The sequence below is a fragment of the Leptonychotes weddellii genome, chromosome 2 (genome assembly GCF_054177405.1).
Source record: "Leptonychotes weddellii isolate Sample4059 chromosome 2, ASM5417740v2, whole genome shotgun sequence".
Taxonomy (NCBI): Eukaryota; Metazoa; Chordata; class Mammalia; order Carnivora; family Phocidae; genus Leptonychotes; species Leptonychotes weddellii.
This window is the reverse complement of record NC_138370.1, coordinates 107,180,991-107,253,079: the sequence shown is the minus strand read 5'-3', so window position 1 is coordinate 107,253,079 and position 72,089 is coordinate 107,180,991. Positions and strand designations below refer to the sequence as shown.

At 36.8% G+C, this 72,089-nt stretch overlaps 2 protein-coding genes across 2 annotated transcripts; one reads left to right on the top strand and one right to left on the bottom strand.

Moving 5' to 3' along the window:
- The first annotated feature begins 41,150 nt into the window (after positions 1-41,150).
- On the top strand, positions 41,151-42,414 carry PDHA2 (pyruvate dehydrogenase E1 subunit alpha 2). The gene has a single exon (XM_006740379.2). The coding sequence runs from the start codon at positions 41,239-41,241 to the stop codon at positions 42,412-42,414; it is 1,176 nt and encodes a 391-aa protein (XP_006740442.1). The 5' UTR covers positions 41,151-41,238.
- An 11,708-nt stretch (positions 42,415-54,122) lies between these two features.
- Positions 54,123-56,221, bottom strand: LOC102750173 (heterogeneous nuclear ribonucleoprotein H-like). Its single transcript, XM_031035671.2, is given in 2 exon segments — positions 54,123-55,242; positions 55,245-56,221. Coding segments are annotated over 2 exon segments (1,290 nt in total). The 5' UTR covers positions 56,161-56,221; the 3' UTR covers positions 54,123-54,868.
- Positions 56,222-72,089: the final 15,868 nt, after the last annotated feature.

Here is a 72,089-nt window from a genome sequence, read left to right as displayed (position 1 = left end):
GTTCTCCGTGTAAGTTTACTCTATTAAAGAAAGCAGAGAATTTATATGTCACTTTTTAAATCATGTGACTATAATTTATATAGTTCATACTCCATAAAGGCCACATCTAGCAGTTGAATAGATGAATAGATATTAACCATCTTAAGAGACCGTTGGTTAAGGCAAAACTGCAGTCACCAAGCCCAAAAGGAACTTCACCAATTTCTATCTTTCCCCTCACTTTCCTGTGTCAAGTCTGCAGGCTCTCCAGCAATCTCAAGAGAAACAGGACATTTCCAGTGACCTACAAAGCAGATTTCTGTCATTGAATTTCTAATAAAATTGGCCCAATTGTAAGTCTAGGCAATAACCTGGACTTGCGGAAGCCACTCTGGAGCCACTCTGGAGCAGAGGGTAGAAGAGAACAGGGAGAAACAGGGAAAGAGGCCTACTGCCTTGTGGTCACAGAGGAAGGAGAAAGGAAAAGACATTAGTTAGCCTCACTCTTCTCACTGGGTGAAGTGGTTTGTGCAATTTGGCTTTAGATATCTACTTAGCTAACAAAAATGTAGTATCTATTGTGCTCTATGACCACAAAGCACTCTTTGTGGAAAATATAGTAATAAGCTGTCCCATTGTGCTGGAAACAAAGTTCAGAACAATTGACAAGCATTTCTTTCTCTGTAGTCGAAACCACCCGGTAGGGGTTGAGGGTGTCGCTAAGGGAGAATTACTTAATGCCTCAAGAGCCATATTTCAAATCAAAAGAACGTATTTAGACTATGTCAATTTGTTTTACTTAAAAAAGAATTATTAGTGTAGCTACTATGTGCAAAACAAAGCTTTGGCAATGTTTCTTTGAAAACTGACCAGTCATAAAATGGATAAAAATACAAAGAATGAGCCGTTTTCCTCTGATCCGAATTGTTATATGGCTGTTCTCTTCTTTAGCTGAAAAATCAATGAACACATGGTGGTTGATGGCTATTGTGCAGCACGGCTCTGAGTGACTCCTGAGTGGAAACAAGCAGGTTTCAACATGCTCTGTTGTCCATTCTTACCTGAAAATCTCTACTTTCCTGCTCCTGCAAGCAATCTTTCAACTAACGCGTTTTATGAAGACCTGATGTTTGTTTGGCCTACACCGAGGAAGTAAATTTAACGTGATATAAACACAAAGGGATTCTAGCAGTTATTTTAAGCAAAGAAAATTCCTCCACCAACAAACTAAATCCTCTTTCTTTAATAAATGAAATCTTCAAACGATATAACTCCTTTCCCAACGTGGAGATTAGCATTTAGTTTTGCCTTTAAAAGTAGGGTATCTTCTGTTTATACGATTTTTGAACATTGATTTAATATTAAATATTTGAGGAGTTGCTACAAAACTTGCTGATGACAGTAAATACTTCAAAGAGAGTCTGTTTTCCTCTACATGAGAAAAGAAATCTTATTTCATGCATTTTATGCCTCCATTTTATTTCACCCCACCCACTCCTCAATGGAGAGGACCGGATACCAAGAAAAACATCTGGTATGTATATTTAGTGGAGATACACAGATCTTCACTTTGTATTTTGCATACAAAATTATTCTGTTCGTCCTTCCAAATCCACTCATATGTTTGTAATGGGGCACACTTAGTATATGTCAGCTAAATTCTGAGATTGAGGCGGAGAGTCTGCTATTATACATGACACATGCGGAAATGTGTCTAGCCCAAACTTGAGACTAGTAATCAGGAGTAAAATTTTCATCAGCACAGAATATCCTGCCTTCAAAGGTAACGTATATCTCCATGCTAGAAAGGAATTTTGACCTGAGCAGACTCAAAACAAGCAAAAGCAAAAGAGGACCCCAATGTGTTAAAACAGAGTTGTTCTGCTTAAAGGGGTGAGGAGAGTCATGACTACTTGGCTTTTCCCCTTTTACCTAGAATATATAAGGCTAAACCCTTTATAGTCATTCTGGATGCAGTCTTCTCAATACATCTTTGAAATAAATCAGATCAGACTAGGATACTTAAGCTTTTAGACTTCCATGACACCCAGTAGCTAATGAAGTACAGAGCTGGGATTAGGGCTCAAATCCAACTGATTGTAAATTGCTGGCAGAGAGTATTGATTGCTTCCCATTATCTAAACCTCCTATTCTGTTAATGAAAGCTTCATGTGAGTGGCTATATGACAGTTTTCTTTGCTGCAAGAGCAAGACATAGACTTGCTACCCCTTAGTGAATGTGGCAGCACAATGTCTGAGCCATAACTGTAAAGAGAAAGTGCTCTCCTCTGGTCTCTTCTTTCTCGCCACCGGCTGAATGTGGTTATGGAGGAGAGCGCCTTCGCAGCCCACTTGGCCTCAAGATCAAAGCTGGCAGGTTTAGGAGGGAGAGCACCAAGTTGGAAGATCACTGTATCTTCAGCACCATCAAATCGCCAGGGACATGTTAGACCACTCACCTAGACTTATGAACTCTGTATTTTGGGATCTCTTACTGCAACCCGACCTTCATCCAGCGTAACACAGAAGACCATGCTCTAAGACTCATTCACAAAGTAAGAAAAGCAGTATGAAACGGAAAGCATTTAGTAATCCCCTTTAGGGGATCACAGAATGGTTTCAGCATGTTTGGGTGATTTTATGCAATGAGAAAATGAAGAAAAGAAACCTGGGCTTGGGGACAGTCACGATTACCAAGAACAGTGGCTTTTGGGGTGGTACGAGCAGTTTTAATTTCAATGGGTGAGGAAAGGTTTAAGAAGTAATATGAAACATCCAAAGCAATTTTGATCCAAGGAATGAGGGTGAAGTATAGAGAATGAAAAGACTGGGGACAATCTGCCTAGAAAATCAGAAGCAATTGGGAATAGTCAGAATGTAGTTTCAGAAATGAGATTAAGTGTGAAATATCAGCAAATTTTCTATACAGCACATTTTCTCTGAGTCTTTACATTGCTTCTGGGTCTATTTCTTTTTAATATGAATATTAACAACTGCCTTGTTTTCAATAGCTTAAAACTATTATATTTTTAATGAAACTCACTCTTCAATATTGAGCATTTGATTGTCTTTAAAATGCAACTATCTTCCATTAAAATTGAATATATTTGAGGGAGATTTATTATTTTGAAATATCAAAAAGAAAATATTAAAACTAAAACAACCATATTTAGTATCATCTATAATCAATGAGAATCATAAACTAAATTTTAATTTTTGAGTTTTCTAGACCTATATCAAATACAACTCAACACCATTAAATTCACTCAAGAATCAAAAACATGACTGGAGTCTAACTGTAAAATACCTTAAAACTTGCTTTTGGAGGAAAGGGAATCATGCAAAGGGAAAAAAAAAAGATCAAATTGCTATAATGGGCCATAGATCATACTAGAAAGGTATAGGTAGACTGGCCACTCCCTTAGGAGAAAGAATTTACTCATTAATGTACCTCTGAGACAAATAATACATTATATGTTAAAAAAAAAAAAGATAGTAAGAAGGGAAAAATGAAGGGGGGGAAATCGGAGGGGGAGATGAATCATGAGAGACTACGGACTCTGAGAAACAAACTGAGGGTTCTAGAGGGGAAGGGGTGGGGGGATAGGCTAGCCTGGTGATGGGTATTGAAGAGGGCACATATTGAATGGAGCACTGGGTGTTATAAGCAAACAATGAATCATGGAACACTGCATCAAAAACTAATGATGTAGGGGTGGCTGGGTGGCTCAGTCATTAAGCGTCTGCCTTCGGCTCAGGTCATGATCCCAGGGTCCTGAGACTGAGCCATGCATTGGGATCTCTGCTCCACGGGAAGACTGCTTCTCCCTCTCCCACTCCCCCTGCTTGTGTTCCCTCTCCCGCTGTGTCTCTCTGTCAAATAAATAAATAAAAATCTTAAAAAAAAAACAAACTAATGATGTAATGTATGGTGATTAACATAACAATAAAATTAAATTAAAAAAAGAAATTCACAGAATAAAATTTTGCTTCTTAAAGATTTCTTTTTTTTTTTTTGGTAAAATAAATAAAGAAAGAAAGAAATATAGAAATATTGAATGCTTCTTAAAGATTTCTGCTGTGATTCTCTATGCTGTTTCCTTTATAGCTTAAATAAAACATATATGAAACACAGTAACTCATAGTTATTTGGATCCTGCAATAATTTTGAAGGGATGTTGAGATGTTATTGGAAACTATAATAATCTGGAGAGGTAAATATGGTAGAATACATAATTTAATTAAAATTACTACTTTCCACTTGCTTTGTTTCTTTGCTTTCTTTTGCCCTCAAATATAAGGAATGAATTCCAATGAAAATCCTTCAAACTCTTCCTAACTTATTCAATATAATCACTAGTCATTATAAAAGATAGATTCTAGGCACAGTCTAGCTATGGGGGGAAAGATCCTTCTGGTATAGATAGGATCAATGGACCATATGTTGTGGGGTGGCAAATTCCATTTTCCAAAAATGGCTACATCAATATATAGCCCATCCCACGTCCTATTTTTTTTCAATGTGGCCTAGATGCTCCTCTACTCAGAGGTAGTCTATGTTCTCTCTCTTGAAATGAGACAGGCCTGGGCACCTGGGTGGCTCAGATGGTTAAGCGTCTGCCTTCGGCTCAGGTCATGATCCCAGGGTCCTGGGATCGAGTCCCGCATCTGGTTCCCTGCTCAGTGCAGAGCCTGCTTCTCCCTCTCCCACTGCCATTCCTTCTGCTTGTGCTTTTCTGTCTATCTCTCTGTCAAATAAATAAATAAAAATCTTTAGAAATGAGGCAGGCCTTTCTAACTTCCTCAATGAATAGAATGAAACAGAAATGATGCTACCAACTTCTGAGGCTATATCTTAAAAGGCAACACAGCTCCCACTTGGCTTGGCCTCCTTGAGACACTTGCTACTGTTCAGTGAAACAGCCCAGGCCACGTGAACGGTCCACATGTGGGTGTTCTGGCTGATGGTACCAAATTGGCCTCCAGCTGAGAGCTAACAGCAACTCTCAGACGAGTGAATAAAATCACTTAGATGATTCCACTCCCCAGACTTTGAGGCTTTCAGCCCCAGGCATCCTGTTTTCCCTAACTTCCCATCTGATCTAAAGAAATCATGAGAGATAGTAGGATTACTATTGTAAACCATTGAAAGTTTAGAGTAATTTGGTAAGTGGCAGTAGGTAATAGGCAATACATGTGGTAACTGGGCAGCCATGACTCCCAGCCATAGCTACCAATAGATTTTTGAGGACACTTTGATTTTATCTGGCTTCAGAATGGCATTGATTACTGTGTTCTGATAGTGCCCAAACAATAGATTTTCTAAAAGATGTAGTTTCTTGAACAAACAGGCAAACAAAGAAACCAAGCAAAGTAATCCTTAGATTGCTTGAAATACATGCAAAAGTTACTACACCTAAAATTATTTTGAGGTTATTATTATTATGAAGTACAGTGAATGTTTTTGGCAAAATGTCAGATTCCATTGTATATTCTGCATAAGATTCTCCTTAAATTCAATAATTTCACTGAACACATCATCTGATCTTTCACTTTGATATGTTTGTATGTATTAGCCTCCAAAAATCTCTTTCAGAAATATGTAATCATATTGAACAAACTTGCTTTTCTCTAATTATTTTTCTAATTGTTTCCATAATGTGAGTCTGTGCATCTCATTTTGAAATGAATTAAATCCTGTTGCAGGTACCAGATGGACAGAAGTGGTAGGTACAGTTCTGTTTTTAGGTTGAGAACAGATGTCGCACTGGGGGTGTGAATCACTCTCCTCCACACTGTCCTGTCTCTGAACATCCTGTGCAACTGTTCTGCTCTTGGGGATCCCCCACTGTGGCTTTCCCTTGGGGCTTTCCAGGATAGACATTTATGTTAACATTTCAGGCCTTCTGATCCCCCAGGTATTAACATTAGGCCCCTGATTCATTTTTACATACATTTATCTGCTCAAGGGCTGAGGAATAAGGGGCTAGTTTCCCTATATGCATTTTCCTTCCCCAATTGCAATGGGGGAATTTGAGTTAAAGAGTCTCTTGTCTCAGCCTTTTGAAGTCCTCCTTTCCTTTACCATGGGGCATGAAACGTGTTATATGTTTTCCGATGAGGCATACATTTTATTCCACTGAATATTAAAGATACTCCATGAAACATATTTTAATATAATTATATTAAATTTTATTTTATTATTATATATTAAATTATATTTTAACATAATTATATTAAAAATAAAGAACGTGTTTTTTGGTGGCTTAGAGTAGTAACACCCCTGGTGGGGGTGTGCCTAATTAATCTTTCCATTTTATAGATTCAAATTCTGCATTTAACACATTTAATACATATGAATTCCAGCATTTAATACATTAATACTCTTCCGGCATTTCATAGACTTTTTTCGATGTGTTGATTAGGCCCCATCAGGCCTTTGTGGAAGATGCCTTTAGTGTCTCAGTATCCTGCACCCTTACCACTTGGTCAGGCAACATTGCTTTGCTGAGGGCTCTCTCCTGCATCTATAGCCAATGCTGTTTCTTGTTTGGCGTGCTGTGATTGCAGAGGAATGCATGGCCCCAGGAGTAGTGCTCCACTGAGGGCTAGATTCCGGTGACTGACTAGCATTGATACACAATTACCCTTCCTCCCCTGCTTCTTGGAGAGATGAGCTCTGAGCTTTTGTGTTTTACCTTCGCTCCCAAATGCCATTATGAGGCTTAAGCTTCAGTTCCTTGCAGTCCTGGCTGGCTGGATAATAGAGCCATTCAGCGGTTCTTTTCTCTTCCTTGTTTCACCTCCCCATTCTCCTGTGGGTGTTCCCGTTAGACCTCCAATGAACCGCTGGCCCTGAATCCTTGTCTCGGGGTCTGCTTTTGGAAAAAATCAAAGTAAAACATCAGTCATTCTACTGGTATGGAGTTAATTTCAATGTCCTTATTTAATTTCTCTACCTAATTTATATTTTAATATAGGTATTATTTTAATAACTTTCATTTTTCTAGACAACAAGATCAGTCACATTTATTCTTCCTCTTTTAACGTTACACATTATACCAATTATTTTTCTTTACTGACATTTTAAAATGCATGTTTCTTCAGTGCTCCTTTCTTTGTAGATTGTTTTTGTTGTTGTTTTGGTTTTTCCTTGGGCAATGTCTTCCTATCCATCTTCATGTATAATCTCCTTTTTAATAAGTATTCTTCTTCAAGTGTATTTTGCTTTGTTAGAATGTCTGAGTTGAATGTCCTTCTATTTTTATTTTTTTATCCAGGCTAAAACAGCTTTGAAAAATGCACCCACCCTACAGGTGACACAGAAGATCATGTTGATCACTGAATATCTCTCTTGGCCCACTACCTTCCCTGCTGCCTAGCCTGATGCTCTGTGGGAAGGAAATGCTTCTATCTTTTTCTTTCCCCACACATCTCAGTAGGCTCATGCTGCTCCTGAGTATTTTTCTTGAGGGGCATGGTGGCGTCCTCATATAAATTTAGCTCTGTGTCATCTCTTCTCACCTCAGGATCTGCTCCTTCTTGGAGACCTTTCTGGATACAACCCATAAGAATTATTAACAACTGTCTAAAGGTTGTTCAAGGCAAAAAAAAAAAAAAAATTAAAGTAATGGAGTACTAGACAGGACAAGGAAGTTTACCCATAACGTATATGTAAATGTTGGAGAACCTGGGTTAAGAATTCACTGAGGACTAAAGTCACTAGTAAAGATTTTGCCCAGCATTCCTTTTGAGGATCAGGGCTCTCTCTGTGGGTGGCCAGTCTTACAGTTCAGAACTCAGACCTGTATTAAAGAAGTTGGCATGGGCCAGTTGCCAGGGAGACAATCTAAATGATGCTTTTGTACTTGAGTACAAAAGTAAGGTTAACAATAATTCAACTTATGGTAAGTCAGATGAGTAGAATATATGTTTGTAAGGAATAAGGTGGTTGAGATTTGAGGGAAGTGAGATAACCAAAGAGGATTGTCAACAATAGATGGTGTGTTAGGAAAAAAAACCTTCAGTCTTCCCCTTGTGCCTCTCCTTTACCCTAACACAGCTGCCATACTTTAACACTTCTGATACTTCTCATCACCAAACATGTGTGTGGGTGGTGGGCAGGGTGGGGGAACATTACGCTACAAAGCAATTTTCTGCAACAGCCCTTGGGTGTCTTACAATTTAACTCAGTTCTGCCACTATCTACCTGGAGACAGCATCAAATCTCACAGATTAAGAACTCAGTCCCTCAAAACTGCCCTCCCAACTTCAGATGCTAATCAAAAGTCCAGGTTCTCACTTGGACATCTACCCCATTGCAAGGTTCCCATGACCCCTGAATTGGGTTTGATCAATTTGCTAGAGCTCCTCATAGGATTCAAGAAAACAGTTACTTATATTTACTAGGTTTTTAAGGAATATGATAAAGGGTACAGATGGAGAGCCAGGTGAAGAGATACACAGGGTGAGACCTGCAAGGGCCCTGAGTGCAGGAACTTCTGCCCCTGCACAGTTTGGGGTATATCACCCTCCCAGGGTGGAAGTGTTCAGCAACCTGGAAACACTCCAAACCCCATATTATTGAGATTATTAACTCCATGTCCAGCCCCTCTCCCTTCTCTGACTAAATGGGGGTTGGGGGAGGTAGAGCTGAAAATTTCAAGCTTCTAATGATGGCTTGGTCTTTCTGGTGACCTGCCCCCACCCAGGAGCGGTCCAGGAACCCAACCAAAGTCACCTCATTAAAACAAAAGATGATCTTAGTGCTCTTATCACTTCGACATTTACAAGGGTCTTAGGAGTTCTGTGGCAGGAACCTGGAACACACACACACACACATTTCTATTGTCTCACAGATGGTGAATTGCCTTCTAAGGTGTATGGGTCCAGTTAACTGCTGATCTTTGCTTGGCTTGGAGGGGACATGTAAATTTGCACCTGAATTGAATTTTTAAGGACAACAGTAGAGAGAGAGAGAACCGCTGCAACGAAAACCTTTTTTCTCACAAAGTACTCAGCCTTGCTTCTTAATAAATGTTTAATAAATATTTAAAGAAAACCACTTTCAAGGCATGTCAAATTATTAGCCTTTCTCAGGTATCCATATCCTTAGTCATCTTCTGTGGACTTCTGACAATATATTTTGCTCTTGTAGATACTGCCACTGACCCTACTTCTTTAAGTCACCTTAAATTATTAATAGAAGTAGGTGGGATAGGGTGCCTGGGTGGCTCAGTCAGTTAAGTGTCTGCTTTTGGCTCAGGTCATGATCCCAGGGTCCTGGGATCGAGTCCCGCATCGGGCTCCCTGCTCAGTGGCGAGTCTGCTTCTCCCTCTGCCCCTCCTTGCACTTGTTCTCTCAAGCTCTCTCTGTCTCTCAAATAAATAAATAAAATCTTAAAAAAAAAACAAAGTAGGTGGGACATAAATTATCAATTAATAATATTTTCAGTATTACTTCTTATATTTCTTTTCTTGATAGATTATAGACTATCATTCAAGTAACAACTGCTCTTTCATCAAGACCACCCAAACTCTCTATGTTGTGGTTAAAATTAATAGTTGACATTTATGCTGCCACCAGCAATGTACTAGCAACGTGTGAGAGTTCCCGTTGCTCTACATCACTGACAGTTGGTATTGTCAGTCATTTGAATTTTAGTCATTTGCATGGGTATGGAATAGGATCTCACTGCATTTTTTTAAATCAACATTGTTCAGATAAAATTTGCATTAATAAATTGCACTCACTTTAAGATTGGATTGTTCCCTTACCTTTTCTGCTGTGCCTGGAACTTTCCTTAAAATATATTGGTGCTTGTTATGGGTTGAGGCACAAAATGTCCTTGGAGTCTAGAGCAGAATATGCTTGACAGAGTATTTGTTTTCCTTTCAGAGTTAAAGAGATTATGCGTTTGAAATGCAAATAAAATTGTTAACCAGCCCCCTTCTGATACATGTGCTGAGAATTACTAATTATTCAGGCAGATGTCAGAGAGCTTGGTTACCTAATCTATGGTATTCACATCAGGGCCAAGAGGATGGTTGTGATCATTAAGACAGAATCTAATGATAAGAAGCTATTAAATCGAGGCTGTCAAACCACTGGTAAACATCTAATATTACAAGTACTCTGTCAGTATTTCTGGTGAAGTGTCTAAACACAGGATAGTGGTCATAGGTTTCTTTCATTATGTAACTAGTACTAGAGTAATTCCACTTTCTTTTTTTTTTTTTTTTTTTTAAAGATTTTATTTATTTATTTGAGAGAGAGAATGAGATAGAGAGCATGAGAGGGGGGAGGGTCAGAGGGAGAACAGACTCCCTGCCGAGCAGGGAGCCCGATGCGGGACTCGATCCCGGGACTCCAGGATCATGACCTGAGCCGAAGGCAGTCGCTTAACCAACTGAGCCACCCAGGCGCCCCGTAATTCCACTTTCTATTTGCACTTTTGGTGAAATAATTTTGATATCTTAACTTTTTTTTTTTGCCCTGTTTTCTTCTTTGCCTTTGATCTTTCTCTTCCATCTAATTTTATTTTATTTTCATTAAAACTGGCTTGCAAAGAGAAGACCATTAAGATACACTCTGTAGCTGTCAATCAGTAGGCCCAGAAAGTTCCTAAATGATGCTAGCTGACTCAGCATATTAGCTTGTTGGACTTATCTGCATGGCAGAAATGTCAGTATATTGTTTCCAAGCCCGGCTTCTACATGCGAGGAGTAACAGAGCATGTCCCTGCTTCTTTTATCTTCCTCGGGAGAGCAACCAAGTGGCATAATCAATTCTTCCAGCCTTTGTATTTCACCTGATGTTTACTTGGTGTATTGCTTTGAGAGTTGCCCTTATTTCACATCTTTAAAATCTATTTGCCTTTTCTTTTTATCTGATAAGAAAATATGATTATCTTAGTGCAAGGTCACGGTGCGTTTCATTAAACACTCATAATATTTTTTTATTTTTTCAGCATCCACAATGCAGTGAAAAGTTGCCCTAATTACTGAAAGATCATCAGGCTCTGGATATACAAAGAATAACCTTCTCTGTATCAGGTGCTGAGGGAATTGGGACTGTGCAGATGGCTTTGCCGTGGTAACTTCACTGGTCACTGACATATATTATTGTACCTAGGAGAGATCAAGCACAAGCTTGACATCTTTTGTGCTCTGAATATCAAAATCAAGGAAGTGCAGATTTGGTCTTTAATGGATGAAAATAACTCTATGTTTCTTTAGAGAATTCTAAGGCAAAAACTAATTCTCAGACTTTTACAAATGACCAAGATGGCGTTTTCCTTTGGGTTTGCTGTGTGTGTTTTCAAGTCACTTAATGAACAAGATCAGGATACCATTTCCAGGTGTTAAAGGTCACGTTGGGAAACTCCAGGCCTTTCCTTTATATTGTTATTTTTTAGCAGTCGATACCAGCCACCTGGAGGAATGGCCACTGCTAGACCATGGCTTCTTTTGCAGTGACATTTGCTCAATAAATTTTTTCATGGCAATAATTGAAAAGAGTCAAAATGGTGTGAAGAAGTAAATGTCATATTCCCACAATGCAATATAAATGGAATTCATAAAGGCTCAGTGACTCACAAGACAGGTTAATTAAAGCTTCCATGTGACACATGGAATTTAGCACAAAATTTGTTTGACCACATTATTTTCATGACTGCATAGGAATGAATCCTTTGTTAGAATGCCTAGCAGAGACTGTGATCCAGGATTAAATATAATCAATGTTATTGCTACTTACTTTCTTTGGGATTATTTCAATCCATTTCCCATTGCCAGTCAGTAATGTCATAAAGACTGGTTTTTAAGATAAAAAGTTCTGTGTTGCAAAAAGGCAACACAATCCCACAACTAGAAATTGCTCTAATTGTACCAGGAATGGCTCGTGAGTTCCACTGCATAAATGAAAGAAAAAACAGATGGTACTGGGAAGGAAAAACATATTGTGGACTTGGAAAGACATATTGTCTTTTAAGTATGATGATTGTTAATTTCTCATCCCTATGTGCTCCTATGGGCCCTAACAACAAATTTTAAAGCTTGAAAGTAGATAATTTCCAAGTTATCCATATAGCTACATATAGATATATATAGATACATATGACACAGAATATATGTATATGTGTATATATATAATATATATGTGATGCAGTCCCTGACACAGAAGAAAAAAAACTTTGTATATATAAAATTATAAATACATATGTAATTGTATATAACATTCACATATATATAAATATATGTGTGTATATATATGTCTATATTTCTTTGTGCCAGAGATTGCAGGTTTCCCACCCTAGCGCCCTTTCCTTATATATCTTTAGCTTGACACATGGTCATGCAAAACAAAGATGACTTGTCTACATGGGCAGGCAGGGCAACGAAATTGTTGCTGCTTCTGGAACTGCAACCAGTGGTCCTGCCATCCAGACAGTCTAGAGCAGAGCACCTTTCAGAGGAGAGACAAAGACATTTCTGTTTAGATTAAGCCATTACTAGTTTGCATTTTTCTGTTACTCCCAACAGGGTTAGTGGTGGGATCATCAGAGACAATTGGAAGGCTGCGTGAAGTACTTTAGATCTAATCAGAAGTTGAGGTCTGATTCTGCCCCTGCCTAGTGCCAAGTGTATATCTTTGGCAACTCACTTTTTAGTTGCTCCTTGTGTAAAGTGAGGTGCAGTTCTTACCTGGCTAACTAAGGAATAAATGACATAGTGAAATATCTGGGATCAACAAATCTGTTCCCACAAAATGATCAAATATCAACTAGCGAACAAATCAACAACTGAGACATCTAACTATACATGTGATAAGGAAAAAAAAAAACTCCTTTGGATTTTATTTGAACATTTCAGATGAACAGATTTCAGAGTGCTTTTTATGAAATAAAATTAGAATATCTTCTACTTTCTTAGACTCTTGCTTTAGGTAGAATCTCAATCTCTCAGGACCTCAATATTAATATGAATTTTTTTGATCATTTCACTTTGCCTTGCACTCAGCTACTCTGATTTAATCTCTTTTTGCTAACATAAAAATCTATAGTTTATTTAAGATTCCAATATAATAAAGGCAAAAAGTTTGTTTTATCACTATAACTCAATAGGAAAATTACTGTAAGGACAGTAATTGTATGTCATACATAGTTAATGACAAATCTGAGGCCACATTTGATAGAAACTTTATTTATTCAATAAATGTATATAAGTAGAGTATATATCTATCTACCTTAAAGTATCTGGAAAATATAGCATTCCCTTAAAATATCTAAAAAAATGAAGTTCCATAATATTAAAATATTAATTAAAATATTTAATATTAACATTAATATCAAATATTTAAATATTTTAATATTAAAATTAAAATTAAAATATACCAAATACTCACCGTTTGGTTTACACACAAACTAAGATGCTTATGGCCATACTGACTTTTCCCCGGTGCTTAGCTTCTAGATCTAGATGTTGTATCCCACAACTTGTTAATACCATTTTATAATATATTGTGTCATACATTGTTTTAAATAAAAATTTCAGTAAAGTTTATGTTTAATAACTCTTTGACAACAAAGAGCTTATGGTTTCATTGTTTACTGAACTGGTCATTTATTCCAAAGGAAACATTAGAACTGAAGATTTCAAAAGTACATTGCCCATCCCTCCCAAACTAAAAATAACCATAAAAATCACCTACCACATAGCCAATGTTATACCTTGGGCATGATATGCAACCTGATTTCTGACAACTTTTTGCATTACTACGAGCTTTAAAAATTTATATTGTTCAAAGAATAACATAAGAAAAATATCCTAAACTAAATTATTTCATGGGAGATACAATTAATATTGAAGAGGTAGTGTAAGAATGAACAAGTTAACGTTTCTAAACTACTATAGGTCAGAAAATGTAAGTTGCATAAATTACATACCTCTAACTATTATTTCTCACATTTTAAATTTACGTTGCTTAGTATCAGTAACTTCTAAAAAGACTACGAAGTTCTATTTAAATTGTAATCCTTAATTATTACCAACCATTACTTTATGGTTTAAGCATAACAAAGCCTGAGACAGGCTGAGAGAGGACAAAATGTCTGATGCTTTCAGAGCACATTTTTTCCCTAGAAAGGCATTTTCGCTTTGGTTAGATATTCCCAATCTGTTGCCCAAGACCCTGAAAAGAGTTAGGAAAAGATACATTCATTTCAAAATACTGACATTGTCACTTCCTACCATCTCTGCATGGAAACCCGCCTAGAAATTATCAATCCTGACTGTAAAATAAGATTAAATGACTCTTCTGCCCATTTAACATACTCTCCTTTTTTGCTTCCTTTTCCTTCCCTTTCTGCCATCCTCTTCTAATTTTGTCTGCTTTTAAACCACCGTGTTTCAATTCATTTAATCTTATGTGAGCTGGCTTCTGCCCTAACCATTCTATTAATTTTTTCCTTCGGAAAACATTCATCATTTTCTAGTGACCAAATCCAATTCTTTTTCTCACTTTCTATTCTCTGAATGTAACGTTATATATGGGATTGGTAACTATCACTTATTTCTTCATTAGGGCATTCATTCACTTGCTCAACATGTACTCTCCAGGGTTTGCTGTGAGTTAAGCATGGTGTCCAGAGAGAGCAATGGCATTGGAGCATCAGGCAAGGCACAGGCCTCCCAGTTACTCTGGATTTATGACTGCTTCCATGATCACATTTCCATGTATTTGCTAGATAAGTATTTACGGAGTGCCCATTATGTGCCAAGGGAATCGGTTGCTAGAGGCACAGCAAAGGACAGTCAAAATCCACTTGCTGAAGTGGATTCTTGAGTACTCAAGCCATCATTAACTCACTCATTCTTTCAAAAGTATAATTTATAAGACATATACTATGTGTCAGGCACTAATTTAGGCACTGGTGTTATGGTAGTAAGGAAAAACAAGTCCTTGCCTCATAGAATGTATATTCTGCTAAGAAAAACAGACAATAAAATAAATGAGTGCTATAATATGACAGAGGTTATAAATCTGATGAAAAATATCAAACTAGGATAAGGTTTAGAGGGTGAGAGAAGGATGCATTTTTATCAGGGTGATTGGGGAAGGTCTGTTTCAAAGAGATGTTTTTTGAGAAGAATTTGATGGACGTGGGTTAGTGAAGCATGCGAGTACACGAGGAAGACCATTTCTAGCAGAGGGAATATGAAGTGTGAATTCATGGGGTGGGGATTAGTTTTGTGTGCTTTCCATTCAAGGAATCCAGTGAACTCAGAGGGGACTGAGGGAAGAAATGAGATTAGAGTTAGAGCCAGGCAAACGAGCTCATTTGGAACCTGTAGATCGTGGCACGACTTTTATTCTAATTATAGTGGGAAGCCACTGGAGAGTTTTAAAGATTTCTAACTGCTATGCAGAAAATAGACTGTAGTGGAATGAGAAAGGATGCAGATGGACCAGTGGGAATCTGATGTACTGACTGGTCCAAGGAAGATATGAAGGTGGCCTAGGTAGGGCAGTGGCTAAATTTATAAGAAGTCTTATTCAGAATATATTTAAAAGGTAGATATTACATACATGGCTGGTGATTTGGGGGCTACGATCAGGTATGAAAGAGGGGACACAGTTATGACTTCAGGGATTTTCACCCAAGTGATTGGAGAAGACTGTGGAGGGCCAGATTTGCTGACTCTACTTGCGGAAGTGAAAAAGACTGAGAGCAAACAGGCTAAGGCTGGAAAATTGAGAGTTTGGGTCTGTTCACATTAAATTTGTGAGGCCTATTAGACCTTTCAGTGCAGTTATCAAGTGGGTTGTTGGATACGTTGATCTGGAACACCAGAGCGCTAGAAATCTACATTTGAGAGTCATTAGTCACAGGCCTGGCTGAGATCACCAAATGAGTGAATATTCATAAAGGAGAAAAGTCCAAATTGAGTTTTGGGCCTTCTGACATTTAGAGATCAGCAATAGCAGGAAGAGTAAGCAAAATAAAATGAAATAATGAAGCAGGAACAAATTCAGGAATGTATGGTGCCTGGGACCCCCTAGAAAGTAGTTTTAGGAGGAGTGGATCATCAACTCTGTCAAGGCTGTGGAAAAGTTGAGTAATTATGTGTTGAGCATCGTCCTTTGGGTTTGGCAATGTGGAGGTCACTGGTAATCTTATTGTAAATGCTTTCAGAGAAGTATGGATAATTGAATGAGTAGGGTAGGTTTAAGAGAGAATTAGAATGAGAAAGCAGATGCAGCTAATATAGATAACTCTTGAAGTGTTTTCCTTTTTTTTAAATTTAAATTTTAGTTAACCTACAGTGCAGTATTGGTTTCTGGAGTATAATTCAGTGATTCATCACTTACATACAACACCCAGTGCTCATCACAACAAGTACCCTCTTTAATATTCATCTAACACATCCCCTACCCATGTCCCTCCATCAGCCCTCAGTTTGTTCTGTCATTAAGGGTCTCTTATGGTATGTTTCCCTCTATCCTTTTTTTCTTTTCCTCCTTCCCATATGTTCCTCTGTTTTTATTCTTATGTTCCACATATGAATGAGACCATATGGTATTTGTCTTTCTCTGACTGACTTATTTTACTTAGAATGATACACTCTAGCTCCATCCATGTCATTGCAAATGGCAAGATTTCATTTTTGGGGGTGGTTGAGTAATATTCCATTTTATATCTATATCTATTTCTATATCTATCTATATCTATATGTCTTTATATATATACTTTTTGAGGAACCTCCATACTGTTCTCCAGAGTGGCCGCACCAGCTTGCATTCCCATCAACAGTGTAAGAAGGTTCCCCTTTCTCCACATCCTCACCAACACCTGTCAAGTGGGTCCTAGAAATGGGTGGCTAGCTGCAGAAGAATACTGGGTAAAAGGAAAAGTAGTTTTTTTTTTTTTTTTTAAGTAGGAAAAGTGATAGGATAATTGTATGCTATGAGAAATATTCTGGAGAGAAGGAAATATTAGGATGAAAGAGAGCATATGTAAGTGCATGATAATGGTGGTATTGGCCATAGGAAAAACACAATACTCTAACACCAAATCCCAGTGTGTTGAGTTCAGAAGTTGATTGGAAGTCAATTTGTGTACCTCCCTCCAAAGACTCCTCTGCCCTAGAGTAAGTTTCAATATTAGTTACCTACTGCTGCATAACGAATTAGTCCCAAACCCAGTGACTTAAAACAACAATGGTTACTTACTATTTCACAAGGTTGGAATATACAGGCCAGAAATTTACAAGAAGCTGGGTTGGACAGGTCTGGCTCAGGGTCTTCATGACATGTAGTCAAATGTCAACTGGGTCTTTAGTCATCTGAAGCTTGACTGGGTTTGTAGGATCCATTTCTAAGGGGGCTCACTTACATGGCTGGCAAGCTGGTGCTGACAACATAAATCATTTCCATGTGGGCCTCTCCATGGGACTTCTTGACTGTCCCTACCACACAGAGGCTGGATTCACCTGGAGCAAGTCATCTAAAATATCAGCCCAAAGCTTCAATGCCTTTATGACTTAGCTTTGAATATTACTGTCACATCTATCATATTTCATTGACTATACAGGTCAGCCTATATTCAGTGTGAGGGGGGATTACATAAGGACATAAATATCAGGTGATGAGGATCATTGGTGGCCATCTTGGAGGTGGACTACCTTTGGGCTTTTAACTTTTCATTATCCTCACCTGTCAAATACAGAGATTTTACCATATGAGCTCAAGTTCCCTTCTAATTCTAAAATTTCATGATTTTATTCTTCAGCTGGACATAATGGCTCTCAAAGTAAGCATCTGAGAGAGAGAAGGGGTAGAGTCAGCTGTTATCTTCTGCTTCCCAGCCTCCTACTAATTTCTATTCCTTTCAATAATTCTTTTTTTTTTTTGGAAAGTAGAGCATATGATGGCCCTGCATATTCTGAAATGCAATAAGTAGCTTTTTGAATAGTAAAATGCTCATCAGCTGGTTCATAAAGTAGACTGAACCAATGTTTAAAAACAAACCAACCACTCCCCCCCCCAAAAAAATTCCCCTGCTATATTTAAGGTGACTTATTGAATCCTTATCAGGAAACATAGCCTAAAGAATCCTCTAGGAACATTAGAATAGTGAAAAAGAAAGTATGTCCCAGTTAAACAATCATGAGTGGTCTAATGGAGGGACAAAAGGCTTTGGATTAAGAACTGGGTTTGAATCCTGGCTCTGTCCTAACCAAACAGCTGCTCTTTAGCAACCAGTTAATCTCTCTAAGCCTGTTTCCTCATATGTAAACAGGGATGATAATTACTACTTCACAGAGGAATTAACTTTATTAACAATGTGAAGTGACTATGACCATGACTAAACACATAATAGGTGTTTTCTGTACTTGTATTTTTATATATTATATTTATATATTTTTATATCCTAGCCTATATGTTCTTTCCTCATCTCATTAAGTACTGAAGATGATAACCACTGAAACAAATATATATACAATATATGAAAACAAGGAAAATTTTGCAAAAGGAACTGAGAATATCCACTCTATCAGAGAGGTAAGGCCCAAGTCAGTATCAATGAAGTTTTCTTTCCTGATTCATATCTGATCATTTGACATTCATTCTCTCATGTAACCAGTGACTAGATCACTGAATGCCTTCCTTCTTCCCTCCAAGACAGGAGTGGCTAAAGTGGAGTGATAGAGTGTATAATTAGATACTTACAAATATTAAATGTTCTCCCTGCAAGAGAATTATGCTTCTCTACCTGTTAAATTTAAGTGCACCCATGTAACTTCTTTGTAACTCTTTTTTTTTGGGGGGAGGTCAGATACATGAGACTCGTGAGTGCTGTGCTACTTTCCTAGTTCCCTCTGCCCCTGAAGCTGTCAATGTTCTAGATAATGGTTGAGTTGTCAGCCCACAGAGTGAAGACAATGGCAATGCAGAGTAAAGCCCCAGCCAATGATCATAAAACGAGAGCAAGGTATAAACCTTTGTTTCTTTAAGCCACTGAGATTTGGGGATTATTTTTTTAACTCTCTCCTAACTGATACACATGCTGACTATGTTTGACAGTATTTATGAATGAGATTTTTTGGCCTAATTTTTGACCAAAGTGCCACTTTAAGATGAAACAAAGCAACTTGTATAGCACTTCAAAGGCATTAGCTAAACCTGCTTCATGCTTTTGAGTCATGTATCCTCTAGGAAAATCAAAAGGATTGTTTTTATGGAAGGATGATTCTGTGATCAGTGAAGGGATTTATTTGGAGACAGTTGCATTCTGTGCTTTCCTACTTGATCTCACACACTTTTGGGGGAGGAGGTAGAGGTGTAGCTACTTTCTAGTGCTAATCCTAATTAGAGAGCTTCAAGATAGGACACTGGAGAACCTTGAAATATATTCCTTGAACTTGGGAGACACAAAAGTTTGAAGCCTGAATCATGTCTGTGACAGCTGGATTGAGATCTGACTTTTGCTCTGGAAATTAAGGGGACAAGAAAAAACTGTTTGGTGTCTAAGTGAAGAGAGTACAATTTTAGTGGGATCTGTTGGTCTGAAGTCCTACAGTTTTTCTGGGCAAGAGATGCATTTATATTTCTGGGGCACAAGAGTGAGCCACCAGGAAGAAAAAAAAAAGTGTTGAAAGGATATTGCCAAGATTAAAGAAACTTTAGAAGAAAAGGGCTCAACACGAAACCTGTTAAGATCCCTTAAGAGTACCTCATAAAACAGAGTCAGGTTTTAGCCATCAGTGTGGTCAGAGTGCAGAGTTGTCCTGTTAAATAAGAACTGTTTTTACCTTTATTCTTCTCTTTCCTTCACATTTATGATCTTAGGTTAACAGCTGCTAGTTCGTTGAGGGGAGATGAGACAAGGAAGAGAGGGTCTAGCAAAAGAACCATGCCTTACCTTCCTGTGGAACAGGAGCAGGGATGAATTGTAATTATATGATCATACAGGGTGTACCCTCAACATTGATTGTAGTGTATTCTGAATCCACCGAACAGGTGAGATGGGGCTGAAATTCCACCAGTGTTCCATTTGCCCAGCCCTCTGGCCTACGCTCAAAGAAAGGGGCACATCTTTCTAATTTTCACAGGAATCATATTGGCTAACAGAGAGCCTGGAGAGAAGATTAATGATAAACCAAGGTCAAGTTTTTGATCCATGTCTTGAAATGGACATATTAATTTCAAGATTGAGATACTGTTCTTGACTTATCACTAGGGCATACTCTGTAAGTGGGCAAAAAGGTAATGTGGCATGCTGGAATTGTCATCAGAAGGTAGGGGAAGATTACCACCATTTAATATAAAAGGAGGTTGGAAGACAAAATGAAATGTAATTTTATTGGAATCCATGTTTCATGTTAGCTCAATGTATTGCTTACATATACAAACAGAAACAGAAAGCAATAGAGATAGAGTAATGAGAGAGAGAGAGAAAGACAGAGAGAGAGCATAAATGAACAAGACTGAATGTTTTGTCCAATTCACTCTTTTTCCATATCCTCTCCCCTCCATCCACTAAGAGGGCCTTTTAGATCAGAGTATTGATGAGATGCTGTTGGAGGTAGGTGATAAATATGAACTTAGGAGAAACCTTTTGTTGTTTTTGTTGATTTTGGTGGTGCTCTCTTTTGTTGAGTTTTTTTGTTTGTTTGTTTTTTAGGGGATGGTATATTAGTTTTCTTGTGTTTGCTCCGATCTGAAGAATGTAGGAATCCATTGTGTTATATTAGGTTGGAACCATACATTTACCATTCTAGCCTTGATTCAAGGGACTGCAGGGTGCTGGAATTATGACAGAGGCCAGAGTAGAGGAGTAGTTAAAGGAAGGGGAATGGAGACCAAGGGAGAAATTGCTTTCAGGCTCCCATTCAAGTTGGCTTCAGTCCAGACTCTAATAACCCATTGGGATCAGTAACTAATTACTTTGTACCATCCTCTGGATTCTTTGTGAGTTTGGCTGGGATCACTGACTGATAGACTATTACTTCTAATAATGAGCAAAAGCTCCATATTCCTCCAGAAGTTTCTGAAATCTAAATTTATATCTGTATAAGTAGATATATACAGATATACAAATACATATGGATAGATATAAATAGGTGTAGAGAGATATATAAATGCAGGTGGAGATATACACATAGATATTTCTAAGGCACTTATCATTGTTTTATTTATATTTTCTCTACCAGATAAAGCAGTGTTCCCTTCAGTGCTGTTCACCATTGCATTTGTAAACATGCTGCCATATGAAATGGAGCACACCTGAATAGAATTTAGTACCTAGGGTTGCAATCAGCTAAGTTGGCCAATCAGTTTCTATGGACCCATATTTATTTATAAAAAGCAAACCCTCTAAAGAAGATTCTAGGCTTTATCATGTCCAGTGTTTAGGGAGTTGAGTTTTGTGATAGGAGAAAAACAATAGCAATCTGTGTACAAGGCATGTGAATGGCTTTAGATTAGTGATGGAAGGAGGTTCCGAGGAACCCTCTGGGAGCTATATATATTTATACAATGGATATAAATTTGGAAAGAAAGTTATTATGTTAATGCAACATTGACCAGCTCTGGGGCTGAAATTATGTATATTTCAGTAGTTTCAACTTCTGGCTATTGATGGAGAACCCTTATTCATGTATTCTGTTACACTGCTCTTTTAGCTAGTCACTCATCTTATTAAAAACTTAGGTAGCTGGCAAGGACATAGCCAGTGAATCCTTAGCCAGTAGTCTGGTATACTTTCAAGAGAGGACATGCACAAAATTAACTAGGAACACACATGTGTCAGTGGTGGAGAGCCTACCTTCCCTATAGTGCTGGCATAGGGGTGAGGGCTTTAGCAATCCAAATAATGGCTGATAAGGCAGAGCAGACTGGGACTCACCCAGACTATGTCATTAACTATGGCATCCAATCTCGGGGGTGGCAAGAGGTGGAGGGTGGAACTTTGTGATGCAGATCCCGAAACAAGAGAGCTCTCAATTAAGCGTCAAGAAGCAGGTACCTTTTTTTTTTTTTTCATCCCGAGAACTTTATTCCTGTACAAAACACACCTGGAGGCCTTGATTATGGATTCAAGAAATGATCCCTATAGAAAAAGTGGGGCAGTAGTCAGGGTGTGAAAACCAACTAAGCCTAACCTTCATAGGAACGTTCTTGTCCCAGTAGTGGACTTGAAATACAAATCAGTAAATGGGAAAAAACCCACTCCTCTGGACAAGTCCTCATGACCAAGAAGATGGGAGAAGGGAGAGTGGATAAGAAAAAGGCTGATGCTTTCAGGATTTGGAGCAGTTTGGGCTTGTTAGATTAATTCCCCAAACAATCAACTCTCTAATGCCCAAGCATGAATATGATTATCTCTGAAAATTGAGAAGGACAGAAGCTGAAGTTGGAAAAGATTGAGTGAATGAAGTTTTCTAATACCTAGAGTTAAGCAGGTCATGGAAAAGTGGGAAGAGACAGGGTATATCATGGGCAAAAAAAAAAAAAAAAGTAGGAGTGTCCCAAGGACATGTTCCCTATATTTCATAATGGAAAGTATGGAAAAGAACCCCAGTCCACACAAATCCCAAACCAAGTTCTCCAACACTGAACTTTGAAATGCCCTGGGGGAAAGAAATCCTTAAAAGCACCATTTTTTTTTTTTTCTAATGAAGCACAGCTTCTCAGTTTTTTTTTTTTATTTATTTGAGAAAGAGAGAATGAGAGACAGAGAGCATGAGAGGGAGGAGGGTCAGAGGGAGAAGCAGACCCCCTGCCGAGCAGGGAGCCCGATGCGGGACTCGATCCCGGGACTCCAGGATCATGACCTGAGCCGAAGGCAGTCGCTTAACCAACTGAGCCACCCAGGCGCCCCACAGCTTCTCAGTTTTAACTCCAATCCAGGAAAGGAGCTTGATGGGAGAGCAAGAATCCTGCTAGCAACATTTAACATTCCCCTCAGACAATTCCGTACCCATCTTGGGAACCCAAAAGCAGACTTTTCTCCCATTAGACTCAGCAACAGACTGATAAATATAGACAAGAGCTTTCTTTTTCCTTTATCCTCCACCAGGCAGCTGAGGGACACTTTATAGGAATGAGTACCAGGCATTTTGAAGTCAGACATGAGTATTCTCTTAGAGGCTACCTATATTCCAGATTCTCGCTTTCTATATCGAAATGTTTAAGCTTATGTTTTCAAAAAGTTTCTTTCAGTGATACAGCTTATTTGATCCTTGTTAAAATGTTGAGCGAACATACAGCAACAACAACAAATCAAACAGTACAACACCCATTTCAGCCCAATACTCTGAATCTGCCACCCTTGGAAAACTGAATGGACTTTAAACTTGGAAAATATGTTCTCCACTATTTAACCTAAGTGCCACTATAATTATAACTATCTCAAACTTTTTCCTATAATTCTTTCTGAAGATATACAATTAAAATAAAGTGGTGATCTAAACAATGAAAATAAAATGGAACCCTGCAATTACACAAACTTTGCTCAAGTTAGAACAGAATGAAGAAGGGCATTATTTAATGCCATGATCCATGTGGAAAACCAAGCCTACCATAAGGTAGAAGATGGTGCTAAAGACAAAACCACATGTCTAATACTTGACGTTGTGTATAAACATGAATTATACCCCAAAGAAATAATCCTATTCTCCGTGGTGGCCATAAGGACTGTATTCCATATGCATCATTTTTAAGACGTAGCATGGGGAAAACAAATGTTGTCTGCAGCTGAGGAGCACCTTCTTTAGCTGGACATAAGCTCCCTGGTACACTGGTCTCATCCAAACATTAACCACTCACCAGTTTTGCTCTTATAACTAGCCCCTCTGAGCATTTGAGACTACCCTGATTGCAACTCCTGACTTAAAATGTTTTCTAAATCTCCTTCACCCAAATCAAGAGCAGCACTATTGAGGAAAAATAAGTCTAAAATGGAAACAGTCACTTTCAATCCTATTAACAATAAGTTACCGACAGGAATAATCCCTGCAAATTTACGTATTACATAAACATAATGCCAGCACTCAGTTTAAAAATGCTAGTGAAGTCTTAGCTAGACTTATTAGCAGGCAAGCTATTTGATATTTAAGTTGTTATTATAAGTGAGCTTGATGAGTCATAACTTCCTGATTATCTGCGGGGAAGTGTGACCAAACTTTTGGCAATTTGTAGTAGTTAGTGTTTATTTAATTAGTAAATAGAATATATTCCATTTCTAAAATTGCCATATTTTGAAGAATCATAAAAGGAATAATCCATGTATACTCTTGACCTTTGAACAGCACAGGTTTAAACTGAGCGGGTCCACTCACATGTGGATTTTTTTTTTAATAAATACAATATAGTACTGCACATGTATTTTCTCTTCCTTATGATTCTCTTAATTACATTTTCTTTTCTCTAGCTTACTTTATTGTAAAACTACAGTGTATAATACGTATAGTATATGGGCTAATAGACTGTGTTATCAGTAAGACTTCTGGTCAACAGTAGGCTGTTTGTACTTAAATTTGGGGGGAGTCAAAAGTTATATGGGAATTTTTGACCCTGAGCGGGATCAGCACCCCTAGTACCTGCATTGCTCAAGAGTCAACTGTATATGAATATAAGGAGTAAATGTGACCAATCATCCTAAGTATATTAATGAGGATACCTGTGGCTAATAGGAAAGCTTATTATTATTATAGAGATAAGTGTAACTAGCCTGCTCTGTCATATGTTTTTCCATGTTTAACAGTCAGAACAAATGTACATACACATATATTATATAATATTGTATTATAAAACATATACAAATATATAATTTGCAGATTTAAGGGTCAGAAGAAATTAATGTATTTATGCCATATACATCTATATCTATGTAAAATATATATTGTTAAAGTGTTTAAAAAATTTGCCTTGGAAAGACACAGATTGTATTACACTTATCACCATGCTAAGCATTTAAATACATATATAATATAATAGGCATTCTGTAGAATAAAAAAAAAAAGAAAAGAAAAAACTGCAAAAATGAGATTGCTGGCCCCTGAAATGATAACTTGAGTTGTAAATACAAGATTCTCCTTTGAAAAAAAATCGACTGTCCTGCTTGTCCTCCCTATAGCGTGTGACTGTGGTCATCCTTGTCCTCCTTAGGGATAGTCTCTTCTTTAGCTTTTAAAGCAAAGCAACATATTCTCCTCCTTCATAGTTTGGTTTTTTGTTTGTTTATCTTCTCTGCAGGATTCCCTTTCCTTTCCTGCCCTTTTAATATTAGTTATCTCAGGTTTCTAGTCTCAACTTTCTTCTCTTTCTTATGGCATACATTTTTAATAAACGATGTCATTTTCCCTATAGCTTCAAGGCCCATGCTGTTGAACTCTTGTCTATATTTCCAGCTCGACTCATTGTCATGCCCATGCTATTAAAACTCACATCGATATTTCCAGGTCAAATCTTACTCCTGAGACAGGATGCCCCACTGGACAGTCTAACTGCTTCGCAACATTTCAAACTTAACAGGTCTAAAATCAAGTCCTTAATTTCACTCACCTTGTAGCATTCTCAGGAAGGCAAGCATGGAATTGAATTGAAGCATTCCTTAGATAAAACAATAATTGCTTATATTCTTTGTGGGTCTCATTTGCTGCTGGTATGAAAAATCTAGTTAGCATAAAGCAGTCTTAGGTATTTCCTTTGCAATTTAGAAACCATCTCAAAACAAAAATTTCAAAATACATGTTTTGTAAGGTTTCTATGTGCTATGTAATTACTATGGAGAAAGCAAATGTTAGGAATTAAAATATTTTATGTTAAGTTTAGTCCCTAAATTTACTGCAAAATTATATGTTTGGTTTTCTAGAAACTGATATAATGAATACTGAAGGCTATGTCAGGTATTTATTTGAAAATAGTTTTATATGCTTTGGGAAATTCTTTATTCTATCTAATCACTTGAAAGGATGAATTCTGAAACTCCGAGAGGAATATTACAGACAATTAGAATGAATTTAGTTAAATGGAGGGAAAAAAATTAACCTTGAGCTTGTTGCGGTATACCAGATATCCTGAAATTATAGTCCCCCCATTGAACATAATGACTTCATTCTATAAGCAGCATTCACTAGGACTTTTCTATATTCGTTGTATAAATGTGCATATTGTTACTTGGCTAATCACCATCTCTTATCTTAAAAATAAAATGGATTTTCCATCATTAAATGTCTTAAGGAAGGGATGTGCACTATCCAGGATATTTCTTCACATTTTTTTGGAGGAATTATACTTTTTATGATTTTTTCCCCTTTTGTCAGCACTTTGTTCTTTTATAAAAAAGGACCTTTCCTCAGGGTGGGAGTGTGGAAATGCACAATTAAAGTAAGTCTTTATTACTTTACTCTTTGTTAATTAACTGAACACCTTCATCAGCAGATCTGTCAAGCTTTCTTTCCTGAAGTTTTAAAGACTAAGCAATGTGAGAGCAAGGCTCTTGTGCAGTATGTGTGGTATGGAAGAACTGGATTTATTTTCATCTTATATGCAATAACATGGTGTGGAAATCAATGAGGGGTGAAGGCATGGGTAATTAAAAGATGCTTTGTTTTCACTTACATGAAATGCTTTTATTCTATTCACAACAAAACAAAACAAAACAAAAAAACAAACTCCCAAAACAAACTCATAAGCAAAAATCCATACATGTACATAAAAGACAAAAGCCATGGGAATTAGAAAGGTGCTCTGGTTGGTGCAAACAATGAATAGAAGTTGAAAATGAGCTGATTATGAATCAGAGTCTTGCAATAAAACGATTGGCTTTAAAACAGCGATCTCAACATGCTATTTCCTTATTAAACTACTATAATGTTTTGTACTAAGACGACTTGCGTCCCTGCATGTATCACTAGCCTCCTCTGTCAACACTTCCCCCACTTTCTGGACTCCAAACTTGAAGGTGTTCTTTGGGTTCTTTGATACATCATGCTGCTCCTGGCCTCGGGGGCATGCAACATGCTATTTCCTCTGCTTGGAAAACAATTTCTTCCCAGCTCCATGAATCCAACTTTTACTCATATTTCCAAATTCAGAGTGGAGTTTTTCTCCTCTGAGAATTCTTCTGGAACACCTGGAGCGGTAATTAGCAAATGGGGAAGATGCCACCACCTAGAAACTGCTTAAGAACATGTAGAAGCATTTTTTATTATAATGGTGATTGCCGGACTGAGAGGGGCTGCATTTTAGCGCTCAGGGACTAGCATGCTAAAGGATCCACAGTGTGAGTTCAATTTTGCACCTTGAAATGTTGTTCCTCTCAAAATGCATATAGTGTCCCCATTGAGAAATACAGATCAAGAGAGTAGACCAAGTCCTTTATTAAAATTTCTATTAGATTTCTGATACCTATATTTATCGAAATTTTAAAAAATAATTTTATTAATTATTTAATATCAGGCCCAACAAAATTATTGGACAACCATCAGGGATCTTTATACCTGATGTGTTCTTCTAGACCTGTCATTCAGCATTTGGAATGCTCCTTGATTCATTCCACCTCACTGGAGGAGAAGTTTGGAAAATATAATTCAGGGATCCTGTTCAGTTTATTTCCTCCCTTAAGAATGGGCTGCCCACAATTCTGCATTTTCTTGTGGGAAAATTCACAGTATCGCTTGCGTCTTGGTGGCTAAGTCTGCCTAACTGTAGAGAACAGTCAGCAAGCCCATTTACTTTTCTCACTAAACTACATCTTCTACATTTAATATAATAAAAATGGCATTCGGCCTCCATCTGGTACCCTTTTCAAATTTTCAATTTGTTAATTCCCCTATGAAAACCCATCATTTCATTTTTAGGCCCGGATTACTTATTAAGAAAGAAATCAGAGGGATCAACATTTTAGGGAGGAAAATATAAACAAATATAAACTAAATAAGGCTCCTGTTGTGGCCACACCTTTGGGGATGAACAAACAGTGTTTTGATTTGGGTTGTTTTCAGTTCTACCGTTAGATTTCAACTGCTGCGACCTGGACTAGATGCGGTCAGTCAGCCACGTAATCTTGCAAAGGGATCCTTGGGCACTGGCCAACGGGCAGGCATGGACAGCCTGGCTAGTAGAACTCGGGTCACATGGAGTTCAGCAAAGGCGCAGACCCCCAGCAAGACTTAGAAAACTGGCAAACCATGAGCCTCAGCAGCACAGCTATCTCTTCATAATGTAGGGGACTTGGGGCTTCAAGGTGTTACAAGCAGAGCTTTTCTTGAGCACGCTCAAGTGAGGCAAAGGCGCGTTTGTTGGAAAGTGAGTCTGTCCAGTCACGGGTCTCTTAGACCCCCAAGGAAAGAGCTATGCTTTCTACCTTCAGTCTCAAAGACAACTGGGCTCTTTGTGTGTTGAAGAGCCCCAGGGGTCTCTAGACTTAAGTTATTAGAGACAGGCCTCGGCAAGTACCGTTAGGTCAGCTGCCGAAAATTGTATTCCTAATTTAGGACCAAGAAAGAAAATCTGGAGGAACAGTGCTTAATTTCAAGTCACTTAATCCATTGCATCAAGAATGGAAATTGTTCAAATAATTTCTGGATGTGGTTCAAGATGATTTGGCAATTATAACTTGGCCTGCAGGCTTTGCCTGTGCTCTAATAGAACCTTCCCCCAAACTTTGTGGAGGCCAAAAATGGAGGGATGGCAAAGGCAGCAAGAGTATGAGCCTGCAGAACTGCTCTCCCCAACCCCGGAGGCCCAGAGTGTCAACAGCAGCTTCAGTTCAGAAAGAAAACGAGTGGCGGCAGCAAGTGGGCATTGCGCTAAATTGCTGATTCACAGGAAATGGTGGCGGCTGTGTCACCTGAGAGACCTCACGATGAATGCCACACAAAATGCTAGGGACTCAACGGTGAAAGGAAATGGACACTAAAGGATTTTGGAAGATACCGACTTAGAAAGAAAAGCAAAAAAGTAAGACTAATGGGCGCCTGGGTGGCTCAGTTGGTTAAGCGACTGCCTTCGGCTCAGGTCATGATCCTGGAGTCCCGGGATCGAGTCCCGCATCGGGCTCCCTGCTCAGCGGGGGGTCTGCTTCTCCCTCTGACCCTCTTCCCTCTCGTGCTCTCCATCTCTCATTCTCTCTCTCTCAAATAAATAAATAAAATCTTAAAAAAAAAAAAAGTAAGACTAAGGGACTGTGTCTTGTACCACTTTGAAACCTTCTCAAGAACGACTCTCTGAGAAAGGATGTGGTAGATGTGAGAGACTGCAGCACTCCCTCCCCCGAGATGTCACACGTGCCGTGCTGAAGTGCAGCTCTAGCTAGAGGTTGCTCCTAATTTAGTTGAAGTTCACAGGTCTTGAGTCTGTAGAATTTACTAGCTAACATTCTGATGAGGCTAGACCCAAACACTTTTCTCGACTTAGTCTCCCTTTTTTAGATGCTCTTGAAGTACTTCTGTATTTTTGGCCACAATTGAAGAAAAGTTTTTTTGCTTTGTCATCATATGTATTTCAGCTTTTATTATCAGAGTTTCTTATTGCTTTCTTTCAATTTCATTGCAAAATCTCTGATAAAGTACATGAGATTAGGTGACTGGACATCCTTTGGGATGAGTGAAACTTTAGCCCTGGTAGCAGGTAGCCTCTAGTGTTTATTTAATTTATTCTGTGACAAACTGATAATTACCTATACCAAAATCCATTCTCTTCTTCTTTAGTAATTGTATCCTCTATTTTATTCATGTGCCTAACAGGAAGACTATATTTTCCAGCTTTCCTAGCATTCATTAAATGTGGCCTTGTCACTAATTAATGGCCAATGAAATATAAGCAGAAAAATGTGTAATTTCAAGGAAAATTTCTTTGAAGATGTTTGGCATGTACCCTTCATCTATTTTTGTTTGTTTGTTTGTTTGTCTTGTTCTCTCTCCATATTGCTCCCTGAATGATGGTTGGAAATCTAGCAGTCGTCTTGAAGTATAAAAATGAAGCCTAGGGATAGGGAAGCAGAGAACTGGAAGAAGCCTGGGTTCCTGATGTGTCTTCTACTTGAGGAAATGGAAGTTTTTATATACAACAGTATTACGGTTCTCCAGAGAAATAGAACCGATAGGATTCATAGATATGGATGTAAGTATAGCTATGGGTATAGATATCGATACATAGATATAGATATGGATTCAGGTATAGGAATAGATGTAGACATAGATATAGATATGAAGAGATTTATTATAGGAATGGCTTCCATAGTTTATGGAGGCTGAGAAGTCCCACAGTCTGCCATCTGAGAACTGAAGAACCCGGAAAGCTGATATTAATTCAGTCTGAGTTCAAAGGCTTGAGAACCAGGCCTAAAACTCTGAAACCCCTGGTTGAGAACCACTGAAGAATGCTGATTAGTAAAGGTGAGGTCTTATGGTAATGTTATGTGTCATTCTTTAGTTTTAGTTTCCTTAGTTATATACTCCTTCCCTTGCCTTAAGTGACACAGATAACTGCTTATGTTAACGCTCCTTGTCATTAAACATTCCATCTCTTAGCAAACAGTAACGACTGGGAGGCAAATGATAGGGTATTCTGCTCAGAATGAAGACTTTGTAGCTCTTCTGGTGTTTCCTAATATAGTTCTCCTCCCCTCCCCTCCCCTTCCCTCATCCCCTTCCCTTCCTTTCCTTTCCCTTCCCTTCCCCTCTCCCCTCTTTTTTGTTTCTTTCTTCCCATGAACTGCTTCCCAAGCTAGCTGGAGAGAAAAAGAAATAAACTTCTGAACCCAGAATTTGGTATTCCAGCTCCACCACCCAGGTAGATCGGCAATGATAGAATCGCCCCCAAATGCGGTGTTTCTTTTTCTTTACTGAAACCCCTGCCCCTCAGCCAGGATGCTTAAATTATGATTGAATTGCCCACTGAAAAGCCACAAGGGATCCTCTTGATGGACTGGGAATTGATCCAAAGATGCAAATCTTTTATTCTATTATACAGTAGAACGAACAAAGTTTGAGAGACACATTTTTTTACATGTGATTAAGGGATATTTACTACTAACCTCCTGATTAAGATATTTGTGGTTACTAAAATTTCATATTCATAATCCAAAATCAGCGCATAGCTTACCAAAAGCCCTGATTTAGCATATTGACAATGTCTGAAGGACACCTGATGTCCAACAGTTGATATGCTTCCCTTTTATTTACAAATTACTCTTGTTTTAGCATCATCCTCATTTCTGCTTATTGTCTGTTGTTGTTTTATTTTATTGTCAATGGCATGAAACCATCTGTATTTTCACATTTTGGGCCTCAAATCTTCTATTATGTAGGATTTGAGGTAGTTGTGTGTTGTGGTTCAACCACAAATTAACAATATTGAATTGCTAAAGCAAATGTATGCACAATTTCCCTTAAAAATGTATCATGTAGGGGCACCTGGGTGGCTCAGATGGTTAAGCGTCTGCCTTCGGCTCAGGTCATGATCCCAGGGTCCTGGGATCGAGGCCCGTATCGGGCTCCCTGCTCGGCGGGGGGCCTACTTCTCCCCCTCCCTCTGCTTCTCCCCCTACTCATGTTCTCTCTCTCTCTCTGTATCTCTGTGTCTGGAATGAATAAATAAAAAAAAAAAATCTTAAAAAAAAAAGTATCATGTATGCTTCCTCTTCATTAATAATGGACTGCATGTCAACTTATCTTTTAAAACTTTTAGTAATGGCAGATAAATGTAGTAACCTTTTAGGAACGGATAAGATTTGAGCTTAAAGGGCATTGAGTATGATGCAAAGTACCATTTGGAATCTCACTGTCTTCTTTTAAAAAATAAATAATTGTTTCACTTACATTTCTTCCTAATATTTATTATCTCTGCTTTGTTTTTTTAATTATTTTACAGAAAGTGCAATTTCATGGAGTAAATAAGAGACAAGGGTCTTTCCTTTTGCAGAATTATTTCTTGAACTGTTAAATACCTGACTTTCATTCTTTTGACCCAATTGGGAACATTTGTAACATATTCATTTTTGTTTATCTTTATAACAGATCATTTGTTCTCAACAGATCATCCTTTCAGAGCTTACATAATCATTGACAAAATATTAGAAGCTTTGGAGTTAGAAAAATCTAGATTTGAGCTCAGTTTCTATCACTTTCTGACTTTTGGTTCCTGGAAACACTATTTTTTTTTTTTTAAGATTTTATTTATTTATTTGAGAGAAAGAGAAAGCATGAGCGGGGGTGGGGAGGCAGAGGGAGAGGGAGAAGCAGACTCCCCGCTAAGCAGGAAGCCCAATGCCTGTGATCCCAGGACCCTGAGATCATGACCTGAGCCGAAGTCAGACACTTAACCAACTGAGCCACTCAGGCACCCCGGAAACATTTACTATTAAAACTTTAGTTTTCCTATCAGTAAAAATAAGAAATGTGATCTTATTTGTCATTGAATTGATATGATAGTTAAGTAAATTATCGCTTGCAATACACTTAGCAAAGTGCCTGGAACATAGCAAGAGGTCAATAAACAATTGTCTATTAAAACCACCATCACCTAAGCTGAGAAACAACTTACAAACAATGGATAGAATTCACAAGGAAAGCTACATGATGTCAGTGTGTCAAATTCAGAATAAGTTGAGAGATGCATGTTTCTGGATGGCAAAACTAAATATTGTAAAGACAGAGTTCTTTCTAATTTATCTTATATGTTTAATGGACTTCTTAATTATAAATTATTTTTAAATTTTATATAATTACTCTGATCTTCATATGCAATAATATGTAGGCTATAAAAACTAGAAGGATTTTGGAAAAGAAATGTAATGAGAAAGGGCTTGGTCTATCAAATATGTAGTTATGCTCTAAATATTAAACCTGGGAATTGTTAGCATAAGAATCAACTAACAGATAATAAAACTAAAGGTCCTAAAAACAAAATTTTTAGAATGGAGATGTAGATATCTACAGATCTATCTATATAGGTAAATATAAGTAGATAAATATAGATAGCTATAAAGTCAGCATCCCCAAATAATAAAAGTACAGAGTACACAATACATGACAGTGGAAAAACTGAGTGGACAAAATAGAGTTATAATATCACCTCTCTGTAGGATCCAGTAATTTCTGGATATCTCAAAGACTAAATACCAAAGTATAAAACCATTAAAATAAAACAATAAGTAGTTATTCATAGTATATAAACACATGACTCTGTGCCAAGAATGGATCCATACAGAAGAGATATATATTGAATATATTGAATATATTAAATTGATATATTGAGTATATCAAATTTGTGTTACAAACATTATAAATTAAATTTTAAAAAGCAGTACTCCCCTTATGCATAGTGCATGGAACATCATATGAACTTGGTAATAACATAAGTGTTCAGTCTTCGGGAAACATTTTAATTATGGCACATCTATGTAATGGAGGTTTTTTGGCAGCCATTGAAATTATCTTTTAAATAGCTTTTGATTATTTTGATAATAATTATATATGATACCAAGAAAAAGAACTCAAGAGATAAAAATGCATAATCTATCCTAATTATGTTAGAAATAAAACATAAAGGGATATACATTAAAATTTAACAGCAACTATTTTGGGGTGATTTAAATATTTTGTCTTTGTGCTTTTCTGCATTTGCAGTATAGAATTTTTTAAAATACTTTAAAATCAGAGTATATGTTGAGTTTATAAACCCAGAATGGGTTTCTAATGATAAGAAGAAAATTGGGAAGGGAAGATACTTTTATTCAAAGGGGTAAATGGCAAGAACTCTTTCTTTTTAGACTTTTTCAGGCTTAAATAACTACAGAACTTTTAAATATACTTTTTTTCCCTGGTAGATTGGAGAGAATGAAGGGAAGTTAATGTTGAAAATATAGTTGGCAGTTCCCTACTGGTGAGAATTAAACCAATAAATCACATGAGACTCTGTGGGTAATCATTTAAGCTGGCAAGAATAGAGCACATAGTACTAAACTTTAGACCCACATTTACTTTTTTGGGTCAAGGTTGACATATCAGGAAATGAAGTTTGGGGTATAAGCAGCATAAGAACATGACTTTTTTTTTTTTTCCTTAAAGTTAAGGTAAGGTAATATCCATGGAGAAACACTTACGTTATGTGGTGGAGAGTTCCAGAGAATGATAATACTGAAGTTGTCATTAAATTTAGCCAAGTCCTTGATGTGAGAAATTTCAGTTCATTGTTGATGACACAGATTGTAGAAGCATATGGAAGCAATTAGAGGAAAGTAAACGGAGACTGTGGAGACGGGCTGCATGTTTGTGGAGCTTGACTAGATAAAAGGAATGCTCTAGGATGAGATCTAAAAGAAGCAATGGCCACTCAGGTATCTTCTTTCAGAGTTGAGGAAATATGAGCATGAAAGAGGGCCAAAGGAGAAGACAGAATTACTGATTCTCTGGTGGGGGGTGGCAGGGCGGGGAGTACGAGTGAGAGGAGTGTCTCATTATGAGTGAACAGCAGGCTCTGCAGAAAGAGCTGAGGAGTTAGATTTCCAGATAAGATGAGAACTCCTCTTCTGCTGAGATTAGTGGAAGGAAGCTCTGATAGATATAAAACTTCACCAGAAGACAGGCAGCTGGGTTGGGGGGAGCCGTGTAGTATGTGCAGGCAAGGAGCAGCGGATCAGGAGGTGAGACTGGCTCTCCATGAATGAGATGTATGACCTGAGTACATGCCCAGTGTTTACCGGGCTTATTAACCTCCTTGGGTCTGCTTCTCCTCAGGTTAATGGGGATATGATGCATTCCATAAAATTTTCCATATAATATGGAAAATTTCTATAAAATATGGAAAATCCCTTTAAAAGTTGTAATACATTCTTGTTAATAGATGATAATTTTATTGAAAAATGAAGTGGGAAGAAGGCCAAGACAAGGGCAGATAAAGGTCAAGAGTTTTTGGAGAAACTCATCGTGAACTTCAGTATGGGGCTCATGGCCTCAGAGGATGCAAACAGCATAGCCAGCCTGTGGCCTTGAGAGGAGCTTATTAAATTCCTCTACAATCCCACAATAATCTTGCTTTCCGAATATGGTGCTTTTGATGAGTGCCTCACGCGTTTGAGCTTAAAATCTCTTTTTGCACTCTATCTTGGTTTCCCAATATGGATGATGTTTATTGGGCTTTTTATTCAAAAACCTCTCTGAGGCTTCTCCCATGGTGGCCTGTTAGCCTTACAGTGCTGGGTACTATGGAAATATCTTAGAATCTAGATGCACAGTGGGTCCGTGGGAACAGAAAGATTCTCACGCACAGAAAGCTCCATAAAACATCTACAGCATTGTCTTAGGTTGCTTGGAGAAACTGCATTCATATTCATAATGTATTGCATAATTATGAGATCCTGATTTTCATATTTCCCAGTGTGCCTTTTCAGCTCTGCTGTATTACCGAATTAAAGAAGACAACACAACTTCACCAAATTAGAGTGTTCTGTTTTGAATGTTGCAGTTTGACAGTACTCTATTTTTAATTTGTTCATCATTGATCCTAATAAAGACAAACTGTCATTGTAACCACTGCCTGGAATGCAACACATTAGTTTTATTGCCTCTATAACAGCTGCTCATGTGTCGCTTCCTCTGTCATTCAATGATGATGTGTCCTTTTCTACACCCAGTGCCAGAAAATCTGGGAAAGCTCACAGCACAACACTTCCATATGAACCGGATTAAGTACAGGGAAATCTAATTGTATGTCATTATTGTATTTCTACAACTTAGTACACAAAGGGGGCATACAGAAGGAAGGCATTTTATTATATGTGCTGAATAAGTGAAGAATAAATATTACACTTTTTTTTTACTGGCTTTATAATTTTTCCTTTTCACCTAAACTCTCTATGCCTCACTTTCTTCACACAGAAGAGAATGATAGAAGCTGCCTTCCTTACCTGTCTCTGTGAGGATCACATGAGCAAACTTTGTACCTCCAGCAAAGATATGCAAGGCTATCACCTACCTGGGTGATGTTTACAACAGTGCCTTAAAATCTCAAATTGACGCATATGTTAGCTTAAAATTTCACCTTCGTTTTTAAAAAGTTTTTGCCAAGGAAATTTTGCTTGTTTATCTGTACCTATTCACAGGGATCTCGGGAGAGAGAGCCATGGAATCTGTTGGGATCTAAGTTGAGGATGTAATAGGCAGCACTATGCCCAAGCTTAGATAGGAATCGGGCAAAGAAAACCAGTGATGTGGCCAACAGGAGGTTGTTAAAGTGGGGTGCAAGATTTGCCTTCTTCCTTGGAGCGCTCTTTTTCCCACGATTTGCCTGTGATGGTTAAATGTACTGCTCAAACCTCCTTCTAGGGGGCAGCAGTGTCCTGGAATTTTGCCAATATTCCTTTGTCTTTCTAAACCTAGTTCAGTGACTCAGGTCTTGAAGGAAGCAAGGTGCAAAGAAATAAATGTGCTAATTTTGTTATTGCATACTGATATTGGAAAAAGGTAATAGTGTACCCAACGTTGTTGGGAAGAAGGGTTGTTGGAAGTCATTTATAAAGAAAACATCAAAAATGGTACAGTAAGAGATACTAATATATTATGAAAAACTATACAGAGGAAAGAAGCTCTCATTTTATTATTGAATATACAGTTTATTTTTACTATCACACTTAATATATACTTTAGTGCTATTAAAATTAAGGTTATTAGGAAAAATTTTTGTCTATTTAAAGGTGAAAAATTTGGGACATGAATTTTTAAATATGTGAGAATTAAAATCTTCTGAACAAAACACTTTCCCAGAAAGTGCAAATAATAGTTTTTAGAGGAAATGCAGAGAGACCTAACTTTTAGGCTTGCTTGAATTTGTTCTGATTTGTTAGAAATATGCATTGAATTGATGGTTTTTATTCTGAGTGGGGACTATGATTTTATAAAAGAACTCAAAGTACTGAGCAGAAATGAGTTCACAACTTTGGACACATTTACTAATCCTTTACTGGTTAGACATTAAGCCATACTAAATTTTAACACCAGGTTATACATGAATTTTTATTTCTTATCTCATTTGGCCACATTCAATTACAGCTCTAATTATAGGAAGCTTGTTAAAAGTTTGAAACGTTTTCTTTTATAGTTTTGTGTTGTGATCCCTTTTATCATTATCTTCTAGACCCTGGTCCTAAAATTTTAGGATATGGGGTTATGTACTGAGGGCATGACGACTCAGATGATTTTGCTCATCCAGCAGGAGAAAGACGGTGGCTTCGTCAGCTGTTACTAAAAATTAACACATAATGTCTTTCCTTTTCTAACATCATCATTATCTGGATGGAATGAAGAGCACTCTCACTTTACATCTTGTTTTCAATCAAATGTTCTCTTCATGATAATTTGTCCTGAATTTTTATTTAACAATACTTCAGAATTATCATGGGGGTGAGAAGAAAAAAATATTGGTTGCCCAGGGCTCTGTATTATTCTGAAATAACTTCGCTTATTATAACATTAAATAGGAACTTTGCTTGATCGTCATTATTTTGCAGAATATATGGTACTGACATTTTCCCTTTTCTCCAAGGGAGATAAAGTGATAGACCAAATGGGAAAAATTCTTCTCAGAGTTATATATAACAATTTTTTAACCAAGTTCTTACTCATCACTCTTAATTGCCAAATCTTAGAGCTATGAAAAAAATACATTGCCACTAATCCTAATGAAATCTGATATTATTTATCTAGAACATATTCACTTTTTAACAGTTTTCTTCACTTAACATTTGGCAAAAGAGAGCAATTATTGCTGGAGGAATTTAAATATCCTTCAAATATACTGTCCTTTCTTTTTTTACATTTCTTATCATTTATTAAAAATACTCTATATGCTATTGATGTAATGGGGTGACACTTTTAAGATAAATTCAGAAATGCCCCTGGAGTATCAACCATTAGACATGAAATGTGAAATACTGTCACACTGATATGAATGTTACTATAATCACTGGCTGCTCTTTTATTAGGTTTTTTATTAATTAAATGTAAAGTCTACCATTGGCCTTATAAAAGTGCTCATCTGTTTTCCTTTAATTTCAAATAGATTAAAAGTAAGATTTGGTCTTAATTAAAACTTAGAATTTATGGGGATTTTAATTGCAAACAGCATTTCAGTGGTGAGCATGTAGATGGCTATTAGTTCTGTTTGGTAATAAACACGGTATTGAACAATGACAGGATGAAAAATAAATTATGTGAAGGAAAGTACACCACCCTCGGCTCAGTTGTCCATGCATAGCTTGACTCCTGTCTAGCTGGGGGCAGATAAGAGTTCGAGAAGCTCAGCAGGTCAGGATCTCCTTGGTGAGGTTTACATTTTTACACTGCTATCTGGAAATTCCAGTTATTTCAAAAATGTGGATGGGTTTAGGAACAACAACAACAAGAAATCATCAGGATTAATCAGTTTAGTGGACTTTGATGTCATATTCTGTAAATATGATTGCATCCGTCTGTCTTTAAGTTGAATCTAGGTTAATATAGGTTAACCGTATATGATGTCCAAGAGGCCCCTGGAAGTATCGCATTTTATTATTTGTTACCTTAACCTGAGCCTGTTGCTAAATAAATAAATAAGTAAATAAATAAATAAATAAATGGCTATCTTCTGTGGCGACCTGTAGCACAGGTATTTTCCAATTAGCATCTTTGCATGTTCTCTTTTGGCATGAGTTGGGTTTAGCCTCGTCACACTGGGCTTTTAAGGGGAGCTCTATCTTTGCAGCCCAGGCTACATATGACAAGATTAAATTGGCACACTTTACCGTATAGCTCTTGTGTTCCTGGCGGTGCTAGCCAGGCTGATACCTCTGAGAGAAGCCTCAGCTGTCACTCAGTGACCCATTAACACTACCGTTCCATCCTGCGGTGTCATTTTTCTCATTCTCATGGAGATAATGCTCCCTGGAGATGTCCAATACCTGCAGGAATGAAAGAGAACAGCGGAGAGAGGCTAACTATCAAAGAGAAAGCAAATAACACAGCAAGACCATGAAGTCCAACAGCAGAATTTTAAGTTGAGCGAAAAGATGAGGTCCATTATAATGGCTGGGTTGGGAAGGTGGGGGGGAATCAAGTTTTAAGAGATATTGTAACTTTTTAACAAGCTATTTTCTACTTCCTGCCTGAATGTCAAAAGAAGTGTTCAAAATAACACTTGCAATTAGACAAAGAGAAGTCAGCTGCTTTGAACATGTCAGAGGGAAATTTGGGTAAGGATTTATTTACAAACAGGGATTTTTGTATTTTGTATTTTATTTGCATGTTCATTATAAACAGGCCGTGGATATAAAACAGAGGATGAATTGAGGTAAATAGCTTAATAGTCTAAATAAAACCAGATCCCTGGATATGGTTGGCTTATTGGGGTACAAAAATCACCTTCCTAGTAAAAGCACAAAAGAGGAAAATGATATGTGATCTTTGTAACCTTAGGCCTTAGACTTCTTTTGTCCTATGATTGAACTGTTACCAGTGACTTAAGCAAACGCTATTGCTCTCTTTCAGGCCAAACTGTATTTTGTTTAGTGGGTCATTTATAAGAAGTAACACTTTCTAATGTTTACTATAAAGAGGTATTATAAGAAAATGCTTCTCAATTTCTTGGAATAAGACTGATTCAATTTAGATTGATATAAAAGCAAAATGCAAAGCCACCTGCATCTTGATGTTTTCTAAAGAAACCTGTTGAAGATATTACAAGGCAAAGACAAAAAAAAAAAAGTCAATTAGTCAGAAAATAGGGATAAAAATGGGAAAGATTCAGGATTATAAGATAAGAAAAGGTGCCATATCAATAACTTGGTCATACCATAATCTGCATCTCAACCCTGCCTCCGATCTTCCTACACCCAGCAAAGTTTATTTTTGGGTTTGGACTGTTATTCTCTGGCTGGGGTTTTTGTATCATCACCTGCCTCTCCCCCTTCCCTCCCCTCAGGTGACACAGGTACTAGAAGCCATAGAATAAATGTGCCGTATTTTTTTTGGAATACCAACTTTTCCTTAAAAAGTGTGTGTGTTTTTAAAGTTAAATATGGGGGCACCTGGGTGGTTCAAGTGGGTTAAGCTTCTGCCTGGGCTCAGGTCATGATCTCAGGGTCCTGGGATTAAGCCCCACCTCAGGCTCAGTGCTGAGCCAGAAGTCTGCTTGTCCCTCTCATTCTGTCCCTCCCCTTCGCTTGTGTGTGTGCTCTCTCTCTCTCAAAATAAATAAAATCTTTAAAACAGTTAAATATGTAAATTATGAATAATTTGCATCTTTATTTTTACATTAAAATAAAGATGGTATATTATGGAGTAGGATAAAATATTCATACGTACTCTAAAAACTTTTTAAAAGACTTAAAAAAAAGATTTATTTATTTATTTATTTGAGAGAGAGAGAGCAGAGTGAGTGAGAGCGAACACAAGTGGGGGTGGGGAGGGGCAGAGGGAGTGGGAGGAGCAGACTCTTGGCTGAGCAGGAAGCCAGCTGCTCCCAGGACCCCGGCTGCTCCCAGGACCCCGGCTGCTCCCAGGACCCCGGGATCATGATCCCAGCCAAAGGCAGACGCTTAACCAACTGAACCCCCTGGGCGCCCTTTTAAAAAGACTTTAAATACTGGTGAGAATATCTTTGGCCTAACGTATCAGAACCTTTGTGTGCCTTGGGGACTGCCTTTGCACCTCTGTTCCATTGTTACAAGGTCAGGACCACTGCCATAGTGTTTAGCAGGGTTATTATGTTTTAGCAATGAATGTGGCACTATTTAGGATTGGGATGTTGTCCAACCAGCTCTTTCAGGAAACAAAGCAACCTTATTCTTTTTTTTTTTTTTTTAAAGATTTTATTTATTTATTTGACAGAGAGAGACACACAGAGAGAGGGAACACAAGCAGAGGGAGTGGGAGAGGGAGAAGCAGGCTCCCGGCAGAGCAGGGAGCCCGATGCGGGACTCGATCCCAGGACCCTGGGACCATGACCTGAGCCGAAGGCAGACGCTTAACGACTGAGCCACCCAGGTGCCCCAAAGCAACCTTATTCTTAATTACAGTTGGAAGGCACTGTAAAAATCAGTCCGTCAGGGCTGGCCACCCCGTGACTCGGCCTGGAGTGACGTGGCCTCTGTCACCAGCGCAGTCATTGTGGCGCCGAAGACGTTCTGGCTCGGAAGGAGGCTCCGGAGGGGACGAGCGCAGCCAGACGTCTGGGCAGCTGAGAGTCGCGGCCACCACCCTGGGCCACACTCCATGAAGAAGATGCTCGCCGCCGCGGTCTCCCGCGTGTTGTCCGGGGTTGCCCAGAAGCCCGCTAGCAGAGTGCTGGTGGCATCCTGTAACTATTCCAATGATGCCACATTTGAAATTAAGAAATGTGACCTTTATCGATTAGAAGAGGGCCCCCCTGTCACAACAGTGCTCACCCGGGAAGATGGGCTTAAATACTACAGGATGATGCAGACTATTCGCCGAATGGAATTGAAGGCAGATCAGCTGTATAAACAAAAATTTATTCGTGGGTTCTGTCACTTGTGCGATGGTCAGGAAGCTTGTTGTGTGGGCCTGGAGGCCGGGATAAATCCCACCGATCATGTCATCACATCCTATCGGGCTCACGGCTTGTGCTATACTCGTGGACTTTCTGTCCGAGCAATTCTTGCAGAACTGACAGGACGAAGAGGAGGCTGTGCTAAAGGAAAAGGAGGATCTATGCATATGTATGCAAAGAACTTCTATGGGGGCAACGGCATTGTCGGCGCCCAGGGGCCCCTGGGAGCTGGTGTCGCCCTGGCCTGTAAATATAAGGGCAAAAAGGAGGTCTGTTTGACCCTGTATGGGGATGGTGCTGCGAATCAGGGTCAGATATTTGAAGCTTACAATATGGCTGCTCTGTGGAAATTACCTTGTGTTTTCGTCTGTGAGAATAACCTCTATGGAATGGGCACATCTGCTGAGAGAGCAGCAGCAAGCACTGATTACTACAAGAGAGGACACTTTATCCCCGGACTAAGGGTGGATGGAATGGATGTTCTGTGTGTTCGGGAGGCAACGAGGTTTGCCGCGGACTACTGTAGATCTGAAAAGGGGCCCATAGTGATGGAGCTGCAGACATACCGTTATCATGGACACAGCATGAGTGACCCTGGAGTTAGTTACCGCACGCGACAAGAAATTCAGAATGTAAGAAGTAAGAGTGATCCTATTATGCTTCTCAAAGATAGAATGGTAAACAGTAAGCTTGCCACTGTTGAAGAATTCAAGGAAATTGATGTAGAAGTGAGGAAAGAAATTGACGATGCAGCCCACTGTGCTACAACTGATCCTGAACCACCTTTGGAAGAGTTAGGTCATCACATCTATTGCGATAATCCACCTTTTGAAGTTCGTGGTGCAAGTCAGTGGATCAAGTTTAAGTCCCTCAGTTAAAGGGAGACTTTATAAATTTATTTTTAGTCCTTCAAAGGAATGTTCGTGGTCCACTTTAAGAAACTGTGCCCAATTTTGTTAAGCAGGAATAAAACCCATTAAATAAGAGTCCTGTAAACTTTTATTAAAATAAATTGAGATCGGGGCGCCTGAGTGGCTCAGTTGGTTAAGCGACTGCTTTCGGCTCAGGTCATGATCCTGGAGTCCCTGGATCGAGTCCCGCATCGGGCTCCCTGCTCGGCAGGGAGCCTGCTTCTTCCTCTGACCCTCCCCCCTCTCATGTGCGCTCTCTCTCTCATTCTCTCTGTCTCAAATAAATAAATAAAATCTTTAAAAAAAATAAATAAAATAAAATAAATTGCCACCAGTAAGAGATTATTAAAAGATATTAAAAGAGATCATTGAAAAATGTACATCCAATTACAAGGCATATTGCATTTGATTGTACACTGTTGCATTAAAAGAACTATATAGTTAATCATTCAGTGTTACTAAAAGGTAAACCGAGGTACATTAAAATTTTCAAGAGTTTGAGCATACATGGATTAGAATCAGGCAATGCCAAACCAAAGATGGTTAGGAGTGCTCTGTCAACAAGAGCTAGGGGAGGCATTTTTATAGGGAAACAAAGCAAGGAAATAATTTTACTGGCTATAACTTAAGCTGTTGCTGAGAAAACCTAACTCCCTGTTTGTGATTGCTTATTCTTACATTTCATTTTCTCAGTTTGAGTACACTGACTCTGGCTTAGGTTTTGGTTTGTTTACGTAGGATAACCAAGGCATTCCAACCACCTTACGCTGATGGCCTCCTTATTTAATTAAACACTGTGAATGTCTTAAAGATTATTTTAAATTTACACAAGTCTAAATTAGGAAAACCAGAAAAGATTATTTAACTTTTCATGTTACTTGCTCTAATAGTTCTATTTGACTTAGCTTTGTATTTGTAAATACTCTTCTTTAAAGGAGAAACAGTTCTTTCATTCCTTCTCCACCCTGACAGGAGTTGGTGTGTAAAGTCACTCTGTGAGGTAGAGAGAATTTCAAGCCACACCAAGCTATCAGGCCCCCTGCTGCTATGCCATCTACAATAGTTTACTTGAATTAGCCAATAACATGGCCTACTATGATAGCATGACTGTACACACATATGCACGCATATTCAATGTTGCTGCTGAAGCCAGCGAACACTGACCATTTTCCAATGAAACATGATATACAACAGGGCGGCCGGGGGGAGATGGGACAAGAACGTTTTCTCATGTTGTACTTTAGTGCAATATTTTTAATATACCAATGTAAAGGAAAAAAAAATCTAATTTTTCAATCCATTTGTACCATCATGTGTTCCATATTTTAAGAAACTAGCTTGGTGAATTTCAGACTGGGAAATGAACAGATATGGTGACATCAAAAGAGATAAACCAAGGAGGTGTTATGAATAAAAAGTTTAGTGCTTGCTTTGGCAGCACATTTACTCAAATTAATAAAAAGTTGAAAGTAAAAGCTGTCTTGGCTAGAACTAAACATTCACAGATAACCTTTTTCGAAGGAAAATCTAACTTGGATCATACAGGTTGGGTTTTCTCTACAATCCAATACCATGTCAATTAGCAAGACATGACTTTGTGAAAACATTTTTACTTGGTTTTATTTGAGTAATGACCAAAAGTCATATTGAATGTGACTATATCTTGTTTCTCTGAGATAGGCTTACTGAAATCAGATATCAGACTTTGCCTGTGATCTAAGAAACAGTTTGTAGAAAACATCAAAAGAATCAGTTATCAAAAGTTAAAACCCATCAAAGAAAAAAATAACTATGTATCATGTGGGTGTTAAGTAGACTTATTGTGGTGATCCTTTCATAATATATACATATATCTGATCATTATGTTGTACACCTGAAACTAATATCATGCTATACATCAATTATATCTCAATTTGTAAAAAGTTAAAACCTTTTTTTAACTGTACATCTACGTCTACAGTTAAAAAAAAATAGATACTTTCTAAGAACTCTAAAAGGAAACCAAAAGCTTAGAGACCTTGAGTGTATGAACATATGTACACATATGTGCAGGCTTAATCTCCATGCCTTACCCCAAAAGGTTTAAACAAGTAAGATAACCTCAATATTTTAAATTCAGAAAGCAGAGATGAGTGTTGGTTGTTTATGAATCAAGAATATTACTAGTCAATATATTTTGTGTATGCTGCTTCAGTTCAGAGGTACCTTGATTGGATGCCCTCCAGTGTTTCATAATACTGTTAAAATAATCACATATTTTTTATGACAAATCATTCTTCTACTCTTTATTTATTTCTACATATTTAGGTTTCCATAAACTTACAAGTGGAAGACAAGCTCTTGAAAGCTAATTCTCTGTATACACTATACAGAAATTTTTAAGTTTGCCTATATTATGGATTTAATACCAGTAAAAATTAAGATACAAATAATTGGTTAGAGATGAATCCATCACAAAACCAAGAAACACTGTAATGATGTAAAAAAAAAAAATCTGAAAAACAAAAACAAAAACCCCTTTTCATTAGGTCAAACAATAAATTAATAATAACAATTACCTATCAAGCTATAAATCAGAGAGGTGTACAAATGCAGCAGCTAGATTTCATTTTCTATCTATAATACTATGCAACTCAGTCTATTTTATCCACCTATTAGAAGACCTAATAAGCCATGATGATCATAACAAAAGTTTCACTGTTGCAGCAATGCTAGAATATCTGAGAGAAGAAAGAATTAATAATATCTTCATCTTTATGATACTCTATAAAGGTAAAGGATTGTGTGCCTCTCTGTGGAATGAAAGGAAGGAGGTTAAGAAAAATATATGAAGGGGTGCCTGGGTGGCTCAGTTGGCTAAGCGTCTGCCCAGGTCATGATCCCAGGGTCCTGAGACTGAGCTTCGTGTCGGGCTCCCTGCTCAGTGGAGAGCCTACTTCTCCCCTTCCCTCTGCCTGCCACTCCCCCTGCTTGTGCTCTCTCTTTCTCTCGGTCAAATAAATAAATAAAAAATCTTAAAAAAAAAAAGAAAAAAGAAAAATATATGAAGGGAATACTTAAATATATAAGAATTGCATTTATTTAAACATTTGATATTCCTGCCAATCTAGTGTTACAAAAAAATGGAACAGATATTAGTGAAACTTAGCCTGATAATTTATTTGTGAGAAAGAAGTAGTTTTTAAAAATTGAAATATAAATTACACACCATCCATCTTTTAAAAGTGTACATCCAGTGGTTTTAGTATGTTCACAGATTGTGTAATCATTACCACTACCTGATTCCAGAATATTGTCATCATCTAGAGAAAAAGCCCATACCCATTATCAGTTACTCCCCATTCCCTATCTCTTCATCCATTGGAAAGTACTAATCTACTTTTGGTCTCTGGACTTGGGTATTCTTCACATTTTATATAAGTCATAAAATACATGCTCTTTTGTGTCTGTCTGCTTTCACTGAGCCTAAGATTTTCCAAATGTTGCTATAGCATACATCACTACTCTTTTTTATGACTGAACAACATTCCATTTTATCGATCTACTCATCAGTTGATGGACATTTGGATTTTTTCCACTTTTTGGTTGTTAGGAATAATAAAAGCTCATGCTGATGAGAAAAAATTCAGTCCTTTCTTTATAAAGACAAGTACAATAGAAATTTTAAACACATGAGGCCAAGACAATGCAACAGAATCCTTATGCTATAATCTCAATTAGATAAAATAATTTGAGATATATTAAAATATTTTCAGCTTGAATATTTATCAACTTCTATAATCTTTTCTAACTGGATTTTGATTTAATAGACTTTAATTTTTAGAACAATTTTAGAGTTACAGAAAAATTAAGAACAACATACCGATTTCCCATATGCCATACACCCAGTTTCCCCTATTACTAGCATCTCCTAATACTATGTGATAAGGAGAGGGTTAGCTCAGTAGGCCTAGGTCTCTCAAAACCTGCACATCCCAGAGAAAGGCCTGTCTTCACACTCCTGGGAGATAACTTCTGAACCCCTGGAATATTCTGCCTGATAAGAATGTTTTTGTATCCCTAAGGCCTTGGGCCATGCTGTAATAGTTTGTCCAGATAAGTTTATCTTAATAATGTGTCCCCATGTTACTCCACTAAGAGGAGATAACTGGAAGCTTGTGCCTAGTTTCTTTTAGAATTTACTCCATGTGTCTTTTCCCTTTGCTGATTTAGATTTGTATCTTTTCACTGCAGTAAGCAATAACTAAAAAAATCAAGTTTTTTTAATTATACAAAATAAAATAAAAATACATATACATAATAGAAGAGTAGCCCCAGAAATACTAGATTGCTAGTTCAGGATCATATAGCTATTGATCATAGCTACTATTCTTTTTTGCTAGGCTGCTTTGGAGTGCAAGACGATATGCTTAGCATTTTACATATATTATCTCACTTAATGTTTGTAATATCCACATAATATAGGCATTTTGATATTCACTTAGAGAAGAGGAAATTAAAACTCAAGTTAAATAAATTGTTCAAGATTTCACAATTTATAAATGATGGAGACTGGATTCAAATCCAGGCAACAGAGTCCCTATTTTGAAAAGTACATTTTTGACTGCTTTTTAATCATTGCTTCTAATAATACTTAACGAAGCAATAGCTTAAAAAAAATACATTAACAAATGAATTAATGGAATTAAACTAGACCTAAGGGATTTTATCAATTACTTTAATCTGAATTCAGATTTGTAGGCTTAGTATAGAAACCCAAAAACAAAAATAAGGAGGAAAAAATGATATAGAGAAGAGGAAGTAAAGCAGATTAAAGATAGTCACACGGGGCACCTGGGTGGCCCAGTCTGTTAAGTGTTGGACTCTTGGTTTTGGCTCAGTTCATGATCTCAGGGTTACGAGATCAGGCCCTGCATTGGGCTTTGCACTCAGCATGAAGCCTGCTAAAGATTCTCTCTCTCCTTAAAAAAAAAAAAAAAAGGGGGAAAGAGTTCCACTCTCTCCCTCTCTCTCTGCCCCTCCCTCACTGCTTGTGCGTGCATGTGCGCTTTCTATTTCTCTCTCTAAAAAAAAAAAAAGATAGTCACAAATTCTGTGCTATTCGTCCCATCCCGTTGAGTAATGGATCTGTTCCTTCCCCTTAGATATATCACTGCAGCAGTTCACAATTTAGAAGTAGAAAGAGGGGGAAAGGTGAGTCTCCAGTAGAAATAAGAAAGCCTAGGAACAAAATTAAAACTGTTCAACATATATTTTCCCACCATCCGTGGCTGGTTTTGAGATGAACTAAAGTAACTGCAATGTTAGGTTTTGAGGATTTTATAGTAAAACGTCAACCATAGGTCAAGAAATACACTGGAGACTATAGTTGCAATTTCACTGCCTGAGGCTTGTCTTGAGTCCAGATGGAAGTTTTTCAGTTGATTGGTGAGTATCAGGCCTTGATGAGTCAAAGCCAGCCCTTGAAATGCCAAGGTAGTATGTGAGCAAGTCGTTGGAAGTTCAAAGCTATTTTCATGTCTCGTCTATCCAAGTAGTAGAGAGGAATCCAAGCAGCTGGGGGCTCAGGATTACAGAACCTGAGATGCAAACCTGGGATGAAGTCAGGAACTGGGCCGCATCAGTAGATATAGAGACGGAGAGAGACAGAAGACTAAAGGAGAGGCCAGGGGAATGAGGTGGAAATATGTAACAAATAAAGACAAGGAAACTAGAAGCCGTAGGTGTGCATAGTTGGTGAACTCTGTATTATCATGGAAATTAACATCTATTGGATGAATTGAATCAGTAGCATCTCATGTACTGATAGGCTCTTTAGAACCTAATGCTTCTTATCCAGTATCACTGAGTCTTAAAGCAGCCCTACCTTTATGTGACATGAAAATAAATTAGAGTCTGGGCATTGGTATCATTTAAGTGTAGGTTCAAATCATGGCCTAGCCGTCGATGAGAAATGGTACCTTGAGAATGTGACTTAACTCTGTACCTTCACTTCCTCTGTAAAATGACTGACCCATGTGACTGTTGTAAAGGTTAAATGAAGAACAGGAAATGAAGTAACATCTAACTTAGTTCCAGGTACACCGAAGATGATCAATAAATAAAAATTTCTGATTCATAGGAAGAGAGAACTGTTCACTGCAGAAAAGGACAAAATGTTGAAGGGACTATCTCATCTGAAAGCAATAAAAAGGGTCTTCAATTTTATGGAGGTAGCTAGGCGTAAAGATTGCAATGCTAGCTGCCTGAGGAATATATTTTCACAAATTCAGCTATCCTTTGTTTTTTCGTAACCTTCTCTTAACTAGTTCTCCTCAGGCAGCATTTGATATAAGAAGTAGTTTTAAAGTGCCACCAAGGTTGGATAGAAAATGATGTTGTAGTAATAAAACTCCCCAGTTTGCAGCCAAATTGTGTTCAGGATTGGGGTCTTTGGATCTACTAACTACACTAAAGCATGTAGATATTGTGCGGATACTACTTTGGTAGACTTAGGGCTGGGTAATACAGACTTTTCCATTCTAGTATATTATAGATGACTATGGATATTCTCAGACTAGCAATTCCTTCAAAATTAGCCCCTTCTTTTTGTTGTAGATTCCTTTAAAGGAATGCTCCAAAATATTAATAATAACAATGATCTGATCAGGCTTGAAACAAAAATCCAGCCCAAACTCTCCATTCAATCAGTATTACAATTTTTTCTCATTGACTTCATTCATGTCTATTTGATCCATGAGGCTGATTTATACAGCAAAGAGCAAAGAAGAGAGGTCTCCGAACTGGAATTTGAGAAAGAGAGATGGAAATTTTCTGCCAAGTTTATGCACAGAAAAGAACACAATCAAATTAGGAAACACTGGAGAGCAACAGAGACAGTTCATACAATACTTTCCTTTTGACAGGCCAATAAATACTCAAGCTGAATAATTTACCAAAAGAAAAAGAGCCCACTCAAACCTCATGACCTTTTGAACAATGAGCAAGAGTTCAATTATCCACAAATGTTCTAGTAGAAGGCAGCTTTCCAGGCTGCAGTGTTATTTCAGCAGTCATACATTAGAATTAGTAGAGGGAGAATATTGCCTTTGTAGTTTCTGTGTCCTGCTATAGTTTCTGTTACCTTCTTTTACAAAACCTACTGCCACATGAAGTAGCACTTTGCCAAAAAAGAAGAAAAAAGTAGGAGGAAGCAATTATTTTAATAATGTTTCTGGCGAGTCTGAGCTATTAGATTTCACTGGGACACTTTATCTGCACATCACTAGAGTGATACTGTCACTTTAGAAAGTATATAATTTGCTTCCATTAGAGGCTGAGAGTCACTTGCCAACAGGGCCCAGAGAATTTCTCTACCGCCATCCACGTGGGCTGCCGCCTTGCAAAGTGACCAGCTCATCACTTCCGTGGGATACACTGAGGTTCCAAGAATTGGAGAGCTTCTTCCGTCACTGATAGCTTGTAAAATCCAACAGTTTCCCTTAGACAAAAGGCTGTAGAAGTCATATGGAATATCACACATTTTGCAACCGAAGCACTAGAGCCTACTAGCAGTATGAAAGCACATTAGGAACTTAGTTCTTCTGGAGGAGACATATTTATTGTGATTGAAATTTAACATCAAAAAGCCTTTGTCAGTTCTCTCACTTTTTTTTTTTTTTACAATCTTGTTAACTCTTTATGTGTTTCCTATATCTTTCTGAATTGTTAAGATTAGAACCAAGATCCTACAAAAATAAAACTCTGGCTGGTCTAAAGATCGTAGAAACACAGTTTCAGTATTTTGACAGGGAGTGATTTCTTATTTATGCACTGATTGTGCTAACAGAGGGAAAAGCTGAATTCTTATTAGAGCAGAATCAACTAAATTCTCAAATATACCTGAGGTCTGAGGCAACTGCGGTTTTTGTTGTTGTTGTTATTGTTGCTTGTTTGTTTGTTTGTTTGGCTGTGTGGTCTTGGATGAGTTTCCAAATCATTAGTCACTATTCTGTAAGAAGGGGAACATCACTCTTACCTTGTGGTACTGTTGTGAGGATTGGAAATAGCACGCATGAAGTCCTTAGTGCTTGGCACACATTAGGTGCTCTGAACAGCAGTTATGTTTTCTCTTTTCCTTCTCTTCTTCTTCTCCTTCATCTCTTATTTTATATTACAGCTTGACTTTTCTCACATACCCTTACAGAAAAACACCCTTGTCTCTTTCCTTTCACAAATGTCATTTAGATTTTGAATCTATCATTCTAAAAGCTTAGTCATGATTTTTATTCAGTGATTCCAGAAACTCACCAAGAATGGGTCTTATTGCATTACACAGGTCATCAGTAGACAATTTAAATGTCACCTGGTCTATAAATTGAGTTTACTGCGTATGTAGCGTAGGCATGAGTTGCTAGGAGTGTGGCTTGCCTACCCTCATTATCCAGACTACCCACTTTGAGCCGTCCTATTTTCTAAAATCCTTATCACATTCTCTTTTGTCAGATTTTAGTGTGAAGCATAGCACTTGTCATAAAGATGTTATTAGTATGTAACCTTTCAAATCTCTAAAATACGATGAACCTTACATATATGAGCTAATTGAGAAAAAAGTTGTCATATGCACAATAAGCTTTACATGTGCGTCAATGTTTCCTTTGAGAATAAATTTGCTCTCTTTATTTCTTAATAAAGAGGGTTTTTTTTAGTGTTAATCAAACATATTAAGAAGCAGGTGGCAGCATTCTGTCAAGTTAAAGGAGCAGCAGTACAAACACTCTATTAACATTATTCATAAAGTTTCTCATTTAAACAGCACTAAACTACTTACTGTTCACCATAAGGGTATAGAAAGTGCACTGGAGCTTCAACATCAATGACATGTTGCTCTCTGCCCAATGCTATTCTTTGGCAAAGAGAGAAGAAGCCGTTTCTCAAACTCAGCATGCCATTTTTTAATTCACACTTAAATTTCCACTTGAGGAAGCAAGCCAAAACAAACTAGTCCTCCCTGAGATGCACCCTGGGAAGAAGTGCCCTCCCAACTTTAATAATTATAGGAGAAGAGTTTTTCTCCCACTCCCCTTTTCCATCTGAATAGGAGTTGCTTATTAGGACCTCCTTGTTTTCTATTCTTCTATTTGCATAATGCACAGATGTCAATCTGCTGGCTCTATTCTTTCCCACAGAATTAGAGTCTTGTTTGCTGAGTAAGTTGTTTTCTTTTTGGAGCTACAATTAGGGATACAATATATAAAAGTTGTAAGATTAAACAACTATCAGCATTTGTTGATTTTTTGAACATCTGTCAGCATTTAGATTGAAAGATAGATATTATATTTTTAGTTAATCAGATCTTGATTTGAGACCGCTTCTTCTTTTGTAAGTTCACCTATGTGCATGCCTGCAAAACGCTATGCATATTTAGGGAAATTTCTATTTAAACATAGGATGGCTTGGGGCACCTGGGTGGCTCAGTCATTAAGCGTCTGCCTTCGGCTCAGGTCACGATCCCAGGGTCCTGGGATCGAGCCCCGCATTGGGCTCCCTGCTCTGCAGGAAGCCTGCTTCCCTGCTCTGCGGGAAGCCCACTCCCCCTGCTTGTGTTCCCTCTCTCGCTGTGTCTCTCTCTGTCAAATAAATAAATAAAATCTTTAAAAATAAATAAATAAATAAATAAATAAATAAATAAATAAACATAGGATGGCTTGAGGATATGTAAACAGCTGTTATTATTGCCTGACTCATTACATACATCTTACCCATCTTTTAAAGTACACTACTGTAAATGGAAAAAAATCATTATTTAGTTACCAGAGCTTGGTAACAAAAATTAGAAACTATGGTTTTATATCTACCACAAATAACTTCTCAGTGATTAACATGGATATTTAATTGGATTTTTTTTTTCTTCTCCATCTGAGTTCTATGCAATTCAACTTAATTCTTCAAATGCCAAATCTATTTTGTATCATTAATTGTTTTGGCATTTTCTTTTCCTAAATTTCCAAGAAAGTATTTTTCAGGAGAGGATGGTACACAAGGCCATAGCACTATAAGTGAAAGAGACACACGTCTGAATCACACGGAGTTCCAAAGAGAACCAAAAATAATTATGCTGCATAGATATAGTAGAATTGGGGGGAAATACTTCTTATCAGGATATTCATCTAACAATAGTATTTTAGGAAGCAAAATATTTTAGAAAGCAAAACATCAATAACATGCAGCGAAATTTGATTCACAAATATTTCACTCAAGTGGGATATTTCTGGAGTCTTATTACATTTAAATTTTTCTCTGCTCTTTCAATTTGGGCTATACTTGGTATAAATTTGTTCACCCAGCGGTTGATGATTAGTTTTTGAACAGTGAAGTGCATGCAAAGATTCACAGCATTTGTTCATCTTTATAACAATTTTGGACAAGGCTTCTTGGAAATTTAAGTAAAAATTTACAGCCATATGTCATAGCATGGTCTTGTAAATTTAGTTAAATAATAGTGAACATAAATTCTCAAGTAAGACCAGTTTTTAGGCCAAGATTTAGAAGCTGTTTAATTCATTTTTAAAAATAAATTGTATTTTAATGTCTAGAAAATATGACTTGAATTGCTACCTAAAAAATAAAAAAGAGGTGCCTGGTGGTAAACACATGCAATCACTTTTACGGCCTCCATTTTTCTTGAAGGTCGCAAATATATACAAGATGCAAACTAATCACAATGTTGCATCGTCTTTCCACTTTTTATATATGTTACTCTTTTTTTTTTTAATTTTTTAAATTTTTTATTTTTTTAAGATTTTATTTATTTGACAGAGAGAGACACAGTGAGAGCAGGATCACAAGCAGGGGGAGAGGGAGAGGGAGAAACAGGCTTCCCATGGAGCAGGGAGCCCGATGCGGGGCTCGATCCCAGGACCTTGGGATCATGACCTGAGCCGAAGGCAGACGCTTAACGACTGAGCCACCCAGGCGCCCCTATATGTTACTCTTTTATACAAGCAGATAATATATAGAAGTTTGGGTTGATAAGACTCTATTATGATTGGGGAGTATTAGATTAGTTGTGTCTCACCAAGAAAATTCTCTTGATTTCTATCCTATGACTGACCAATTATGATTTCCATGACCTTCCAAGGTCTTGAACTGAACATTTCTAAGGTCTCCTGGAAGATGTGTAGTATTCAAACCAGGATAGCTAACATATCTGTAGTCACAGGGTTAAAAAAAATGTAGTAGGTTTGACTATACCCAATTTTTGCTTTCCTTAATTTAACTATGAATAAACTAATTATAAGAAATATTATGTGAGAACCAAGAATAACAAACTTATTATCCTCAGCATAGACCACATGAGAGTAAATAAAGCAAATATATAGTTTTACAAGAAGAGGGAGAAAAGTAGATTTGTAGATTAGAAAAAGAGAAAATGAAAAGTTACTCTTAGGTAAAATCTTCTTTGTCCACCTTACTTTCCCTAAAGAGTTCCATAGAGGAACTGAGAATAGATTTTTTTTTCTTCCTTTATTGGTAAGGGTACATATTGTTTAAAGATGAAAGAGAGAATCAAAGAAAAGAATGCCTAAGACTATTTTATTTTAACCATCATTAGTACGTAGTAGCACCAGAGGCAACTTGGCAAGCCACGTGCCAGAAAATCATATATGGAAACTCATATTGCCTTTTTTGACATGTTTTTTTTTTAAAGGAAGATTTATTTGACAAGTTTCACTTAGTGCAATACACCTAAAAGGAAATCACGATACAATGAAAGGTTTAAATCAAGGCTTCAGAATTTCATACAAACACCAAGACCAAAATCCTAACGTACGGTGTTGCGTCGCAAAGTCCCCCATTAACTTAAAAAAAAAAAAAAAAAAGCTTCAACTTACGTGCCTTAGAGGTTATTAAATGAAACCAGAATTAACAAACATGCCAAGTGTGTTCACTTTTAATTGTAGACACAGCTCCTATATTGAGTTTTACAAAAAAGCATGTCTTTCAACATGCATCCCTACAGTGTTCAATGTAATGTGGTAGAAGAGCAACATTTAACGTAATTCAACTGCTTTAACCTAAATACACTTGCTGCTTAAGTACATCCTACAATAGAACTAGAGAAAAGCTGAAAATTGTTTAACAGTTATAGTTTACTCCATTGTTACTTCCTAGATGAATGTTTGTGTTAAAATATACTGAAACTTATGTCTTTAAAACAATCCTGATTTCCACTCAGAGTAAGCATCAATCACAAGCTTGTATTGCAACACTGTTAAACTTTTTAAAAAAAACGTTGACCAAGAGTCAGTGATCAGGATCAGTTACATTTCCCATCCACCACTCATATTGGACATGCTAGACATCCCTCCCATTCCGTTCACGCCCATAGATGCTTGGCTTCCACTACTGTAGTAGCTGCTGTTCATTGCTCCCTGACTGCCTATGCAATGTTTGATTGAAAATCACTGGAGTTTTCCTGTAAAACTTGGTCATATCCACTCATGCTGCTCTGGCCGCCATAGCCACCTCCATAACCACCACTCAGCTGTTGACTGGCTGGGCTGCCATAACTGGACTGGTTTGACAAGCCCATGCCTCCCATCATTTGGCTACCATAAGCACCACCACTTGCTCCTGCTGTAGAATTCAAGAAGAGTTCTACGTATCTGTGTTGCATATTTGCTTTTTCTTTTGACATAGCTGCCACAGCATCTTCATGAGTTGCAAACTCGACATCTGCGTCACCAGTTACTCTGCCATCGGGACCAATTTCAATATGTACTCTCACAGGATTGAGTGGTGAAAAAAAATTATGTCATTCTCAGTAGCTCTGTAAGGTAGTCCCCGCATGTATACACAATGCCCCGTTGTTCTCTGGCAAGTAGAGCCACCATCCCCATATCTGTGATCAGACATTCCTGAAAAACAGTAATTGAGGTCTCTTCCAAATCTATCCAACCCAAATCCATAGCCATCATTATAGCCATTATAATCCTCATAGCCCCCGTAACCTCCACCATAAGCACCATGCCTCATCCGTTCAAAGCCAGCCCCCCTGCCAATGCTGTTATACCCTCTGCCAGCTCCAGGTCTGTCATACGGACCTGGCCGCTGCATGGCCATAAGCTTTCGTGGTGGATCATAGTGAGTTCTAACTTCAGCTCGACTGCTCTTAAAGATTTCGATATACCTGTGCCCTACTCTTTCCTTGTGTTTCTTTAGAACCTTTTCAGCTATTTCCTGTGAAGCAAACTGCATGAAGGCCTCCCACATACTCCTCCCCTGGAAGTCCACCAGCAATGTTATCCCATTTGGCATGATTTCCAACCCTGAGAAGAACTGAACAATTTCTTCCTTGCTACATCCAAAGGGGAGTCCTCTAAGCCGTACAAAGCCATCATTGGCCGTGTCAGGACTATTTGGACCAGTATGCTTCAACACCCATTCCATTTCAACGTTGTTTGACTTGAATACTTCAACATATCTGTGCCCCATAGTTTCTCTGTCTTTTTTCAGGGCCAGTTTGACTTCATCTTCTGATTCAAGTTCAACAAAAGCCTCGCCACTCGGTCTGCCTTCTCTGGTGTAGATGAAACGAATACCTTGAGCCCCATTTTGAATTTTGCAGTCAGAAAAAAAAAAACACTGCACTTCGTCTGCCGAGCAAGACCAGGGCAAGCCCTGGACTTTTGCCACAAATCCCTCTCTGCCTTCAGTGCCCAACATCATCATCTCCTAGTGGGTCCTGGCATTGACACAGACTGGACACATGCCTTGAGCGTGGCTGAGAAGAAATCTGACATAAGTAATTTTGAACAATCCTTCCAGTTCAGTACTTATCATTGGTAGTAGGTGTTATTGATTTAAATTAGACTTCTCTCCATACTGATATGAATAAATGATTGAATAAACAAACAAAAAGAATAGAGAAGTCTTACATACAGAGAAAGTGCAAATAATCTTTTGTAGGTATCTACTCTCAAGTAGGCGGACCATAACTCCCAATTTCTTCAATGTAGGTTATGCATAGTAACTTCTTTCAAAAGAGTAAAGGGTGGAAATAAGGAAGTATAGTAACTCAATAATGGAGAAACGTGACAAACACCAACTAATTCAAGTGACTGAGGTCAACATCAGCAATGATAAATCTTGTTGATAGTATGTACCCGTGATATGATGTGATGGCGATGGCACTTTAACTCCATGGTCTTCTTCCCAAAACATGTAACTCCAGTCTAATCATGAGAAAGACATTAAATACCTATTGAGTGATGTTACACAAAAAGTCTGATTAGTACTCCCCAAACCTATCAAAATCATCCAAAACAAGGAATGTCAGAGAACCTGCCAAGAGGAGATTACAGAAACAGAATGGCTAGTAATATGGTATCCTCAATGGGATCCAGGAATAGGAAATTGACATAAAAACTAAGGAAATCTGAATAAAGTAGAAACATGAGTTAATAATGTTTCAGTATGATTCATTGTGAGCATAGTAATGTTAAGATATTAACAATACATATTAATATGTCAGTATTGATTTATTAATTGTGTACCATATCAATGGAAGATATTAACAATAAGAGAACTTGGGTGTGAAGTATATGGAAACTTTCTATACCATCTTTGCATTTTTTCCGGTAAATCTAAGACTGTCTAAACTATGAAGTTTATTAAAAATTACCAAAAGAATTCTAGGATAACTTTAAAAATAAATTGATTTCTACACTTAAAAAGTAAGCTTTCTTATAAAACCTCAAATCAAAAATGTGTTTTAGTATTTATTCATTATTCCAGTATTTAATTAACGTGCCCCAATATTTATTTATGACACTATACCTTACATTGTTTTGGATGTTAAGATAGAGGCAACATCATCGATTTCATAGAGACTGTTAAAAGGGTGAAGAGGAAAATGCCAACTAACTAGAGTTTTAGGATATTAAATGGTTTTAAGATATTGAAAGTTAATTAAAGTTTTATATAAATTAATGCTTATTAATGCCTAAATCACTTCCTTATCCCCATCTATTTTAGGAAGGAATTATGTTAATTTGGGATGTAATGATAAGTAATTCTGACCCTTTGTATCAGTAGTTGATTCAAACTAATTATGACTTACCACCTACTCTGATTTCACTTCTGTATTTGATTGCATGCAAGAGTATGAATTTTGAATAAAGAAAAATATTAAACATTCAAAATATTTAAACTTACATTTACTCTGCAAGACAAATGCTCCTGTTTCAGTCTAAGTACCAATACTGTGGGAAGTGCTCTCTTTTCTTAAATGCAAGTTTAATTATCTTAAATACTCTGGCCCAGTTAGCTCCATAATAGTCCGTGCTGCCACATTGATAAATACTTAAAGTGTGTAATTATCATTCCTGTGTGTTCAGATGATGAATTTGCTAAATTGGGTATTTTATTTTTATAAGAATTTTATATTGATAACATGTAGCATGGAATTTCTTAAAGCAAATCAACAGGAGAGATGTTTAAAATAATCTCAATGAAAACTGAGATGAAACTAACATGTTTTTAAATAAGCTGAATAAATCCTAGTCTAAAAAAGCAAATGACATTAATATTGACAGCCAATTTACCCATGATCAGATCATGACACAGAAGAATATTGAACATGGGACTATTAGAAAAATTTGAAACAAATAATTTCAGGTAATTAATCAAATAATCTGCAAAAGCATTTATCCTATCTAACCGGAAGGTAAAATTCTAGCTCCAGATCCTGGACCAAAATAGATATCTGTGTTATTTTTTGTATACCTCTCTTGATAAAGAAAAGAATCTGAGTTGCAGTATCTTATTTGCAGTCCTGATCTGGGATGGGAGCAGAGTAGCCTGACATTTACAATACTTCAGTGGCAATTACAGCACAGTTAATATATCAATTTAATTAAATTTCTATAGTGATTCATGACATAAAATATCAAAATAAGTTAACTTGCACAGAAATAGACAAAAGATCAATGCAGTGGGCAGAGAAACAGTGAATTAAATTAAAGTATAATTGCCATCTACTGAAAAGATTGTGTACCTAAGTAAGATTTTTGCAAAGAAATCTCTTAGATATCATTTAGGGAGGTTAGATAAAATAGATCCCGGAAGGCTCTAAAGATTCCTGAAGTCAGATTTAAAGCAATATCTAAATTATTTTTATCTTATTCTTAAAAGAAAAATCAAAGTACTGTTTGCACTAAATAAAAGAATTCTTATTTATTTTAACAAAGTGAAAGTCTTACATCTTACTAAGTATAGTATGCATTTTGCATTTTAAAGTGTGATTTTCCACTAAGTTCACAGTGTTTTTAGATAAACTTATATTACTGAAACATCTGTATGACATAAAATAAATGCTATGTGTCAAAGGAAGAATCTGTGTGTCAAAGAGAGAAGAGAGAAAGTGACGTGGTTGAGTGAGTTGATCAAGTTCTCCATCTTCTCACTACCAGTCTGAAGCAAGTATGATCACAGAGTTCTACAGCAATCAGCCTTCCTGCTAATAAAAGCAATTAGGGTTTTCAGTAATTAAAGAAAGAAAGAAAGGACATGCTCTTCACTTATAGTATACCAAGCTGATGAAACGGGTCTTACTGGTTATAATTAATGTGCTGGAGAATTAATAATATGTGCTTTTATGTGTCCCTGCTTTATCAGTAATCATCTTAAAGTAAATTTTCCTTGTGGTGCTAAACATCTTTATCTATAAAGAAGAATGAGTTGAATTGGATGTTTACTAAGACATCTTCTAATTCCAACATTTTGTAGTTCAATGATGGAAAGATTTACCTAGCTCATTTCCTGTGCTAGTAATCCTAATTTAGTTAATGATGGAGTAATTATTAATTTATAAACAACAAGTATTTTGGCTCATTGTGTGTGTGTGCGAGTGTGTGTGTGTGTATGTGTGTATAAATTAGAGTGTGAACTAGCTCTGAAATCTTCCAGTAAGTCAAAAAAGAGTATCAGTAGCTTTGTGTGGACATGTGCTATAGAAATAGGATTACCAAAGATATTTGGTAAGGAAACTTGAGATGCCAACTTCAATAATGATTTGTTATCTTGAAAAACTCCATTGGTAATGCTAAAGGAAAATCATTGACACTAAAAAAAGAGAGTAAGTATGTAGATAAAATAGAGTCCTATATGCCTAGCAGTACTGCTGAGTCACTTCTCAGTTAAAATTAGGTTCATTTATGAGTAACAGAAAATCTCAAATTGTGGTAGCTTTTTCAAGATAGAAATTTTTTCACTCTCACAAAGTTATTGGCAGACTATGACTAATACGATGGCTCTGTTATCCACAGGGACCAAGCTCCTTCTGTGTTCTACCATCTGTAACGTGTGACTTCCCTTTGTTTTGTAAAATATCTATTCCAGTTCTAGATATCACATCCACATTCCAGTCTTCACAGAGTTGGGTTACCATCTTGCTTACATTCCACTGGTCACATGTAGCTGAAGAAAAACACTATCAAATACTGTATCTTTGGCAGCTCATTTACCCAGCTTAAGATTCATAGGGTCTATTACTGTGAAGAAGATGACAATAGATACTGGGCAACAACTGGTGGCTTCTGCCACTAGTCTACCCTTTGGCACAATGTCCCTGCATGTGTAATATATTCACCTCCCATCTTAAGGTATCTTCTGATTGTAGCTTATCAACCAAAAGAGAAGATATCTTCTCCCAGTATGGAACTATGGAGTTGGAAATATACTGAGGCTACTAGTTTATTAATAATTTTGTGTACTTACTCAAGATGATTTTTTATTAGTAGATTTCCAAAGTCAACAGCTCTCAAACTTTCTGGTGTAAGGACCCTTTTACATTTTTAGAAGTTATTGATGGAAGCAACAAGTTTTTAAAAATATAGCGTCTATCTATCAGTAGTTGCTGCTCTAAAATTAAAAAATTAAAAATTAGAACTGAGAAATTTTAAAAATTAAAAAAAATACTATTATAACTAACAATATTATGTGAAATAATATCCAACGGATGCATGTTAACATATTTTTATAAAAAATAAATATATTTTTTCAAACCAAAAAAATAGTGAGAAGAGTGGCATCATTTAAATATTTGCAAATCTTTTTAACATCTGACTTAATAGAAGGCAGCTGAGCTCTGACATCTGCTTCAGCATTTAATGTAATGTTGGTGAGGTGAATAAAGAAAATTTTGCTTCCCACGCATGGGAAGTTGGAAAAGAGAGGAATATTTTAGTAGCCTTTACAGAAAATTGTGGATATTCTTTTTTGATGCTACATCAAAACTTGACAAATGCAAGTTTCTTGAAGGTTAGTTGCAATGTGTAATCTGAAACAAAGGTAGTTTTTCATACTGTTACTTTAAAATCTATTTTGTGTTCTGCATTTTGAATGGTCCTTTTACCCATGCATGGATCATTTTGAAAATATTGTTTCCCTAAGTTATTAAGGATTTTCAAGTGTTGACACATTTTGTTATATAATATGAAAAAGAAATCATGTTTGTTAATATTACCATAAACTCTTTAAGTTTTAGGAAGCTGTCAAATTCAGTGATGCATATAATTTTTCAAAATTCTAATTTTTGCTTGAAAGCTCAAATTTTATCATTGGCAATGAGTAAGTACCAGGTCAGTTGTTTTCTCTGAAGTGACAGAATCACTTTGTTCATTCTAAAAAATGTATCTCCCAAATATTCAGGTCTGAATAACCATAGTTTGTCTGTCAATCATTTTTTCTAGTGAAGATAATGTTCCATGGAATAAGATGCCAGTTCAACTAATACAAGAGCTTTTCCCTCAAGATAGTCACCGTACTTCAGTAGGCAACAGAGTGCTTAGTGTGTATTTCATAGTTCATTATATAAAATATTACAATAATCATAGGCTCGAGTAAAGTTTTAATAAAGTTAATAATCTTCAGTGCTTCATCAGGATATTATGGGTGAAACTATTGTGTGTGCATTGTGGAGAAAAATAAAGACTGCTAATGTAATTTGCTGCCACTGCCTTTATTCTGGCAACAGTTTTGCGCATATTTGCTTTTAAACAATCAATACAGGGGCGCCTGGGTGGCTCAGTTGGTTAAGCGACTGCCTTCGGCTCACGTCATGATCCTGGAGTCCCGGGATCGAGTCCCGCATCGGGCTCCCTGCTCGGCAGGGAGCCTGCTTCTGCCTCTGACCCTCCTCCCTCTCCTGCTCTCTGTCTCTCATTCTCTCTCTCGCAAATAAATAAATAAAATCTTTAAAAAAAAAATAAAAAAAAAAATAAACAATCAATACAAAATATTTATACAGTGAAATGTTTATACAGGCCAATGATGTCTTGGTATTATTATGAAAAGCATCTTGGCCCCACAAATCCCCTGAAAAGATCTTGGGGACCTCCAACCACACGTTAAGAATCACTGCGTGAATTTGAAGAGCGTGCACCTTTAAACTATGGATACCTCCTGGTTGTGCAATTATTATTTCCAGCGAAGTTTTTGGTGTGACTGGTTTTGTCACTCTGACCAATGTTGGTATGATTAAAAGTGTAAATCAATGTCTGATAAGCTTAGGAAAAGCTCATTGTTACCTTAATTTCCTTTTACCATTAGCAAGGTTCAGAATATTTCCATACATTTATTGGTCAATCCGATGTTGCTGCAGGCATAGGTGGACAGTTCCATGGGACAGAAGAAAGAGTTTATAAAATGACTTAAATTCATTTGGGAATTTAATTTACAATGAAGATTGTGTTCCCTTAATAGGTAATCAGTTGGGAAAGAGGTAGAAAATTGAATAAGTGACATCAGGATTGGGATAACTGGCTAGCTATTTGAGGAAAGTTGATTTATAATTAACTTATATTTTATATAAAAAACTCTGAATGGATAAAAGATCAAATGTTTTTAAAAATTCAATTCATACAATGGAAGAAAAGACTGGGTAACCTACTTTTATATTTTATTTGGAAACATTTGTTGAAATATAACAGCAGAAAATCAGGCAAGTTAAAGAAAACAAATGATGTTGTGACTACAAAATTATTTAAATTTCTAAATGGCAAAAGAACATAAAATAGATAAGAGAAATAATAAAATGGGTAATAAATGTATTTAACACATATTGCAAAGAATAGATTCTACTTTTTAATATATTAAGTGCTATTATAAATGTGTAAGAAAAAAATAAACAGCCTCTTGGAAAAATAGGCAGAAGATATGAATGTAAGATATCGAAGTAGATCACAGAAACAATTGTATAGCTATTGTATTCTAAGGAGTATTTGAAGTCAAATCTTCCAGCTCTCACATTATAGATGAGAAAACTGAAGTCTAGAGAGGCATAATAAAAGTTAAATTTCTTTATTCTCTGTTAGGTGCTTTAACAACTACAACTCACTTGTTCCCTTGTTTCTACTAAGTAACTAAATTACCCAAATTTGATTTTTTAAATTGCATATAAATTTAAATATATGTCACTCTGCAACTATTCCATGAAAATGCAAATGGCATAGAATGACCTCTAGCTATTGGCAACCAATATATTTTTTAAAATAGATGAACATTTGTCTATTGAAATCAACACCATCTGCTCTTATTATACAGGACTAGATAGTGGTTAAGAACTCAGGCTCTCAAGCCTAACCACTCCTTAGGATCCTGAATTTGTAACATACTGCATAACCTAGACAATTTAATGAAACTCTATATGCCTCAGTTCCTGATTTATATATCGTCCTGATTTCTAAGGTTATAATAAGATTAACTCATATTTATAAAGAGCTTATGAAAATGCATGACATACAGTAGATGGCCAATAAATGTTAGCTATTATTATTTTCAGCATCATTTATAGGTGGGGGGACACTTTGGGTGACCATTAACAGATTTCTCTTTGGTGTATTGTTACACTGTGAATTAGAAGCATGTTTTATCTTGCTTTGTTATCATCACAAAATGATGTGAATATAGAATTGATTTCTGTAAAATTCTGTAACTCAGTTATTTTCATAACATATTAGGTATCATGATGAATGAATCCAGGTGTATATTGACATAAGAGGTTGGAAAAAGGATTTAGGGTCATTTAACCTAATGGAAATTGAATGAATTTATTATTTTAATCTTTTGCACGAGGAAGAATTTACAGAACCTAGTTCTAAAGCTGTTTCAAGAGTGAGGAGAGAGAGTAAATGACACAAGCAGGGGATATAAATCAGCTGATTTCAAATTCAAATTATAACTACATGTCCTCCTGTTTGTCCTGCTTATATCTTTCATTGCAAGGCTACTTTCAACTTGACCTTGCTGTTCATTGAAAACTCTTCTGGAAACACTACAAAAGCTGAAGGAATTTATCATAAAGCTAGATATGCAGTATTCTAATATAGCCTGGAAACTAAATTGAACTGGAAATCATCTATGCATACTAAGTCCAGTGCTAGCCCATTCTTAATGGGTCACTGGTGGCTTATCACAATGTCTTAGAGACCTAATACTGAACTTAGATAATGATTCTCAGGAGCTAAAAAGGCTTTCATTTTTCAGATTTTCTTCCCTTTGTCCTTTATGGTCCTGAACTCAGTCAAATTGTCAGAGGGCTACCTTCCATCACAAGGATGATGGAAATGGGAATTTGGGTCTATTTATTTCTGAAAAGAAAGAGCCATGGGTATGAAAGCCTCACCACTCAGCATTTTACCAACATGCAATACACAAAAGCAATCAGAGTTTCCTCACATGAAATTCTTCTGTAAAATGCCAAACACCAAATACCAAATGGACTTTCTTCTTAAGCCAAATTGCTATCGGCATTGTCTCTTTCTTAGTGGCATGTTTTTGGAATTTCTGTATGTTCTCCTTGCAAACACTTTAAGTAACAAAATGTAATGAATTGGACTAATGGGTGACCATATGAGTTTTCATGCTGAAAAATGATTTGTGTTGTGCCACATTATTCATTACTCTTTAATTCAAATTTTAAAAACACATTCAGCATTTTAAAATTACTCCTCTGAGATTTTATATAACATTTTTCTTCTTTTTTGGGAGGATTGGTTGTTTTTTTTTTTAACAACATTATTGAGATATAACTCATATAACATAAATTAAGCAATTTAAAGTGACTAGTTCACTGATTTTTAGTATATTTACAGATTTGTGCAACGATCAATACAATTTATTTATTTATTTATTTTTTTAAAGATTTTATTTATTTATTTGAGAGAGAGAGAATGAGAGAGAGCACATGAGAGGGGGGAGGGTCAGAGGGAGAACACACTCCCTGCCGAGCAGGGAGCCGGATGCGGGACTCGATCCCGGGACTCCAGGATCATGACCTGAGCCGAAGGCAATCGCTTAACCAACTGAGCCACCCAGGCGCCCCTAATACAATTTAATTTTAGGAAATTTCCTTCATACCTGCTCCCTCCAATTCCCCATTTATTAGTGTCTCTTTTATTCTCAGCCCCTCCTTCAACCCCCAGCTCCAGACAACAAATTTTCTACTCTCTACCTATAGATTTGACTACTTTGGACATTTTGTAGAAATGTAACCATTATAATATGTGGTCTCTTGTGATTGGATTCTTTCAATTAGGATAATATTTTCAAGGCTCATCCATGTATAGCATTCATCAGTAATTCATGTCTTTTTATTTGCTGAATAATATTCCATTGTGTGGATATACCACATACTGCTTATCCATTCCCCAATTGATATTTATGTTTTGTTTTGTTTTGTTTTCCAATTTGGGGCTATCATGAATAATGCTGTAGGAAAATTCATGTACTAGTTTTTATGTGTATATATGTTTTCATTTTTCCTGGGTATATGTCTAGAAGTGGAATTGCCGGGTTACATTGTATCCTTGGTTAATCTTTTGAGAAACTGCCAGACCATTTTACATTCTGTAGTGTATAAGAGTTCCATTTCTCTAAATTCTCAAGAACACTTGTTCCCTGCCTCTGTGACTGAAGCCATCCTACTGGGTGTGAAATCGTTTCTTATTTGTGATTTTGATTTGGACCTATAACTACTGATATTGGGGATCTTTTCATGGATTTTTGGCTATTTTTTTACCTTTTCTGGAGAAATGTTTATTCAAATGTGTTTCTTATTTTTCAGTTGGACTGTCCTTTATTATTGAGTTGTGAGTTCTTTATATACTCCTTTTTTTTTTTAAGATTTTATTTATTTATTTGACAGAGAGAGAGCAAGAGAGAGAACACAAGCAGGGGGAGTGGGAGAGGGAGAAGCAGGCTTCCCATGGAGCTGGGAGCCCGATGTGGGGCTCGATCCCAGGACCTTGGGATCATGACCTGAGCCGAAGGCAGAAGCTTAACGACTGAGCCACCCAGGTGCCCCTCTTTATATACTCCTAATACAAGTCCCTTGTCATATATATGATTTACAGATATTTTCTACCACTCTGTGAGTTGTTTTCTCACTTTCTTGATGGTGACCTTTGAAGCTCAACATTTTTAATTTTGATGAAGCTCAATTTATCTTTTTCATTTGCTTTTGATGCCATATCTAAGAATGTTTTACCTAACTCAAGATCATGAAGATTTATTCTCGTGTTTTCTTCCTAGGAGTTCTGTAGCTTTAACACTTACATTTTAGCTCTTACATTCAGCTCTTACATTTAGCTCTTTCATTTTTGGTATATGATGTGAGGTAGGGACCAAATTCATTATATTGCCATGTGGATATCTAATTTTCACAGAATTATTTGTTGAAAAGAACATTCCTTAACAACTAAGTTGTCTTGGTAACCTTGCTGAAAATCAGTTAACCAAAAATGTGAGCGTTTACTTTTGAACTCTCAATTCTATTCCATTATCCATATGCCTATCTTCATGGCATTACAATACTGTCTTAATTACCATAGTTTGTAGTAAGTTTAAAAATTGAGAGGTATAAACCTTCCAACTCTATTCTTCTTTTGAAAGATTATTTTGGCTATTCTGGGATTCTAACATTTCCTTATGGATTTTAGGATGAGCCTGTCAATTCCTGAAAAAAATAGCAATTTAGGAGTTCAGTACAAATTGCACTGATTATGTGGATCAATTCAGGGAGTATTGCTATGTAAACAATATTAAGTTTTCTAATTCATGAACATGTGATGTCTTTCCATTTAAATTATTCATTTTTAAAAAATAACATTTTGTTATCAGTATACATACTGTACTTCTTTTATTAAATTTATAATTTTGTTATTTTTTGATGCCTTGTGAATGGAATGGATTTCTTGATTTCATTTTGAATCCTTACTGCTACTGTATAGAAATATAATTGACTCCTACATATTGATCTCATACCCTGCCACATTGCTGAACTTACTTGTCTTCTATTTTTTAGTGGGTTCCTTAGGATTTTCTATATATAAGATCATGACATTTGTAAATAGACATAATTTTTCTTCCTTATTTTGATCTTCATCTTTTATTTTTCTTTCCTATTACCTTTGTTAGAAACTCTAGTACAAGGCTGAATAGAAGTGGCAGGAGTAGACATTTTTGTCTTGTTCCTGATCTTAGGGGAAAACATTCATTTTTCTCCATTAGGAATGATACTACATGTGGGATTTCATGCATTCTCTTTGTCAAGTTGAGGAAGTTCCTTCACAATATTTTTGTAGAGTAGGTCTTCTAGTAACAAATTTTCCCCCTCCTTTTATAAAATATATGGGTATGTCTTAATTTCCCATTCATTGCTGAAGGAGAGTTTAGCTAGATATAGAATTCTTGGTAGACTTTCACCACTTTGGAGATGTCAGCTCACTGTATTGTGACCTCTATGATTTCTCATGAGAAAGCATTTATTATTCTTATTGAGGATCCCTTCTAAATGATAAAATTGTTTTATTCTTACTGTTTTCAAGATATTTTTTTTGTCTTCGATTTTCATCCATTTGACTCTGATCTGCCTATTTGTAGGTCTCTGAATTTATTCTACTTGAAGTTTGTTGATCTTCTTGGGCATGTAGGTTAATATTTGGTAAAATTTCAAGTTTTCAGCCATTGTTTTTCAAATATTCTTTTTACCCCTTTCCCTCTCTTCTCTCTTTTGGAACTTCCATTATGTTTATATTGGTACACGTGATGGTGTCCCAATATTCTCTGAGGTTCTGTTCACTTTCTTTATCCATTTTCCCATTCTGCTCCTCAAACTGGATTATATCTATTGACCTGTCCTCAAGGTTGTTGATTCTTCTGTCAGCTTAAATCTCTTGTTGAGATACTTGTACAGTTTTCATTTCATTGATTGTTTTCAAATCCATAATTAACATTTTAATAATTTCTACTTCTTTATTGATATATATATATATTTATTTATTTATTTTGTGAGACATCACTCTTTACATTCATTGAGTGCTTTAGACATGCAGTCATTTAGACATGTAGTCGGGTATCAAGGCCCCTACTTCCAAGATTTGTTGTTACTGCTTAGATTTTTGAGGTTATTATTGTTTTTCTTGCATCTGCTTATTTGTTTCATGATCTTCTTGGACTAATTCTATAGTTTCTGTATTTCTGGCAGTGTGTAGCACTGAGCACATTAAAAAAAAAAACAAAAAGCCCAACAACTTGTTTTTAAGTTTTGCTTCCTAAGGGTCACCTCTAGATCAGTATAATTTAAATGCCAGCAATGATCCACCAGAAAATTTCCTTAAATGAAATTCTATTACATGTTTCACCTTTTTCAAGGGAGCCTCTGTGTGAGAAGGCACATCCAAACATCAAGCAGTGTACAAGACATCCATGGCTTTTACTCCTTGCTTCTACAGAATTTTAAGGTCAGTCATATGTGAATGACTACTACCTTTGCCTTCCCTGTGTCTTTCCTGGGCTTGGACATAGCCTTTAAGATCCTCATAAATATTTTGGAATATTTTAAAGTTCTTTGTGGTCATCTGGCTCTCCAGGATTTCTTTTTTTAAAAAAGATTTTCTTTATTTATTTGACAGAGAAGACACAGCGAGAGAGGGAACACAAGCAGGGGGAGTGGGAGAGGGAGAAGCAGGCTTCCTGCAGAGCAGGGAGCCCGATGTGGGGCTCCACCCCAGGACCCTGGGATTATGACCTGAGCCAAAGGCAGAGGCTTAATGCCTGAGCCACCCAGGCGCCCCTCTCCAGGATTTCTTTTTATAAATCCCCGCCCCCCAACTGTCAGCTGTGATGTTGCCAGCATATTGTTGTTTTGGTAATGCTGTGGGGCTCTGTCTTTTTCCACTGAACTGAGTTCTGAGACAAATCAAAAGTCTACAACATCCTGGGGATAGAAATTTTTCAGAGACCTGCAATTTCAAACAAAATATTGACTGTGCTCTGGGAATGGTGCTTTTAAGGGAGCTCCAGAAGAGGTCAGACCGCTCCAATATTTACAAAACTGCTGCCTTTTGGACACCACATTACTGATCTGAGGAGGGAAGGGGAATGAGACTAGCCCCAAGTAAAAAATATCACAGACCATGCTGCCTTACAGGAGGTTAGTAGCTTCTCTTGCACAGATGATGTTCAGTTTGTTCTGTGGCTTTGGTTAATTTCTGGAGTTATGAAATGGTTGATTTTAGTTATTTTGTCCACATTTTCATTGTTTCAATAAGAAAGCAAGGTCACAGAGGCCCTCATTCCATGATTTCAGAAGCCTATTTACACTATATATTTTTAGAAATTGGTACACTGTGATCTTATTTATTTTCTCATCTCTGTTAGTTTCTCTGTTAGCTCCACTTGTTCATTATCTATCTTCTTAATATCTTCATTTTCAAATAAAATGTATATTTATTATGCTCTTTCTATTAGGAAGTTTATTAGGATTCTTCCTCCTCCTGGTAAAATACCTATTTGTGAAGGTGTAAGAGATATAAACTTCATTGCATATTTTATTATTTTTATGCTTGACTTTCACATATATTATAAGATTGTATTAGTTATTTAAGTGACTTATATTATTTTTATGTTTAATAAATATTTTTTTTCAATGTTCTTACCTTTCAAATAGTACTTGCTACCATCTTTGGTTTTATGGAAAAAAATTTGGATTCCATGGAATTATTCTCTTGTTAGTCTTTTCAGGTATGAATTCCAGATGGAATAAGAGCTACAGAGATTATAAAAATACATTTATATAAATTCCCTAACATAAGATAGTATAGTTCAATTTTACTATAGTAAATTTACTGCAATAAATTTGCATTACATCTTTTTTTTTTTAAAGATTTTATTTATTTATTTGAGAGAGAGAATGAGATAGAGAGAGAGAGCATGAGAGGGGGGAGGGTCAGAGGGAGAAGCAGACCCCCCGCTGAGCAGGGAGCCCGATGCGGGACTCGATCCCGGGACTCCAGGATCATGACCTGAGCGGAAGGCAGTCGCTTAACCAACTGAGCCACCCAGGCGCCCTGCATTACATCTTTTATTTACATCATATTCTTTGCATAAAATCAGTGGGTGAATCATGGCTTGAGAACACTTCCTCAATTAATTACGCAGCAATAAAGTCCTCAATATGTATTATCATTTACAATTGTAATTTGCTAGATGATACAGATGAGATGTAGCAATGAGAAACATAATTGCTTTTTTAATGCTGTGGTAGGTACACTATGGTCATTAATTATCAACTTGACTAATTATTATTGGTAGCAATTAATCTTTGCTCTAATAATTATTGCTGATGAATATACATGACTTGCCCTCCTTACCTTTTGCAATGACATGCCGATGATATATATGATTACTAAACTGTAGATGGTCTAAAACATAGTTAAATAATTCGATATGGTAAATATGTCTCTGACATCAGATAGAATTTGATTAAGCAGTTGGAACTGTAAAATGTATATGATACAGTGATTTTTTCCAGATATTTGTTACCTTATCCCCTCCCCCCCCAACAGATTTGTTTCTTTGTGTTTCATATACCACTGCAAAACTTCTGGCAACCTTAAATAGGGGAGTTATTAAGAAATGTGCTTCTATAAATGAGTGAGTATAATCTTAGCATCAGACAAAAGGAATAAAAAGAAGTCATGAAATGATAACTCTTAAAAACTCCTCAGAGCAAAATTACCCAGACCCACATTTACAAATCCCTTCCCATGACCAATATAACATTTAAAAAAGAAGGATGCATCTTATATTTCTTACATTTTCAGCATAAGAAAAGTGCATGGCATCCAGTGGATGTTCAATGAGTATTGGTAGAATAGATAATTGAATAGTGAAATGAACTAAATGTTAACAAACAGAAGCTGGTGTGGATAATCAGCTAACTTTCATGGAAGAGATCATTCAGAATGTCTTCACAGAAATAACTTCTACCCTAATATTTACCATTCAAAGACTCTCAGATAACTATGTTGACATCTGCTAAATCAGAACCAAAAAAAAAATTGAAACCGATGGTGTTGATTTTAAACAAGGTTTGTTGGTTTTTGGAAAAATAGAGACTTACACTTGCAATAAGACCTATCAGAAGGGTTGCGTCCTGAAAACAAACTTCAATGAAGTATTATACATAAGAAGTCTGAACCAGTCCAGCCGATGCAGAAGTATTTTGCCATAGCAATTATATTAAAGGTTGGTTCTAAATGTTTTTAAAAACAGATATTTGTGTGTTAATTTAATCTCATTTATTTTGAAGGGACAATTTAAATATGTTTAATGGTTCAAAATGAATTTCCAGTATTTATTATATAATATTGTGACTATGGGAAACAAGGATTTTACTTGAGGTGGTTTGATTTATAACTATCATTCTAGAAATAACTAAATTATATGTGGTGTGTGTGTGTGTGTGTGTGTGTATGTGTTGAATAGTGAGTTCCTGCAGACAATATAGGAGATGAGCATTGGTTTGTCTGAATAAAGCAGTGGCTATAGTACAGCCCCTTAGTTTTTCTTATAATCAGTATTTTCCTTGAAAATGTCACTGTTTAAATAATATACAGGATGAAGTGATGGAAAGTACTGTGATTAGGAGCAGAGGTTCTAAGGTCAGGCAAGCCTGGGCTGGAGTCTTACCTCACTGTGTACTGTGAGTCTTACTGCAAATTATTTAATCATTCTTAACCTAGTTTCATTATTTTTGAAACACTGGCTATGAAAATAAAATTGTGTCATGGTATTATTATGGAGATTTCATGTAGGTAAATATCTTACTATGATTATGATAATAGTACTTGCTTCGTAAGGTTATTTAGAGAATTAAATGTAGGAAAATTACTTAGTATACCTAGCAAATAAATAAATATTATCTATTACTTTTATAGTTATTCTTACCAAGTAAATACAATTCAAATATTACAAAAACATTTTAAAATCCCATGTGAAGACTAATATAAATACTAATACAACTTTTAGACAAAACTATTTTCAAAGCCAAGAATAGCAGATTTATTGAATATTTTCTCTCAAATAAACCATTAGTAAGCCTACAGAAGTGCATTTCTCTATTTTCTGAGATATTCTCTGTCCTATTGTGTGAGAAAGTATATGAGCAGAAGAATGGCTCCCAGCCAGCCATTTTATTCCTTTAGGTCATTCTGGAGAGAATCCCAGTGTAGATTTCACATTGCATCATTGGTATGAGTGGTTTATTTGGTCTGACTCGTTCTAATGGGTCATTATCAATAACTTACTCCAATTGT

What these genes read in the sequence shown, in the direction of transcription:
- PDHA2 (XM_006740379.2), top strand. Translation starts at nt 41,239, where the DNA reads ATGAAGAAGATGCTCGCCGCCGCGGTCTCCCGCGTGTTGTCCGGGGTT.